General features: G+C 37.9%; 2 pseudogenes; one reads left to right on the forward strand and one right to left on the reverse strand.

Moving 5' to 3' along the window:
• The first annotated feature begins 11615 nt into the window (after positions 1-11615).
• LOC122095838 lies at positions 11616-11715 on the forward strand (annotated as a pseudogene).
• A 55423-nt stretch (positions 11716-67138) lies between these two features.
• Positions 67139-67238, reverse strand: LOC122095829 (annotated as a pseudogene).
• Positions 67239-72089: the final 4851 nt, after the last annotated feature.

Raw genomic sequence — 72089 nt, forward strand, 5'->3', positions numbered from 1 at the left:
GTAGGAAGGAAGGTAGGTAGATAGGTGGATAGATAGATCCTGGACGTCAGGAGGAAAGAAGGGAATACTTCCCAGTGTGAGGCCTTCTGCAGGGAGCCAGGCCACCACATTGCCTTCACACAACCACAGAGCAGGAAGACTGTCTCTGTCCCACTTCTCAGGCAGCGGAAGGCCCAAGAGCCAAGAGGGCAGAGCCAGGTTCTAACTCAGGTGCTTAGAGACAAAAGAGAAAGGGCCCTGCCTCCCCTTGGACTGGGAATTTGCATTAATGATGTGCAGAATGAAGGAAGGAGAATGGATTGGCAGATGTAGAAGAATGGTCTTTAAATCTGACAGATGGACAGTCAAAATCCCATTCCTTAAGGCAGAGAGCAGGGTTTTTCTTCCCTGTTCCTCCCCTCTCCCCCTCTAAACTGGCTCTCTATTGTTAACCTAAAGATAGCCTGAGGCTCCCTTCACCTGAGAGAGGAAGGTTAATTAGTCATTGTTTGAAGAGGCTGAGAAAGGCCTGACCCTGGTGTAACTCTAACAAATGTTTCAGGGTTCCCCCCTTTGCTGGCTGTGCCTGGAATGCATGAAGTGCTTTTGCAGCTGACTTCCCTGTTGATTATGTACATTCTGCCTCCTAATCCTGCAAGCCTAGGTCTCTTCACCTAGCATGTCTTTTGAAACTGTTTTTGGTCCTTCAAATACAATGTTACACAGGAGTTCTTCCTGCTAACAGGGCTAGGGCTTGGATCCTGAAAACTTCATTTGAACCCAGGATGGGTCAAAAATGTTTCTTTTCTGCTTCTATAGCTCAAGAATTCTAAGAACATTTAGAGTGCAAGTAACTTCTCATCACCAAGAGAAACACAGGAAGCTCTTGAACATCTGACCTTTCCAAAGTGGAAGTTAGATTGTCCTAGACTTTCCTGCCCTAGCTGGCTTCACCCTGTGATCCTCAGATCTCAGCCTCCTGAGCTAGATGATGGGTGTGAGCCACCACTGTTCTGCTGGGTTCAGAAGTGTAATGATATCGACAATACAAGTCAACTGCTCATCACAAAGGGCTTGGGGAGCATATTATGTCTTTCAACATTTGACCTTTCAGAACCCCATAGGACACAAGGTTATAATGCTAGAGTCTGAGAGGCTGGGCATATGGATCTGCTACACTTGAACCTTGAGCTCTGATTTCAGTTCTGCTATGTATCAGCGTTCATTTTCCAGAGAATGTTCTCCTAATTAGCAAATAGAAAAAGTACTTTGATTAACCCTTACTTTTTTCCAGTTGTGTGAATTGAATCAAGTCTAGGGACTTTTCCTGAGCAAGGCGAACACTGTACCACTTGATCCACAGCGCCACGTGGGTTTTTTGGTGGTTCATTGGAGATAACAGTCTAACAGGCTTTCCTTGTCTAGGCTGACTTTGAACGGTGGTCTTCAGATCTCAGCCTCCAGAGAAGCTAGAGTTCCAAGTGTGAGCCACTGGCATCTGGCCTATTGTTTTTGACAGTCTTGGGGCTTCTTTTCCTCAAGGCTAGTGCTCTACCACTTGAGCCCCTCCACAGCTTCTGGCTTTTTCTGAGTATGTGGCACTGAGGATTCAAACCCTGGCATTCATGCAAGCTGAGTGAGCTCTATACCACTAAGCCACATTTCTTGCCCCACCCTTACAATTTTATCCCTCAACTTGCCTATCCTCAAGAAAAGGCTTCTGACTATAAATCATCTAAAGAGATCACTATAGTAAGGTATCCAAAGGTAAAACACAGCTCATACTTGAGTGAGACTCTAAACATGTGAAGACTATGACAAATGCCTCCATTTAATTATGTATCATGTTTCAACACTTAATAAAATATTAATGAAAAATGAGTTAATGTCCTAAATTATTGTGTATAATTTTATAATGTATGTTCAAAATGTAATAAATATTATGTGTATAATAATAAAACAATAAATTAATGAATCAAATAAAAATAAAATACAAAATCAAAATCAATTGTAATCATAATATGTAATAAACATACATATGTAAGTATATATCATATATTACACATGTACAGAAATAGTTTTTCCATTGCAGGGCCTTCATTCAGGCCCTGGGAACTCTAGCCTGAATTTCTTTTCCTCAAGGACAGTGAGATTTGCCTTCACCTATGGTGCAAAAGAGTTACCTGGACAGTGAAATCAAATCCCAGCAATAGCAGAAATACTGGCACCAGTTCCAAGACTGAGACTTAATTTTTTAAATGGAAGCAGTTATGTTTATTCAGTTTCATACTGAACATTAAACAAAAATGCAGTGGCGAATTTTGTACAGCTATTCAGACATCCTTCCTTTACCCATAAAGTGCTTCTCTGAGAACTATATTGTTTCATTTTTTGTACATTTTTATTGTAAAAATGTTGTACAGAGGGGTTACAGTTACATGAGCAAGGTAATGAGTACATTTCCTATTGAGCATTGTTGCTTCCTCCTTTGTTTTCCCCCTACCAAACCTTCTCTACCATCTCCACAACTACTCCCACTGCCCAGGTCAGTGACTTATTTTTTTTTTTATTTTTGGCTTGGCACAGGGTTTGAATTCAAGTAGTGACAACACTGCACCTTCCCACACATTGCTACAGATTTACCAAGACCCTGAGTTCAAATCCTAGGCTAGGAAAAAAACTGGCAGAAATTCCAAATAAGTGAGCTTTATTTTTTTAAATTTAATTAATTAATTTTTATTTGTTTTTTTTTTTTTTTGGCCAACAATGGGGCTTGAACTCATGTCGTGGAAGTCTGCCTTAGCTTCCATCACCCTAGGCTGGGGTGCAGCATCTGGACCCATATTCGATTGGGGGATCCTAGGCCCAGAGGGACTGCAGGAAGAAAAAAAAAAAAAGCTGGAAAGCACAAAAAGTGGTGAGCTGCAGAGGGCTGGAGGGTTTTAGGATTTTTTTCTTTGCAAGGTGACTATCCTGGGTCTTAATTACCTGGTTGCAAAGTGGAGCTGACCTGCCATTGCTGAAAGCTGGCGGGCTATCAGGGAAACCATAGGCCAACCTGTCAACATAGGCTCTTGGTTCAAACCCGGTCCTGACACATAACAATGGTAGAAGAATGCAAGGGACTTGTTCCTATGCATATGAATGCCAATTGAAAGAGTAGTTCATGCACAAGTTGAGTCTAAAATTGGATGCAATAATCCTAGGTTGCTGATTGATCTCAATAGTTTATTAAGCATGAAAAGAATAATATTCCTTTAATGGTGGAATAATAAATACCTAAGTGTTGGTAGGAACGTAGTAGGTGTCATTCAGTCATAGATGGCTCTGGCACTGTTTACCAATGTTTATTTATTTGTATACCACCGTCTGCCTATCTATTTATCGCTGTTTTGGCCAAACCTGAGGCACAAACTAGCGCCTAGTAAACAACTGACAGCTTCATTGGCTAGAGGATGCCATGCTCACACTCACCCATTCATGAATTCGGCCAGCTAGGCCCTGCGTTCAGATCCTAGCAATACCAGGCATGATGGAGAACACATCTACAAATCTGGATGCTATGTGATAAGATGTAAACAATATAATCAATGGTATAGGTGTCATCAGAGTCAATAAAATATATGGTAAATAAATGAATAAAACAAGAAATAAAATAAATAACCACACCAAACATGATATGGACTGAACATCCATATGATGAATAAGAGCTTGAGGCTTTTGCATACATACATACAAACATACACATACACACAGAAGCACTTATATGTGCACACAAAAATACACAAATGAAACAACTCTTAGAATATGTAGAAAAGTTTGAAAATAGCAGTAGAAAATATGTCTTTAGTAAGAATTAAGAGATGAATTTTAGTATTAGAAAGTCCTCATGAACTTTCTTCAAAAAAGTTTGAGACTATTACATAGGTAGGGACGAGAGATAGTAAGAGAGTCAATTAATTATTATTAAAGGGATCGAATGAATCAGAGATCCCAGCAGGTGCATCTGAAAATGATCATATCCTGTGTCAAATGTTAGAAGATCTTCTAAAATAGTACATAAACACTCTGAGCAGTCTGTCTAGTGGATAATATCATTGGAGAAGTTCAGAAATGCTAGTCTATGTCTAGATTAAATAAACCAACAAACATGGCAGGGCAATGTGATACAAACCTGGAATTCTAGCACTCAGACTAAGGCAGGAGATTAGAGAGTGGAATTTAATAGTGATACATTTCCTGGACCAGGTAGTATAATTTTGTCTAATAAAACAAACCAAACAACAAGAAAGGAATACACAATTAGAAGTTTGGGCTAATTTTGTTATTATGTTTTGAGAAGTCAAGTTTCCTATTGAAATGCAACTCGTATATAATCTTCAGTTTTGTTTTAAATACTCTCTTCATTACAGAACATTCCTAGATTCAAAATGGCTCATGATTCCCACCCAAAATTTGAAAAAGTAAGTAAGCATCATTCTGTTGGATTCCAAAGAAATGAGGAAGGATTACAAAATCTTAAGCCTAGAGAAATTTCAAAGTTCATCTAAAGCAGGACTTTGTAGATCTTGCTAAATTAGAATTTAGAGTTAACATAAATATTTTAGATTTGCTTGTAATTTCATATTTTATAGGATACTACAAAATTCTTTTTGAGTAGAGGGTTTAATTGACAAATTCACAAATGATTCTGGCATTCTATTTGCCTAGAATATGCTTTCAAGAGAGTTATAATTAGATCTTAGTTAATAGAAAATTCCAACCATTCATGTATAAAATGATAATGTAAATAATCTAGACAGAGTTGCCAACAAATCGATATTAATTTATAAATATAGAAAAATTGCAATTTTTGAGGGTTTTGTATAACATTGTATGAAGAGAATAATTGTGTGACTTCTTCTTCTACCTATATGTAACAGAGGAAGCAATTTCCTTAATTACGTGCCTCTGTATACAATGAGAAAAATGCTACATTTGGGGTTATTGGTTTGTCCTAGGGCTTGAAATCTGGCCCTGGAAACTGTCTCTGAGCCTGTTTATGCTCAAGGCTCGTGCGCTACCACTTCAATCTCAGTGCCACTTGTGTCTGACTTTTTCTGAGTTTATTGGATATTTGAAACATAATCTTCTGACCTTAGCATCCTAAATATCTGTGATAGTTTAAAAAAGTATAAATATAAATAACATTTGCAAGTGTACTGATCTCAAGAATCTCACTGGGGGGAAAATGATGCAACCCAGTTAATTGTAGTATTCTTTCCAGAACAAGGAGAGAATCACATTATCAGAGGTGTAGTATTTTTTTTCACAATAGAGATAAGCTATTCATGATGTGAATTAAGGGAATATTAAGGTGCACTTTACAAGTTGGAAATTATTGGACTAGGATGACTTTATGGCATAAATCTTTGGATTGATGGTTCATAGAAATTATAGCTTACTCTGATAAAATTTGCTTACTTTTGAAGAATTAATTACAGATGCTTCATAATTTTATCCTCTACCAGAATGTGGCTATTTTTCTGTTGACTTCTCAATCTGTAACACTCCATTGGAAACTGCATCTATTGCAAAATTACTTAACATGCAAACAGGTACTGTTTTGAATCACTCAGGTATGGAATGTTCAGAATTTGAAAATGAGTAGTTATTAGTCATAGGAATTTTGAGGAACACATATATTCTGTCCTCTTAACAACTCATTTACTTTTAAAAGTTATGGGTTTCCATAGAATTAAACTATATTCGGTTTTAGTATGAGAAAGTACTAAATTTTTCCTTTTTTCAAAATATTGTCAAGTTTATTGTGAAAATAGTGTCTAGTTGGATAACATTCAAGTTGATGACTCTGATAAAAAAAGTAGTAATCAATTCAAATTAGATGCCAAATAGTATTGATTTTTAAAAAGTTACTACATAAAATATTTACTATAACAATACAGTGAAATTATTTTTTATGTAGCTTATTTTTTAATTTAATTTTATTGTCAAATTGGTGAACAATGGGTTACAGTAATTGTAAGGTAGTGAAAACATAACTTTTCAAACTTTTTACCCCCTCTTTCATTTTTCTTATAGTTTTCTTTCACCTCAATACTCCTCACAAGTTTTAATGTACATTTCCAACATATTGTCTTATGAGTATTGTTATTGCATTGGCTTGCCCTTTGTCCTTTGTCTTGCCATTTTGTTATTCCTCTTCCCTTCCCTAATTAAGGTAAGTGTATACACAATACACAGGGCACAAAATCAAATACAGCCGATGCCAAGCCATAGGAGGAAAACCCAAAGAAAATAGAAATCATATAGTACATTATAAACAACTGCAAAAAAATCTCTGTTTCCATACCTTGGAGTTCATTTTGCTCAGCATCAGCATATATGTTCATATATACACATAAAGCCACTGGAAAATAATAGTTGCATGGACACTATATCATATAAACAACATGTTACTGTTTTTGATGGAAAAGGTTGAATTAGGATTGGGGAAAACGTGATTCTGATAAAGGAATTTCAAAAGAGTTTAAAAATTATGACAGGTATATTTTAATTGTTTAAATTTTTAACAAATTAGCCTATTAAGAAAATTGCCTGGGAAAATAGGCTTTCATGCCAAGAAAGCTATGGAGACCTAGTTGAGAAGGAGCAATGTGGGTAAAGATAGCTCATTTTCACACTAAACAAACTTTAGAAACCTTACTGTAAATCCTGTAGGTTCCCTTGAGAATTGTCCTTACCCAGGAAATATACTCTCACTGTGTGAAATTCCAAGTTCTTAAGAAAACTAAGACATCAAATTTTGTGAATTGACCTTTAATTACCAAAATTATTCTTTGAAAAAGATAATTTGGGTCAAAATATTTAGGGAGAAAGGGCCCTTCAAAATGAAAGAAGGTATTGGGTTCACACTTTTCTGTTTGTAACACTTTCCACAATGTCTTTGCACGTGAAGCACTGAAACACAGAAAAAAATCTGATTGGTTACGCCAATGATTACACATTTCTAAGTAGCTCACAAAAAATAATATCCTTATTAACATGAGGTAGTGAAGACTTCTCTTATTACATAAGCCAAAAAGTTTGGGATTAGAAAAGAATTGAGAAAATTGAAAGGGTAAGAAAACAATGTTCTTAGAACCCCTATATAAGCATACTGACTTCAGCAGTGGAGGGAGGCCAAAAATTTTGATATAGATTGTCTTAATATTTTTGCTACCTAAAGTGATTTTACAGAGCCTATTTGGCTCACTACAATGTAGAACAGTTTGAATGAGGACAGGAAAATAAATTCTACGTCCAAATGAGGCAACTTAAAAGAGTTTTAAAAGAGAAACCATGAAGATGTAGCGGGGTGGGGTGGGGAGGAGATCTTATAGTCTTTCAGCTTCACTGGACTTGAAGTCAAGAAGCTGTGCTTAATTGGAAATCAGGGAAGAGCTAGGAGGAGGACATAGAATTCGGACATAGAAGCATTGTCCATTGTAATAGACACTGTTACCCAAGGTATGGATGATTTAACTCTATTCTGTTCCATACATCTTGCTGAGCAAATGCAAGACCAAGAAAAAATAATCTATTGAAATAATTTTGCAAAGAATAACTTCACTGATCCTGATATGGTATCTAAGGAGAGTCTTAAGAGAGAACATAAAAGTGGAGTATACTTCGGTTTCCTCTAAGCATCTTGTTAGTAAAATATATCTTTGAGGTTAGAAGTGATTGAACCAAAAAGTAGTGGAGTACTTATTTTTGTGGAACTTTAGACACAAGAAGACTTTCAAGGTAAAAGAAAAAAAGTATAGCTAAATATTTGTGATCACAGCTTCTTGGATCGGTTTTTTGGAGACAAAGTTTTACATTAGAGTTTGTCCTCATTAACATAAATGTTGGATTTTCGTGGCAACCAAATGCAAGGGTGAAGCTTAATGGACTCCCTTGGACAAGTAAACAGCATGGTAGAAAAAAAATGGCAAATAATATTTAGGAAATTAGTTTGGCTAATTACTTGCCAGAACAAAGAATGAAAGATATAATTCAAAATCACTTGACTTAAAAGTATGAAGAAAGAGTAGTGAAGAGAGATGAGAGAAAACATAGAGGACTCTTCTGTCTCCAGTGGAGTAATGGATTCTTGATCTTGTTTCTTCCATTCTATCTTCACAAGCCATCAAGTGTGGCTGAGGACTGGAGTATCCATTTCAGACAAAGAGAACTCACAGAAGAAAATATTTGCAGCAGATGTAGGTGATTCACAACCTTAGACAATCTATTTAAATCTGTTCAAAATTCTCTGCTACCCCAAACTGCCCTCTTTGAACAGCTTTGTTTGCTATTCCCCAGACTAGCCTTCATGAATTATTTAAAATTTTGAGAGGTCATATACTCCTCTCTAGAGATTGCTGTTTGGTTGTGATTTTTATGTGTTTTTGTTTTTTGTTGTGTTTTTTAATTAAATTTCAAAAGGTTGTGCAAGTGTATTACAATAAATATGTCCATCTAATTGTCCAATGCTCCTGGATCAGAGTGACTCCTTCTATCATTCTCAACCAACCCTTCTCCAAGATGTATTTCAGATTTATCACTTCCTTTATCACATGTGTACATTGAGTATTCTAACTGTACTTGCCCCTTGTTCCATTTTTCATTCATTCTGTCTTTACTATTATTCCTCTCTGGTTTCAACTTCCTGATAGTCATTCTGTTAAACTGTTAATATTCTGAAAGTTATATATACTATCCATGGAGTTTCAATCCTGCGTACACTTGAACTGATGTCAGCTTATATTTCCATAATTCATTCATCTGCAATAACAATTTGCAAGACTGGAGACGTGAAGCACCTAGCCATGATTTTATTCTCATCCATTTGGAAGATTAATCTTTAGTCAACAAGAAAGTTTAAAAATGGCTTAGAATATATTCCTAACTACCAAATTTTATAAATGGCTTTGAAAAATGTTTATGATTATTTTATTTTACATGGGATAATATTTTCTACTACCTATAAGTTTTGGAAAAAGAAGAAGACTACGATTTACTACTATACAGGAATATGGTAGAAATAGAAGACAGATTTTATGTTTGTCACATCTCTGATGAGTACCCATATTCATGACTTTAAGTCATATTTCTTCTTACTATGTTAGACTGATAGGTAAAACATAAAACAACATATGATAAAGCAACTATTTATGACTTTTTAAAATGTACCTTAGGGGCTGGGAAGGTGGCTCAGTGGTAGAGTGCTTTCCTTGCATGCATGAGGCCCTGGGTTCGATTCCTCAGCACCACATAAGCAGAAAAAGCCAGAAGTGGCGCTGTGGCTCAAGTGGTAGAGTGCTAGCCTTGAGCTGAAGAGCTGAGGGACAGCGCCCAGGCCCAGAGTTCAGGCCCCATGACTGGCAAAAAAAAAAAAAAAATGTACCTTAGTAAGTGATTAAACTTACTTTATTAGCTAGTGTTTGGGTTTGAATTATGGGAGGTTTTTCTATTTGACACATTTCTGTAAGGCACCTTCTGAACAACACAAATGGTGAGTGGTACTATTTCTACACTTTAATGAATGGTTGAACCTGTTTGGCATTAGTGCTGGGTAAATAAAACAACTCTATTGTAACTTGCACCCTAAACTTGAAAAATTTGTAATGTCAATATTGTCTACTTGTCAAATGTTATTTTGGTGAATGTGATTTTTAAAAGATTATTTGAAAAGGAATCTGTTTTCAGGAGATTAAGTGTAGGTTATCATTGGTTTGAGAATGATAACATTTTTATTCTACAGAAACAAGTTTTACTGAAGTACCAGTATTTTGAAGCATTAACGATCTTCTCAATTAATGTTTTTGTGAATTATATTTGACCTGTAAGTCAAGTTTTCCTAGCCTTGGTAGAGCAATTATGGATCTATCGTTCTAAGAACTATTTTTTTTGCCTACTTATGCTGGACTGAAATCTTTGAGTAATCATTAGAAGAGGGGTATTAAAAATAATTTTGTGACATTTGTGATCTTGGTCACTCATATGGGCTGGTCATTTGTAAACTGAAAGTTTGAATTACTGTACTTTCTCTCAGATTTTGTGATCTCATCTTTCATTTTAAGTTGCATTGCATTACACAATTGCTTACCACTAATTCTGGTGTCATAAGGAATTGAGATGGATTTTCAATTACTTTCTGTTGGCATGTTTCCTGAGCCTAGGTGAGAAATCTTCCCCTTGTTATCAGATGAAGAGGATAACTAAGACCTGGGATCCTAGGACCCATGGGTCCTGCAGAAGAATAATACCTTTTAGATATCGTATCAGCAAAATTTGGGTACAATCAGTAGAAATGCTTCAGAAATATAGAGAAAAACATTTTGCAACCAGTGAGTTAAAACAATAAACAGAGCAGCAGAGTAAAATCCCTATAGATTAGAGGAAAACAATTGTTTTTTTTTTACAATGTGAATTCAGAAGACCAAGAATATTTAGAACATATCACAAGTTTATACCAAAGACATTGCATTGATACTTTTTATATTCTAATTTACATTCTAAACCTTATTATTTATATTCCAATCTATTTATTGTAATAAATATCTATTTATTTGTCAAATTATCAATTAATTCTAGTAAGTTCCATTGTGTGAAATAAAATATCAGCACGTATAAATATAAAATATATAACTATAAAATATAATAAAAAAGGCACATGTTTTGCAATGTTCTGTTGTGGTTACGGTATCAAAGGCAACTGTCTTTTAAAATATTATTCCATTATTTCTACCTCAGTGTTTGGTAGAGTTGGACCTAAAGCTTTACCATTTGGAGATTTACAGCCTAGAGACAAGAGGAAACACTGTGATTAAAACATTACCAATTTAAGGCCTAATATCGAGGAGAAACATCTAGACTTCTCTTGTAACTATGAAAATATTTGATGAAAGAAAGGCAGTAGTGTAAATTCCTGCCTGGATGGATGGTAGACTGGCCAGGACATTTGGTAATCATGCATGTGAAATTTTTTTCGCCTTCTTGGCTTTAGCTACTATTGAAATGTTAGGGATAAAAAACAATTATATTTTGATAAAATACCTTCTAGCCTAAAAGATTCTGTCTTAACTGTTTATCTCTCTATGATCCCTTTTAACTAATATTAGTTTTGTTCCAATAAGAAAATCTATGCTGTCAGGGTAAGATATTCTGATTGATCTGTTGGTACAGGGAAGAAGAGTAAGGGTCAGGTAGACATTTGTACCAGTAAGACATCATTTAGGAATTTTTAAGCTGCAGAAGTTTAGAAGTAGCTCGTAAGCAAGGCTTACTTTGAATCCATTAACTCCACAAAGCTAACTCAGTTTATAAATAAGTACTTGAAAAACAATCACCTTTGGACCTAGCTATAAAGGCTTCAAAGTATGATCAAATTTAAAATGAAAAAGACTTAAAATAGTCATTGACAAAAAAATTGCAAATGTGAGCAATCGACCAAACAATATAAGCTTTTCCCAATATACACAGAATTTTAGAGAAGTAAGATCAATAACATTTTTAGGAACAATAAGGTTTCCTAGTTACAAACAGTCAACCAAGGATATATGCCTGTATAAAGATTGCATCAATAACTACTTAAATTTACAGGATACTACATGCTTCAGCAGGACTTTTACCCAAATTACTACAATATAGAGATTATCATGGCATTTGCACAAGGATGATATGAAAATTTGTGAATTATTCCATATTTTTCATTCTTGAGATGCAAGAAATGAAAAACAGTTATTAAAAATTGATTACAAAAATACAAGTCGTTATGTCGAAAAATGAACTTTACAACTTTGTGCGGGTGGAGGGGTAGCAGGGAGGATTGAGTGGGAGAGCAGGGGAAGGATGGGAATGGATGGGAAGGGTAAATACAGGAGGAGGCTACAATGCTTGATGAGAAATGTACTCATTATCTTGCCCATGTAATTGTAAACCCTCTGTACAGTATTTTCACAATAAAAAATTAAAAAAGGCAAATGTAACAATATATGTAATTCATTGAACTGAAAGTTAGTTTGACATCAGTGCGTTAAATCCTCACCTTAGAATGGCCTTTACATAGCATAATCTTTACAAAACATTTGAAATTGGATAACATTGTCATTTTATCCCAAAGAAATAAAATACTATAAGGACCTAGGAAAAAAAGGAATCTTAAACTTTTTCTATATGGAATGCTATCTGAAATAACACATTTATTAACGAACCTATATATTATAAAACAATGTATAATTCAAAGTATTATATCTAGGAGAGAATTAAATAGATTATGGACATTATACAAACAAAATACAGAGTATTTTAAAATATACTTTTTTCATACAAGCACCAGAACTATTTTTAGTTTCTGTACTACTCATTTCAACAGATAAGTTAAAGTGATTTCTGATTTAAAAATCACAAACCCTGCAGAAATCATTATAGATGTATACAAACAACTCTTGAATACATTTTGACATCAAAGTCAGGCAATTCATTGAAGAATACTATGGAATCCATGAATTTTTAAAGTAAGATATTGCTGTTGCTTTTTATTGTGAAAATATTTTGTACAGACACAAAGATGGATTGGCATTTTTGAAATTTAAGAATCTTAACCAAACCATTATGAGTTAGGAGAACAATTTTTACAGCCTTCCACAATTTAAAAGAGGTAGTGATACATATTTATCCTTTTGGCAATATTAAATGCAGTTTCTTCCAAGTTGTTCTTCAGACCTGGTTTGATATAATGCTTCAATAGAAGGCGATCCAGCATATCTTTGCTATTTCTATTCCAAGCAGTAAGATGCAAGGGAGTCAAGAGGACTTTAGTTTGGGCATTGGTATCTGCCTCAATGTGAACTAAGAAAGCAGCCACTCTGGTATTATTCAACATATAAGCACTGTGCAGGGGTGTCTAGCCATTCACAGTAATTGCATGAATATCTGCCTTGAGCCACCAACTCATGGACAATGTCTAAGTGCCCACTGGAGGCTTCCCGATGAAGAGAGGTATCTGCACTGTAGTAAGCCGATTATTTTCAGCAGCCCAAACAAAAATTTGTTTTAATACTTCTCCATTTTTTTTTGCGAATGATACCATTCCTCACTTTTTCAGCTTGTTCCTTGTCTTCATCAGAATTGCCTAACCAGAGACAGTGAGTACCAGTGGGAATGGGGAGCACATGTATTCCCTAATAGTTCACGTTGGTTGAACTGGTCAGAAAAATCCAGTGAATTTTCTACATCTGTTATTTCACCATGATTTTCTTTCTCTTTTTCCAATTTTACTATTGGAAATTATTCTAACTGGAGAGTAGGGAATTGATAGAGAGCAGAGGAAAGGTTTTCCTCCATATTCAAAGGTACAGACTGAAAATGGTACCAGTGGTGTCTTCATGTGCAGCTTATTATAGGAATGAGAAAATATGAAATAATGCCTCCTATGTAAATGATTTGGGAAATGGCAGAGCAGAAAGTGAAATGATGCAACCAAAAATATAAAAGCAAAATAAATTAGGATAATTATGGAGCAGTCACATTATCTATGAGAACCATGAAAGGGAGAGAGGAAGAGAGAGACAGATGTGCAATGACCATGCCTCTGATCAATTTATAGAGCAAACAATTTTATTTTTTAAAAGAGATGGAAATGGAATTTATGTATTTACTTGAATTTAGTAAATACATTTTTATTAGCCTACATAAAGAGACATAGCTTTGACCAAATTACAGACAAAAATCTAAATCCTTGATAATTCTAGTAACAGATCTGACTGAAATCAATTGAATCACACTTTTCCTGTAGAGTAAAGGAATAGGTCCAGGCTAGGAAAGCAGCTAGAGAAGACAGGCCGATTGTATCTGTGACAAAACTTTGTGGAAAATGGTATCAAGGATTAATTACTGGTGATCCACTTGCACTGGAAGTGTGAATCTGAACTATTGCTTGCTGATTCTGAACTATTGCTTTAATAATTATAAGTTCCAAGAAGAAAAGGTGAGATTTAATTGATAGCAAAGGATTAGTAATTCACTTTGACTTCTCATTAAGCACCTTCAATCATCAAAATCACATGAAGACAATAGACAGGCCTACTTTTTTTAGATGAAAACAAGTATCTTTAAAAACAAGGTAATTAAGTATTCCTACAAAGGACTTCTATTTTACTACCGCATTATATAGTTTTTTCTAATGTTGGGTAACAAATAATGGATCTATTAGAAAGCTCTTACAGCTCATATGTTCAATAGTGAGTTCTCTTATATTATACCATGGTATTTTTGTTTATGGTTTTAAGAAGAAATTTACTAGCTTAAATTTCTGACAAGACAATATCATCACTGTACAACTTGCTTCTATACTCTAAGTTTTAAATTACTATCTAATATGAGTATTAGATAGCTATAGAGGAAAAACTAGAAGCCACACTCGTGGCTCATGTGTTTATCCTAGCTAATCAGAAAGATGAAACTGAGGATTGTGGTTTGAAACCAAACCAAACAAAAAAAAGTCCATTAAATTCTGATTTGAAAGTAACCAGCAAAAGCTAGAAATGGAGCTGTGGGACAAGCAGTAAAATTCTAGGCTTGAGAAAACTACAACAAAAAATCAACGAATTCTGGGACAGAGCCAGGCCATGAGTTCAAGCCTAGTATTAGCACCAAACAAATTAATTAATTAATTAATTAAAATAAATTAAGTGGTCACATGTGGCAAGGCAAGTAAAATGTAACACCCATGGTGACTGGATTGTGTATTATTTTGTAATAAGGCAAATTAACGCTTGTCCTAATCACTAAAACTTTATTTGTACTTTTTTGTACTAAACCCTGAATTTAGCATGCAAGTATATGTGTGTACATGTGCACACATGTGTTTATGTGTATATGTGTGCGTGTGCTGTTGCAATGTTGCTTGCCAATGTGGACAAGGTGAGGCTCAAAAGAGCTAACTGTGTTGCAATGTTTTTATTTATCAGTGTTCTGTCATGTTATTTCTGTGGAACCACCCTTCTGTACATTTTATTTGTCAAATAATAACATCATCATAATCAAAGCATATACAAAATTAAGTTAGATAAAAGAGACCACTTTCAGCTCTTATTATATGTTAGGTAAGAAGAAACAGATATAATTAGGTAGTAAGTTATTGCTGTAAGATGACTGTCAGTACAAAATATGTATTTGACCTCTTAAATTGGTTATACTTTTAAGATATACTCATGGAGTGAGTTTCACTGACTTGACCAAACAGGTATTACACTCTGGTTATTCACAAGATGAATAAACTCTTTCCGGATTTCTGTTGAAAATAACTTTCTTTGTAACATCATATCTATTCTCACTAAGATAATCAACCCTGTATTTATTAGGTTTGAATATCCCATCATATTGACTGAAAACCAGTATTGTGGATATGCTTGCTAGATATACCTTTCAAAACAAACAAACAAAAAGCATGTGTCACCTCCAGATTGTGGATGCATTTGAAGTTGTTTTGTACATGCAATGGGATCTTCACTAATGGCTCTTTCGTGGAAGTAACTATCACAACTTTAACAAATAAGGCTTTTCGAATATCTTTTCCAATATAAATAACAACCCCGAGAGCGTCTTGTAATTTCTGAAAAGCCTTTGAATATTTTCAGTATTATTTCAGTTCATTGACTATAGAGCTATAGACATTTCTGAAATAAATATTAAGATATGAAGATGTAAGTGGGTATATAGGCTTTTTATGCAATAGAATATTATGAAATATTATGAAATAGAATAAAAGGATATAAGTGAATTTGGTAAGCTAATTATTAGTATAACTTTGTTTTCTAGTAACAGTTTTTTTTTCTTATTTTTGGGTCTGGTCGTGGAGCCTTGAACTCTGGGCCTGGGCACTGTCCCTCCGCTCTTCAGCTCAAGGCTAGTGCTCTACCGCTTGAGCCACAGCGCCACTTCCGGCTTTTTCCTTTTTGCTTATGTGGTGCTGAGGAATCGAACCCAGGGACTCATGCATGCAAGGCAAGCACCCTACCACTGAGCCACCTTCCCAGCCCCAGTAACAGTTTTTTGAATGTAGATGATGCAGTTAAATTATTTCCTTTGTGGCTCTGTACTTCAGTTAGTTTTATAATGTTGATAATTATAAGATTGAATTTGTAGAAAAATAAAGGTATTTGAAAATGATGGATTAATCTTGTGTTTTCTTTCCTACTCCCAAGAAAATGAGTTATTTTCAATTGTTAATATTTTATCATTGAATCTTCAATATCACAAGAAATTTTGAAAAACATGCAGTAGTATTGATGTCTTTTTAAACCAATTGTATTCACAACTTGGAGAGTCTTTAATTCATGCTTAGGTCTTGGTGTCCATGATTTTTAACCTCTCGTTCCTAACATTAATGATAGGTAAGACTGCATTTTTGGGTATATGAAAGGTAAATATTCATCTGGGGTCAAAGGTGATTTTTATATCAGTCTTGCTTTAATAACATTTTAAAGTAAAACATTTCTCTCAAAATGTTGGGTATAAAAAGCAATCAAAATACCTCTAATGGTAAACAACTTATGTGAGCTACAATGTGGAAATGATTGGTCTATAAGACCTGCAATCTGTTTCCATCAGGAATTGGGGAGATTATTCTTTCAGTATGACTGCAATGTAGTGTTGTTATGGGATAGAATATAATTTCTACAATTTTGAGCTAGAAATCAAGAATGTTATAGTTTAGCAGTTCCTTTCACCAGGGAGGTATAAATTGATTATGAACTTGCATATTGCAGTTACCTATTTCCTTTTTTTTTTTTTTTTTGGTTGGTCTTGGCACTTGAACTCTGGGCTTGAGTACTGTCCTTGCACTCTTCCGCTCAAGTCAAGCACTGTACCGCTTGAGCTACAGTGCCACTTCTGGTTTATTAGCAGTTTATTATAGATAAGAATCTCTCGGACTTTCCTGACTGGGCTGTCTTTGAACCGCGTTCCTCAGATCTCAGCCTTCTGAGTAGCTACGATTACAGGTCTAGCCACCGACATCCCGCTTAGTTTCCTATTTTCTAACAAAGATAAAGTGACATATTATTAAAGTGTGGACAATAATTCTGGGAAATTTTCCTAGAATTAGTGGACTAAGTACTGGTATTTTAGTCACAAAATAGAATGAAGTTATTTGATATGGTGGGAATGGGCCGCAGGCTAAGATTTACCATTTGTGAAATGTTGTACTAGTAATTCCAACTCTGAAGACTTCAATATCATCATCTGAGAATTAGAAATAGAAGTAGTTCTACTTTATGGGATTATTGTGAGGATTAAATTAGATACCATAGGTAACGTACTTGGAAAAACAATCAGCATTTGATCCTTTCTACCTGTTATTTTATCATGTGATGAATTCTAACATTTTTACTGTGATTTTTATATTGTTTCTCTTTAGGATATGCAATGTGATGTATTGACATTCATTTTGTTGGTCACTTTTCTGTCATTTTGAGGAAAATAACTGCAAAGAAAATTTCTGAGAAGGAAACTATTATTTTGACTCATGATTTAAGAGAACACAGTTTAAGGTTCAGATGTCTCCACTGTTTTTTTTTGGGGGGGGTCCGGTCGTGGGGCCTGAACACTGGGCCTGGGTGATGTCCCTCAGCTGTTCAGCTCAAGGATAGCTCTCTACCACTTGAAACACAGCGCCACTTCTTGCTTTTTATTTTTGCTTATGTGGTGCTGAGGAATCGAACCCAGGGCCTCAGGCCTGCAAGGCAAGTTCTCTACCACTGAGCCACCTTCCCAGCCCCGTCTCCATTGTTTTTAATTATATTTTTATTAAATAGTTGTATGAAGGAATTTCCATTCAACAAATCAGTTTATAAGTACAATGGATCTTTACGTAACTTTCCAATACCCTTCCAAACCTCACCCCACTTTCATTGCTTCTAGTTTCTGCATTGAATATTATACCTTCCCTCTCTTCATCCATAACTCTCTTTATTCCTTCCCTTTGACTTCCGCTCATATCTTCCAAATGATAGTTTCTTGGTATTCACTTTGTTGGAATAAAAGTTCAATTTTATAAGAAATTACACTTTTAAATACTCGTCTGCAAAGAGCATGCTTTGGTTAATACTGTTGTGTAAACTTGCATAAAGTCCTATGTTCAAAATATGCGACAGAACATGGGTCCTTCGTGTGTCTGGCTCTGACTTAGTTTACTTAACATATTTTTAGATCTATCTATTTCTTTGCAAATTACGTAACAGTCTTCATAATGGATGGGTGCAATCCAATTGTGTATATGTGCCCCACTTTCTCCAACCATCCCTCCACCATAAGACATCTGGTCTGTTTTCATAACTTGGCTAAGGTAAATAGTGCAGCAGTCAACATGGTTGTGGAAGTGATTTTCTGTATCTTTTGGAAGAATTCATCACTATCTTTCTGGGAGCAATCCTCTAGACAATTTTCCAGAATAAGCACATCCCTCCTTTCATCTCCATCACAACGTTTTGGAAGGCCTCAAAAACACACTACCCCCTACAGTCTCAATAAGCTAAAACCACACTGGGCCCATATTCTTTCAATACATTTTTTTTCATGATTATACACATAATTTACTGAGAACCTTCTACGTACTTTTCTAATGTGGGAATGAGGGACATGACAATAGAGTAAAAGTAAGAAAATTTCAATTTAATTAGCTATTATAATATTTAAAAACATTTTCAGCTCTAACTCATAGCCTCACTTACTATTATTTTAATCTTTATTTGAGTACTTCATCAATCCCCTAAATTATAACAGGTGCGTTAAATACAAAAGCAAAAATTGTGGTTTGATTTTGATACTCATGTGTGAGGACGCACAATATGGGCAAATAGATAGATTGGAATTAATACCCATTATCCATTATGTTAAATTAAGATGGTTTTCCCAAACTGATTCTCGCAATTCATATTCCATTAAACAACAAGAAACTTGTGACAATTCCCTTTGTTTTGCTCCTTAATAACTTTTGTTTCCATTTTATTTTACAACGAAGGTTGATATTTCATAAATCTACTGTAGATACAAAGATACGATAAAATATTTCTGTCTGTATGCATTGATATATACATACACACATCTATTACACAGGTTGTAATGATAATTTATAACTTCTGTAACTACATGATTTACTAAACTATTTAAAAAATAGACAGCTTATGTCTGGAATCCTGGTTACTCAGAAGGATGAGATCTGACCATCATGGTTTGAAGCCATTTTGGCAAGAAAGTCCATGAGCCTCTTATCTCCAAACAACAAACAGAAAATCAGAATTGGAACTGTGGCTCAAAGTAATAGAGTGGTAGCCTTGAGAGATAAAGCTCAGGGCATCACACAGGCTCTTAGTTCAAGAACTACAATCTAGCCAAAAATCTAATTTACACCTGTGTAAGTAGAATATTTCCATCACCCAAATGCATATCCATACTCATTTGCAAGATAACTCTGTTATGTCTGGAGTTCCACACAACATTATAGCTTAAGTAGAAGGGATCACAACATGGGTTCACTCTATCTCTCTCATGGTTTTTTTTCTCCACTGAAATACTCAAAATCTTACAATCATTCCAATTATTTAAAGTTATAGCTTTTTTCTTCATTATGCCTAATAGAGTTTGCATTGAGTGTCTTGTGTCTCCTAAATGGGTGTTCTTAACACTTTGTCATGCCCCAGCCCTAAATTACCCTGATTATTTTTCAGATAGATTCTGGCTTCCTCCTTGTGTATGATCTTGGGCTCATTCCACTTTATGTTATTCTTCCTGGAATTTAGAATAACAGGTGCATGGCATGGCTTTGTGTACAGATCTTTCTGTCCAGTCTGGGCTTTAACCACTGTCCTCACAACAGTAGACTCCCATGTAGTCAGGATTCTCAAAAGCTTATCATAGCTGATTTTTAAAAAAAATCATTGCATTTCCTGCAGGTTTTTAAGTACTGAATTAATTTGTGTTTTCTTCAGTTGTTTTGTTTCATTTGAATGTATGTGTTGAGTTGTTCCAAACTTTCCTTTTGTTTTTTTCACTCACTTTCTTACCTAAGTGCTGAGAAACCAATTCTTTCTCAAAATAGTCAAAGTGAACATTATTTATTCCAAAGCAATTTCAGTAATATTTAAATACCTTCATAGATATGAATGTTATATGAATGCTAAGTGCTGAGAATGGTCTTTTTATTTTCACAGCAGTCTTTGGCATACACAGACAGATCATGAAATATACGAAGATAATAAAACTACACATGCTTGCCAGGAGGAGAAAATCCTATTATTAATTGTTTGACAAAGGCTTCCCTTCTCGTGAAAGAAATACGCTGTTTGATGCAGAATTTCACAAAATCATATAGCTAGGAAGAACCTAAACAATCATCTAATACTACAGATTTGAGGGAGATGAATTGCCCTCCTGAATAATTTACTTTTGGGTCATATAAAAGCAGGCTTGCAAAAAGAGAATAGACTTTAGAGAAACATGATCAGTTGTATGTAAATAGCTGCTTAGCTGATTTTGTTAATTTGTGAACCAATACATGGCAATAGGGTACAACAAGGTAAAAAAAATTAAAGAAGGTAGCATTGAAATACTCATTGGTGTGTTTGTGTGTTCACGCACACGTGTGTATGCACACGCATATTTGCAGGAGCTCATGCATGTATTCATCATTCCTGAAGCTTGATAGTGCCTGGGCACTATCCCTAAGCTTCTGTGCCCAAGGATAGTGTTTTACCACTCGAGCCATTGCTGTTTTCTGATGTTTTGGAGATAATCACATGTATTTTCATGATTGGACTGGCTTTGAACAGTGGTCTTCAGATCTCAGCCTCCTGAGTAGCTAGCTAAGCTGTTTCAGCCTCTGAGTAGCTAGTTAAAGTTCTGACTGTCCTTTATGCTTCACTGCTCTTTTATTCTTTTCCTGAGGTAATCACAAGCCTAACTCATATATATGTCGAGTTTTTTAAAAATACTGCTACTGCTTGGCACCAGGGGCTCCCATCTTTACTCTTAACTACTTAGGAGGCTTGAGAACAGAACCCAAGCCAAACGTTTAGTGGACTTCCTTCTCAGTCTATAGCTGGGTGCACTGGATCATTTCCACGATCCTGCACTATCTAGAGGCAAAGATTGGAAGGACTGCAGAATCCAGGCCAGCCAAGGTAGTCAGCTAGACAAGTTGGTGTGCAACTCTGATGCCATTGATGATGGAAGGCTAAAAGGACAGATCAGGTGCATGTTCTTGTGGAAAGGGAACCCCTATCCTATAATTAACCACTGATATGACGCCAGCCTAGCAAGAACAATACTCCAAGTTGAAATCCCCACAGTTACCCACAACCAAAATAGGTAAATACATTAACATCCCACAACTTAGTACAATCTGTTCTTTGTTTTAATATCATCTTTATCTGATTATCATATGATGTGACAGAATAGTTTCTTCATTATCTTAAGATATATTTTAAAAGACCTAGAGAATTCTTTCTCACTTATTAAGTGCAAACGAATGGCAATTCATCTCATTTGTTACATATTTGACTACCACTATAAATTCATCTTATGATTTTTATTATTAGTAATATATTCTGCTTTATTACTTTACTTGTAACATTTATAAACTTTTTGCTTCTCTGCTGAAGTTTAAGTATTTAAATAGTATCATCAAAGTATATTCCTTGGGTTCCTAGGACAGTTTTTTACAAAGTTTTTAACCAATGGCTTCTAAGAATTCTTAATTAGTATATTATTTAACTTATTTTTAATTTCAATTTAATTTTATTGTAAAGGTAATGTACAAAGTGGTTACAGTAACATAAGTAAGGTAATGAGTACATTTTTTAATGGAAGGAACATTCTTATCCCCTCCATCGATTTTCTTGTACACTCAAAAAAAGAAATACTGATACTTTAGCTGGTGCTATTGATCAATGGGTACTTTTGCTTTCTTTGTTCATGCATTTTTTATTATAAAATTGATATACAGAGGGTTTACAGTTTCTTCAGTCAACTAAAGAATGCAATTCATTTCATTTTCTAAATTTCAAATTTTGAACTTAATTATTTTCTTTTGTTTCTTTAGAGTAATTCTTTTTTCAGAGTCGAAGGATTAGTTAATTCAATTTTGCATGAGTTTTACAATGTAAATTATTTAGACACATATATTTTGCTTTTAAAATATTTAACATGAATATTTAAAAATTATTTTCTTAATTTTTATATGGTTGGTGAATTTAAATAATTTTAATTTCTTATAGTTTTAAACATATTTGTCCTTACTGTGTTTCCAAGAAGTACATACTTTATTAAGAAGGCTTCATTACCTGGTCACTTTTTGGAAATATTTGTACTTGAATTAAAAAAATGTTTGAGCAGGGAATGGTGATTTGTGGCTTCCATTTTCTAGCTATGGTGGGAAATATAAGCAGGGTTTGTGATTCGGGAGAGGCTTTGAAATGATGAGACCTTTATTATAAAAGTATCCAGAGTGAAATGATTAGAAATATAGCCATCTCTAGCGAGACATAGAGCATCTGGTTATCATATTCTAAATCTTGAGTTAAAATACCAGTAACATCAATCTTTTGTCAAAATAAAAGTATACATGTTTCAAAATGTTTATTATTTAAAACTTGTTTGCAAAGGTTCTCGTGTCTTCTATTTCTTAATTTTCAATTTAGTTGACCTATAAGAATCCAAGTATATTGTGAGTATTTTATTTCTAGCAAACTTTTAAATAGTATGAGCAATAATATGATTTCATATTAACATATTTTTACTATTTGTGATAATTACCTCTGTTTAATATGATAATATCAATATTCCAAATGTGTGTATGTTGTGTGTGTGTGTGTGTGTGTGTGTGTGTGTTAATGTGGATTTTTTTGTGTGTGTGCTTTGGGTGTACTTTGTAATGTTTGGGCGATCACACCATTGCTTCACACATGCTATGCCAATGTTTTACCATTGGGCTATAGTGTTTTAAATTATGACTTTTAAATTTTCATTTCCTATTACTTCAAAATCATATATGATAAAATATGATCCATCTTCAATCCACGTTAGCAATTTTTATTGTTATTTTATTGTTATTTACAATATTTCTACTGCCTTTCCACTTCAAAACTCTTGTGTTTGTTATTGATAAAGGTTTATTTTGCTTCTTTTCTCTCTTCATTCTTTTTCCCTTTAGAATTTACCTACCCTTTCTTTTATTTCTTTGGAAATTAATTATCATCTTCCTATTACAATTTCTTTACATTGTAACAGGTTTATACAATGCTTTATTTTCTATTTTTCCCATGTTCTCTGATTCTCAGTCAAAACTATTAGGTGGATTAAAACGAAACTTGATTCAGGACACCTTATATTCCTCTTTCTCTTCTCTGAAGTCTTTCTGTTTTTTGAAACACAGTACCAATGACCTACAGCTCCTATGTGGTCCATCATTCTATCCCCTCTCACTCTCTTCTGCTGTGCATCGTTATCTAAATCTTAACTCATTCCTAAATTAATTTTAGAAAACAAATATAGTCTTAGAGCAAACTAGCCTTGGAATAGATTTCTTAATTTTTTTGAAAGTACAAAAGAATTGATAATCCTTTGCATTGGAAATCATTTTAAAATGTTTATCACTCATTATAATTCATATACCAAGCAAGAATAATTTTATATAATCATTACAAATATCATTTTATTACTACTATAGACTATAATTAAAGTCCAATCCCAATCTATTACCCAAATCTCATTATTCTTAATTCCTAATCCTCACCTAAATATCTTAAACAATCTAAATAGTCTTGTCTTTAACCTAGACATAAATATTCTATACTTTTACTTAACATTTTCCAGGGGCATGTATTCATGTTTCTAAGAAATGTTCACAGCAGTTAAAATTTGCTTTTGTGAAATTAATGTGATACATTTTGTTGTTGTTGTTGTTTGCAAGACTTTGGCATTGTCCCCAATGTTTTTATGCTTAAGGACAGCACTCCACAACTGGAAGCACAGAGCTAATTCCTGTTTTTAGTGATTAAATGGAGATAAGACTCTAACAAGTACTTTTCTGTCTGGGCTAGTTTCGAACACAATTCTAGGATCTCAGCACCCAGAATAGCTCGAATTATAAGCGTGTCACTGGCACTTGGTTTGATGTATTTTTTAAATTTTAATTATGTTTTAAGATGTATCTTTCACTATAATGTACATCATTCTACACAGAAATTTAAATATATGTACATATTTCTGATGACAAATAATCTCTAAAAATCTATATCGTTCTGCACATAACGTATATATAGATATATATGTATATGTATTTCTGAAGACAGACTCCCTCTAAAATTTTTATGCTACTATTTTGACCTTTTACGTTTCAAAGATATACAGTCTTTTTCTAAAAGTTCCTGAGAATAAAATAACTAATACTTGATTTGAAAGTAGAGATTATTACTTTAAAGGAAATTTTAGATATACACATGATATTGTAGTAACATTTAGAGTATATCACTTGAAAAAATTCTGTTCAAACTCTTAAATATTTGTGTGTAGTGACGGAGAGAGAAGTTAATTCATACTGGTTAGGAATTTGTAATGCTTCAAAAATCTATTCCATAATTTGTTAAAAGCACATAGTCAAGTTACCTGATATGGTTTAGTTTTTTTTAGTTTCTTTATTTGTTCAAAATTTTAATATGGATGCATGCACAGTGGTAACATTAAAATTATTAATCAAAAGACAAATAATAGCAACATCATAGACACATACCAGACTTTCAATAATTAGCACTTATGATGCTAATAATAATTTTGGTGAGGATGATGACCACAGTGTAGCCTGATGATGACTTATTTTTATTTCTGCATGAAAAAAAATTGTGATTTTAAAGCAACAAACTGAACTTGACTCTTTTCTTATTTGTAAGGTAAGATGGAAAATGTAAGGACTCTTCACTTTTCTTTTTTCTTGCTCTAGAATTCAACAAATTCATTCTTCAATATTTCTGGTAGATTATATCCATTTACAGATGAGAAATGTAATGCCAACAGTCAATGGAGTGAGTAATTAATGATACTAGAATTTGTGTCTGAGATATTCACTCTGTGTGCTTACATGGAGCAGTAATTTGGTGACGGAGAGGAACAATATGAAAAGTCTATGGGGAAAAAGCATACTATGTAAGCAGTTGTTTTAGGACAAAGTGACCAATGATGAGTATTTGAAACAGGCCAGTTTCAGTTGCATAAAAAGGAGTACATAGAAATTATATTAGTGACAGAAACAGAAAATCTTGATCATTCATCTTATCAAACAGACGGAAGTAGAAGGATAAGAAGAAATCTAAAGTGCTTCCACGTCTCTGGATGGCAACCATGTTAGTAATATTCTTGGTGATAATGACTACAGGTGGAAATGATGGATTTAGAGGAAAAAACTCTCTGATCTAAAATTTATGTTAAACAGATGCATGGATAAGTCTTTTTAGACATCATTAAAATATCCACGACCAAAAACTGATTTAGAGAGGTAAACAAGGGAACAAATTGTCAGGAAGATACTGAAGGAAATATGCTATTTGGATTTGAAAACTAAAAGGACATAGACAAGTTCAATAAGAACAGTGTTTTTGTGAAAGTCATATTAATAAAATTTTGAGATATGAATGTGAAGCCATAAAATTCTGGATCCATGAATTCAACAGATTCTGTTGATTTAAAATATTGAGAACAAATTCTTTTATCCTGACCTTAGAAGAATTAAACAGATATAACTGTCATGATCTTTACTTAGAGGAATTCTGTGAATATTTTTGAAGAGTTTGTTTAGCCAGGTGATTATAGATTGATCTACAGCACAGATAAGACTAATTTGTCTACAGTTTCAATGAGTGACCCATGTATCCATTCAGTTTGGGATTTTATTGAAATATCTTTAGATATGTTTGGATATTATATCAGCCTATTCATTATAAATGTAGGACAAGTAACACTGATGTTACTGATGTTACTGAACAGTCCTCGAATTGATTCTTCTTTAGAATAGAAAATGTCTGATTGACACATCATAACTGACATATATTCTATTTAAATCTAGTTCTTGTTAGGGATATCTCCATGCTGAAATAACCCTGTCAATCAACATGCCACAAATTCTTATATGTAGGAAGTACTCTTATAAACTTTAAATGTTTATTGAATGGGAGAGTTCAGACATTACCCTCACCACTAGGATTAAATGCCTAAAAAGATAAGACATTTTCCTTTAATGCCTTTCTTTCATTTTCTCATCCATATTTGCAATAGGGAAGGATTCTGATGTAACAATAATAAAATGGTGACTTGTATTAACACAGTATCTAAGATCTAGTGTTAATTCGGATACTTACTAATAAGGTCCAGGTTTTGTGGATATTTATATTTCTCCTGGGTAAACTAATGAGCTCCAAGAAAATGTCCCTAAGGAGCCTTTCAATTCTAATATCACTGTTTGTCTCAAAATGCTTTAAATTCTACGCCCTCTAATGTGAGCATAGGGTTATAATGTGCAACTATTCTCCTCAGAGAGTGAGTACTACCCTATTGCTTAACATGTACAAAGTACCTTCATACATAGACTGGGCATGTGCAAACAAAAAGTGGTAGTTGAACAATGTTCTTAGCAGTTTTTACAGATGAAATGGAAATAGAGCAACCATGAACTCAAAAGGAATGTGCAAAAAAAGACAAAGGCACAAAGTAGAATGTGACAAGGAAATGTTGAAGTATAATTTCAAATAATCTGCTCATGTGTGAGGGTGTGTTCAAAGCACAACTTCAGAAAATGTAGTTGGATATCTTGGGAGAAAAAACTACTTTAAACTATTCTGGGATAATTGTACAATTAGAAGCCCCTTAGTCTACCTCTAATCAGCCACAACATCATCAACTTAGGTACTATTTTCCAAGTGCAAAGTGAGAAAAAGAGGGCTCATCACAGTTAGTGTTCAGGTTGAAGTAATGGCAATCACATACCTTTTCTTATGTCTTCATTTATTTAGGAGCATTAAAGTAGGAAAAAGCCAAGTAAACATTTTGCATGTACCTAAATTAAGTGCGACATATTATATTGGTCTCTTTTTAACTTGGAAGTAATAGATTATGTCTTTTATACTCTAATTTGGGACAATGATCTGCTGTCAGTTATTTTCTTCTCTTCCCCTTCTTTTGCCCTTCCACTTACATAATTATTATTTAAAGAGACATACCTGAGCTTGCATTTCTAAATTCTTCAAAATTATCTCAACTACTTCATACTTCTGGCAACCTCTTATGTCTTTTTCAAGGGAATATTTTATCACTACCATTTTTATTCTATATGATATTGGATATCTTCCTGTCTAATTCAGTGCAAGATATAGATAGACTCATTCAGATATCTCAACACCTGCCACCATAAAATCATGACTTAGAAATCATGATTTTAGAATGTCTGGGGAAGTGGCATCTGTCATTTTTGAATGTCCCTAAGTGATACTTACATGCAATCATGTTTTAAACCAATATGCCACTCAGTTGATGAACGAATTGACAAAATGTGATACACACACATACACACACACACACACACACACACACACGCACGCACACACGCACACACACACATGGTGGAATTCTATGCTTCTAAGTCATAAGGAAATGGAAAGACTTGGAAATATCCTACTAAGTAAAATAAGCAAGACATAAAGAGATTCCATGGTTTCTCTCATTTGTAATAAGTAGGAAATGTCTAGGATAGTCCTAGCAGATGAGCCGAATGTCTCAATAGTTATGTATATATGACCATATAAGATAATGCTGAGCAAAATAAACTCCTAGATATGGAAACAGAGGTTTTTCTTCGTGGTTGTTGTTTTTGATGTACAATGTGATTTCTTTTTCTTTGTGTTTACCCCTATGGTTTATCCCCTACTATATTTGATTTTGGGATCCTGTGTATTGTATATATATATATCTTAATTTGGCAAGAGAAGAGGAACAACAAAATGGCGAGACAAAGGGCAAAAGACAAACCAGTGCAATAGCAATACTCACAAGACTTGTTGGAAATTTACATTACAACTTGTAAGGGGTATTGGGGTAAAGGAAAATATGAGAAAAATGAGGGAGGAGGTAAAAAGTTCAACATGCTATATATTTACTATCTTACAATTACTGCAACCACTTCTATATATCACCTTGACAATAAAATTAAATTAAAAAATAAGCTACATAAAATATAATTTCACTATATTGGTATAGTAAATATTATTCTATGTGGATTACCTTTTTAAAAAATGAACGCTATTTGTCTTATAATTTGTATTAATTACCCCTTTCTTTATCAGATGGTCATCAACTTGAATGTTATCAAACTATACAAATTTTTCAGAATATACTTGCCATTATTTTGGAAAAAACACATTATTTTAGTATTGTCATACTAAAACAGAAAACAGTTCAATTCTATGGAAACTCCTAACTTTTAACACTGACTAATTGTTAAGAGGACAGAATATATATTTTTCAACATTCCTGTAACTACTAAGTACTCATTTTCAAATTCTGAACATGCCGAACCAGAGACATTCAAAACAGTACCTGTTTGCATTTTATTCTGCAATTGATGCAGTTTCCAGTGTGGGGGGTACATATTTAAAAATCAACAGAAAAAATAGCCACATTCTGGTAGAAGATAAAACTATGAAGTATCTATAATAAATTCCTTAAGTGTAAACATATGTTCATCAGAGTAAGCTATTATTTCTATGACCATCAATCCTAAGTTTTTATGCTGTAAATTCATCCTAGCCCAACAGCTTCCAACTTGTAAGGTGGACCTTAAAATTCCCTAAATTCACATCAGGACTAGCTTATCATTATTGTGAAAAAATACTACACTTCTTCTAATGTGATGCTCTTCCTATTGGGGAAAGAACACTACACTAAACTTTGCTGCATCATTTTCCCCCCAGTGGTATTCTTGAGATCAAAACACTTGCAAATATTATTTATAGCTATATTTTTATCTATCACAGATATTCAGGAGATCTGAATACCTGAATATGAAGATCTGAAGCTTATGGTTCAAAGCCCACACAGGCAGGAAGGTTCCTTAGATTCTTATCTCCAATAAACTGCTCACGAAAAGCCAGACACAAGTGGCACTGTTGTTCAAGTGGAAGAGCAGTAGCCTTGAGCAAAAACAGGCTCAGGGATAGTACCCAGGCCCAGAATTTAAGCCCGAGGATAAAGCAAACAACAAAACCAAAATAAAAACAAACCCCAAACCTAGCATTTTTCTCATCGTATACAGAGGTATGTAATTAAGAAAATTTCTTCCTGTGTTATATATAGGTAGAAGAAAAAGGATGTCACACAATTACTCTATTCATACCATGGTGCACCAAAGTCTCAAAAAATTCCTCTTTTTCTAAATTTATAAATTAATGTCATAAATTTGTTGGCAACTTTGTATAGATTATTCTCATTATCATGTTACACAGGAACTGTTGCAATTATCTATTAACTAAGTTCTAATTATAGCTCACTTGAAAGAATATGTTAGGCAAATAGAATGCCAGAATCATTTGTGAATTTGTGAATTAAATCTTCTATCGTATAGAATATGAAATTCAATATGAAATAGAATATGAAATTACAAAAAAATTACAAACAAAAATATTTATTTTAAATCTAAATTCTAATTTAGACAGGTCTACAAAGTCCTACATTAGATGAACTTCGCTATTTCCCCAGGCTTAAGCTTTTGTAATCCTTCATCATTTCTTTGGAATTCAACAGAATGATGCTTACTTTTTCAATTTTTTTTTTAAATTTTATTTTATTTTATTTGAGAACATACTGTGCAGAGGGGTTACAATTACATGGGCAGGATAATGCATACATTTCTTACCAAGCATTGCAGCCTCCTCCTTTGTTTACCCTTCACCTCCCTTCCCAGCCTCCACCCTCCCCCCCACCCAATCATACCCCCCTCCCCCCTCCCACACCGACATTGTAAAGCTGGTTTTGACATGATATTTTGTACTTCTCATTGTTGCAACAGGTCCACCTGAATCCTTAAACGACTTGTTTGTCCCCGTCTCCTCCACATGTTATACTGACATCAAATATAGTGAAAGCGGGGGTTACACTGTTGGGGAGGGACATACAAAGCAACAAAGAAATAATCTTATAAATGCGTTAGACACACATGCATGAAAGAAACAAAAACATTAAAATACATATTTGAGGGTTCGTTTTCCTAACATCACATTCTCTGACTTTTTCTGCTTGACTCATACCTATACTAGATATTGCAAATAAGGGAAACCATGGGACCTATGTTTCTTTGGGCCTGGCTTACTTCACTTAATATAATTTTTTCCAAGCCTTTCCATTTCCTAACAAATGGGGCAATGTCATTCTTTCTGATGGAGGCATAGAATTCCATTGTGTATATATACCACATTTTCTTGATCCATTCATCTACTGAGGGGCATCTGGGTTGGTTCCATATCTTAGCTATGGTAAATAATGCTGCAATAAACATAGTTGTGCTGGTAGCTTTAGTGTGGTCTTTTTTGTAAACATTAGGGTAAATGCCCAAAAGTGGGATTGCTGGGTCATAGGGGAGTTCTTTGTGAAGTCTTTTGAGGAACCTCCATACTGCTTTCCAAAGTGGTTGAACAAGTTTACATTCCCACCAACAATGAATCTTGAGCTCTTTAGCATCTAGGAATGTTCTGTAATGATGACAGCATTTAAAACACAACTGAGGATTACATATGAGTTGCATTTCAATAGGAAACTTGACTTCTTAAAACATAAAGAGAAAATTAGCCAAAACTTGCAACTGTGTATTCCTTTCTTGTTTTTTTTTTTATTCCTTTCTGGTTTTGTTTTATTGAGACAAAATTATATTACCTAGTCTAGGGAAGGTACCACTATGTAATTCCACTCTCTAATCTCCTGTCTTAGTCTGAGTGCTAGAATTCCAGGCTTGTATCTCATTGTCCTACCACACTTTGTTGGTTTATTTAATCTTGATATAGACTAGCATTTCTGAACTTCTCTGATAATATTTTTCAAAAGACTGATGGCTCAGAATGTTTATGTACTATTTTCAAAGATCTTCTAACATTTGACACAGGATATGTACGTTTTCAGATGCACCTGCAGGAGTCTCTGATTCATTCCTCCATGGATCCAACCCCTTCAATAACGATTACTTGACTTACTTACTATCTCTGGTCCCTAACTATGTAATATTCTCAAGGGTTTTGGGGGGAAATTTCACTTGAGGACTTTCTAAAATTAAAAAATTATCACTTGATCCTAGTCTTAGGACATTTTTTAAATTATTTTCTAACATTTCTACACATTCTGAGAGTTGTTTCATATGTGTGTTTGCACATATAAGTGCCTCTGTGTGTATGTGCATGTTTGTAGGTATATATATGATAACCTCAAGCTCTTATTCAGCAATCTTGCTTATAACTAGTATTCCATCACATGAGCCATTCTTCCAGTGCAGCTTTTGGCTGGTAATTATAAATAGTGTCTCAAAGACTGTTCTCCCAGGCTGGATGCAAGCTGAACTTCCCAGACTCCTTGACATTCTTAGGTTCTATTTTTCCAGGAGTATCAACTTTTAAACTAGAATCATTTTCGTGAGTGCAAAAACTGTAGTCCAGATTTTTAACTCGAGTTCATATAAAGATAGAGAAACATACACATTACATATACTGAGTGTACACTGTTAGAAATGTGATGTTAAGAGGGATGCTGGTGGCTCATGCGTATAATGCTAGCTACTCACGAGGCTGAGATCTGAGGATTGCAGTTCAAATCCAGCATGCGTAGGAAAGTTTCTGAGGCCCTTATCTCCAATTAACCAGCAGAAAACTGGAAATAGCACTGTGTCTCAAGAGGTAGAGCGCTAGCTTTGGACTGAAGAGTGGAGGCCCAGACTTCAAGCCCCACAACCATCCAAAAAAAAGAAAGAAAGAAAAAGAAAGAAAAAATGGAAAAAGAAATGTGATCTTAGCCACCAGTTCATTGCTAGTATAATTCCTGTTTTCTCAACATGGTCTTTTTTTTCCAATTAAGTCCATGCTCTTATATCTGACTTACTTGGAACCAGAATTATTCTTCCATTCTACTTTTTACAAATTTGCATGATTAGCTACCATGATTTAGAGTTAGTAGATGAAAGAGAGTGGCCTTATCCTTCATGTTTCATTAATAGTAATGCTTTCTCTATATCACTCCCGTAGATCTAAATACTGGCTTTGGCTTTATTGTTTCAAAGTTGTGTTTTGCAGAGTCTTCTATAGTGTATTGGACCATTATATTTAAACATAGAATTTCTCTTTCTCCTATAATTCTCATTGTATCTCCCACTGTTAACTTACGTACACTACGGAACTAATGAACAACACACACACTTACTAAAAAATGTTTCTGAGAATCTTCTTCCCACTTAAAATTGGTCTTAATTTACAGAGCATAGGAAATGTCAACTTAATGTACTCCAGGATAATTTCTTTCATGTTTTTTATTTTGAAAATGATGTACAGAGGGGTTAGAGTTACATAAGTAAGTTAATAAGTGCATTATCTAATGAGCATTGTTACATCTTCTTTGTTTTTCCCCGTCATCTTTTTTCTCTCCACCATCCAAACTCCTCCCTCCCATCCCCAAGTTTTAAAGTTCGTTTTCAACATAGTGTCTTGTTCATCTCGTTGTTACAATGGGTCATACTGTTTCCTTGTTTCAGCATTTTATTTCCCTTCCCCTCCCCACATTAGAAAAATGTATATGTAAGGTGCAGGTTAACGACATCAAATACAGTGAAAACAGGGGTTACACCATGGAGGAAGAAAATAGAAGAGAAACAAAAAATCACATAGTACATTTAGTACATTAAAAACAATAACAAAAAAGAAAAAAACAAGTTTTGTTCCTATCTTGAGGTTCATTTTACTTAACATCATCTTATATGGCCATATGTACATGGATAATGTTTTATAAACCATGACAATTCCATATTTCCTCGTTACTAAGTTGTCTCTGAAACACGTGTTACCTCATGTCCAAAGATGTACTTGTGCTATTTCAATGAAGCCAGAAAACATTCATTTTACCGGGAGTAGCACCATAGATTGTTCCTGGAAGTAAGTGGAAGGAACTGTTATGGGAAGTGGATACTGATTCCAAGAGAGGAATTGAACATAGGGAAATGACCAAGTTCAAGTTAATTTGTGCTGTCCTTTTTACTGTACAAGAAAATAATCAAAGGCTTGAAGGAAACTCTGTCCCTGACTTGTTCCAGTGTGTTCTTTACTCATATAAAACTTTTCTGTAAACTTCTAATTGAGAGTATTACAAAAGGAAACAATCTGCCATTTGAAGGCCAGCATAGAAAAAGAAAATAACTTTGTTTTAAAGTATTCTACTTCAAAGAAACAAAGACATGAGGTTTTAAAATGTCTTATGCATGGATATTTAACTCCTGAGAAGATTCTCTTGTTGCAAAAGTCAGTTATCCATTCCTTTAATCTGGTCCTGAGTTCACCATAGCAATGAGGATTCCAAAAAGCAGGTTCCAGTGAATATGATAAGCAAAAGGAGCCTCTTCTCAAACCAGTGCTGTAAGGATGGTCCCAAAGAAATATGTGGGTTTTCTGTTTGCTTCTTCAATTGTTTAGTTTTTTTTTTCTTTTTTTTTAATTTAATTTTATTTGTGAACATACTGTACAGAGGGGTTACAATTACATGGGCAGGATAATGCGTACATTTCTTACCAAGCATTGCAGCCTCCTCCTTTGGTTTACCCTTCACATCCCTTCCCAGCCTCCCCCAATCCCAATCCTTCCCCTTCCCCCCCCCCCCCGCACCGACGTTGTAATGCTCGTTTTGGACATGTCAACTTGTACTTCTCATTGTTGCAACAGGTCCACCTGTATCCTTAAACAACTGGTTTTTCCCCATCTCCTCCACAAGTTATACTGACATCAAATATAGTGAAAGCAGGGGTTATACTGTGGGGGAGGGCCATACAAAGCAATAAAGAGATAATCTTATAAATGCGTTAGAAACACATGCATGAAAGAAAAAAACATTAAAATACATATCTAAGGGTTCATTTTCCTGACATCACATTATCTGACCTTTTCCGCTTGACTCATACATATACTAGATATTGCAAATAAGGGAAACCATGGGACCTATGTTTCTTTGGGCCTGGCTTACTTCACTTAATATAATTTTTTCCAAGTTTTTCCATTTCCTAACAAATGGGGCAATGTCATTCGTTCTGATGGAGGCATAGAATTCCATTGTGTATATATACCACATTTTCTTGATCCATTCATCTACTGAGGGGAATCTGGGTTGGTTCCATATCTTAGCTATGGTAAATAATAGAGACCCGGAAACACAACAAATCAAAGAAAGGTTGGACAAATGGGATTGCATAAAGTTGCAGAGCTTCTGCAGGGCAAATGACATAGCTAGCAAGATCAATAGAAAGCCCACGGATTGGGAGAAGATCTTTACTAGCCATACAACGGACAAGGGTCTCATATCTAAAATATACTTGGAACTCAAAAAATTAACCCCCCCAAAAACAAATCCTCAAAGAAACAACTGCCCAATAAATAAGTGGGCGAAAGACTTAAAGAGAAACTTCTCTGAAGAAGAAAGAAGGATGGCCAATAGACACATGAAGAAATGTTCAACATCCCTAGCCATAAAAGAAATGCAAATCAAAACAACATTGAGATATCACTTCACCCCAGTTAGAACGGCAAAAATCAAGAACTCTAACATTTGTTTAGTTTTTTCTGGATGTGGGGCTGGAACTCAGAGGCTGGACCCTGTCCCTGAACAGTTGTCTTTCTTGTCTACCTGCCCTCAAATCTAGTACACTATTGCTTGAGCTAAAACCCCACGTCTGGCTTTTTTGGTGTTTAATTAGAGATAACAATGTGACAGACTCCCCTGCCTGAGTTGACTTTGAACTGAGAAAACCAAGTGACATCAACTGTATGAACTTCTCTTTTGAAACAAGAAATATTAGAAGAAGTTTATTTATAAAGCTAATATTTGGTAATTTTTAAAATAAGAGAATATATCCATCAAAGAAGCCATAACTTAAATAACTCAACTAAAGTAGGTGCACTGAATCATTTCAGAATTATTTTTTATGCATAGGAAGATTAATATTGACTTCGTAGTTCCTTTTGGGGAAACTGAAAGTCATATTTGCACTTGTTTTGTTTGTCGTGGGGCTTGAACTCTGCGCCTGGGCACTGTCCCTCAGCTCTTCATCTCAAGTTGAGCACTCTACCACTGTAGCTACAGAACCACTTCCGGGTTTCTGGTGGTTAATTGAAGATAAAAGTCTCATGGACTTTCCTGACCAGTCTGGCTTTGAACCACAATCCTCTGGTCTCAACCTCCAGAGTAGCTAGGATTACTGGCGTGAGCCACCAGCACCTGGCTCATGTTTGAATTTACTGCATTTAATGACACTATGTATACAAAGAATGGAAATTTGAATCAAATGATGACATTGCAGCTTTTCAGAAAAATTGAGGTAGGAATAACTATGTCCTCATTTTTCCATGTTGTTATACTAATGACTCATGAACAATGGGACTCTTATATTAGCATCCTCTGCCATCTGTGTAGGTGTTATTTAATATTAGGAAATATTCATAGAGAAATAGAGAAAGACTGAGATTTTTAGAAAGCAAAGGATATCAGGAATGAAAGAACAACATAAAAGGAGATACAACTTATCACACAGAGATTAAGAACTAGCCTAAGTGATTTAGAATGCTAAAGGCAATGTGGAATGAACCTAGTTGATAACTAGTTCTTCAATAACCCAAAATAGTTCCCTAGAACAGTTTCTGGTATAATTTAGTTATTATTATCATTTATTTCTTCGAGCTGGGGTTATTCCTTCACTTCTGTTAAAACTATTAATTAGCCTCTGCCTTTTTGGTGCCATAACTGACCAAAAAAGATTTTCAAATCTCACTTAGACTACCCTTCTCATTGTGATTAGAAGTGACCACTCAAAAGCATGGAATCTTTGAATTTCCAGGATTAATCTTCACCTGATATCTAAGCACATTCCTGGCACTAATTGCTGTGATCTGTTAACAAAAGGGTTTTTTTTAAAACACAGTATCCTAATATAGGTTAAAAAAAAAAAAACATGAATTAAGGACTACTGTTAGGTAATAGTTGGAAGGAGCAATTATATATTCCAAGTATGGATTCTCTATTTGGCATTTACTAGCTAAGTGACATTTTTGCCAGTCCTGGGGCTTGAACTCGGGGCCAAGGAAATGTTCCTGAGCTTTTGGGTTTGTTTTTTTTTGCTCAAGGCTAGCACTCTACCACTTGAGGCACAGCACCACTTCCAGTGTTTCTTTTTCTGTTCATGTGGTACTGAGGAATTGAGCCTAGGGTTTCATGCATGCTAAGCAATCACTGTATCATGAAGCCAAATTCTCAGAACCCTAAATGACTTTCTTAAGATGGCATTACTTTTTCTTTCCATTACTTTGTATTATAATTTGGGCCAGGTGGTAGAAAAGGAAGTGGAAAACAATACTAAGTCCAGTAAGGTTTACATTCCTATCACATCACTAAGGAAGTAGAGTGTTGACCTGCAGGACTCATAAGGCTGTTGCATGTGACATTATTATTGAAAACACTATTAACAGCTCAGACATCCAAAATATTCTGCTTCCACTTTCAAGGTCAAGAGCCATATCTAAGCCTTTTTGTTGATTGGGTGTGTTTCCTAGGAAGGAAGAAGAAGGATGTGGAATATGATGGTTGAAAAATATGTATATTTGTTCCCTGTCCAAATTTTTTGCAATTTAAAAAAATGCTACTGATGAACTCCCACCTACATCTAATTGGCTATGCTGTCTGCACTGGCCCTAAGCCATGTTGGCTTAGGTTGAAGACACCTTATGTGTATATTCCCTGCATAGGATATCTTTCTCTCACCATTACCTATAGATAGGTATTCTAGTCAAGGCCCGTGTGTGTGTGTGTGTGTGTGTGTGTGTGTGTGTGTGTGTGTGTGTGTGTGTGTACACCAGAGCCCAGACTCTGGTTCCACAGGCCTGTATAATCCGGTATGTCTTTCTCCCACTTGGCAGGCACTCTTCTGCTCGAGACCTGCGGCTCCGAGTCCAGCTCCCTCCCGAGTCCCTGGTCTCTGCAAGGGGGTCTGAACTTGGATCTTCACATACTGACCCTGATTCTATGCAAAGCCTCGGAGCCACCTTCTACCTTGGAGCCTACAGAGACCAATGGAAAATGGAAGTCTGGGTGACTTCTTAGAAGGTATCTGACTCAACCTCCTTCCCCCCTCTTTCTCCCCCGATCTGTGTACTGGAAGTGTCCCTCTGGATGAGACCCCCATCCCTGGGCTGTATGGGGCCAGAGCTGCCGATTAACTGAGCAAGTGGAGCCACATCTCCTTAATTTCGACCACATGCAGCCCCTCTTCACCCCAGCATTCTCCTGTCAAATCCTCCACACCCTTTCCAATTTTACATATTTTTCATGGCCTAATGTCTTTATTTTTGCTTCTTAAATCTTCCTGCTCTTAGAAATCCCTCCCACCCACCCTCCCAGCAGAAATAGCTTTTAGAAGCCCTGCCCACCACATGTGCCAAAGTTCCCCCCCCCCACACACAAACAGATCAGATCTGCACCCGAATGCCCCCGGAAACCCAAGTTGCTGAATAGGTCCTGCACCACCCCAAAGGGGGCCATCTTCCCTCCTCATTCCTCCTACCTTGTTCTATCCCTGGCCACTCATGACCACCAAGGTCTCTCCAGGTTTCTTCACTTCCTGCTTGCGAGTCTTTCCATCTGTTGGGAATAGATTTTAGGAGAACCCCCCCCCCCCCACATACACAGAGTACCAGATGCCGCATCTGAACCGACCACCCACTCTCCCCCTCCCCCCTGACAGCCCTTCACTGATCCACCCACTGCTGAGCCAGAGGGTGCTCCCTGTACACCGTGCATCCTCCATTGCTCCTTCCTGGACTTGATTCTGCACTGTGCTTTCCCTCTCCACCTTCCTCGTGCAGGAAGGACCTCTCCATGTCTGGATAAGGTTTGTGGGACATGCCCCTGCCCCCTGTCCCACCTAGGGAGCCAAAGGCGCAATACCACCCCACCCCCACTCCAGGGAGACAACTCATTGGGAGAGATGGGCTCCCTGGTGGGGCAGGGGTAGGCCCAAGCACCTGGCTCATGTTTCCCCCTCTTCCTTCCTGGACTGTTTCTGCTGTGGGCTCTGCAGGTGCACACGGCCTCCCCCAACCCCTTTCCTCTGGAGATGCCTTTTCTCACCCCACCTGGAGAAGTCACCAGCTGATTCCCCACCCCCTCACCCCACTCCTATCCCCATCTCCTTCTTGGATCACTCTTGGCTGTCCAGCCCTATGCAACCAAGTCTGATCTGTGTGGGAAATCCAGAAGCTGGCCTGCATTCCTGTGGGAGGCTCTCTCCTCCACTGCTCCCGGATGTGTCTTGAGTTCCCTCCCCCATGCTCACCCATTTCCCTGGGAAATGACCTCTCAATGCCACAGCCACACACAGAGCCAAGGCTCTCTGTTGGCTCCTGGGCCATGTCAGCCACAGTGGGTCTGAATTAGAGAGGCCTCAGGAGCCAGAGGGGACCCACAGGTTGAGGGCAGCCTTTCCTATCTCCTACATTCCCTCATCCCAGGATATTAGTCTGGGAGGAGGTGCTGGTGCCCCGTGGCCCCACTGGATGGTCAGATGTGTTGTAGCAAAGCCCAAGGGAGGCCTAGCCCCCCTCCCTTCCGCAGGCAGATGGCAGCAGCCCCGAATTCTCCCTTCCTACTTTCTCCCTTCCCTGAAGGCCAACTTCAAGATTTCCCAGATGGAGGCCTACCCCTTCTCCCCTACTGGTCTCTGAGGGCTCCGCCTACTAAGTCCACCCACACTGCTGGGTTGGCCTGCTCCCCATTTGCTGCCCCTCCCTGGCAGCCCGGGTTGGTTCTCATTGAGGAAGCCCAGAAATCCTGCCTTCCTCTTCCCCGCTTGGCCAGCCCTTTCCCACTGACTGCTCCTGCCTCTCCTGCCCCGCCAGTCCCTCTCCTGCTTCTACTAACCATAGGGGCCTAGGGGCCCAGCAGGTACAACACTGAGAACCCATCCCCATCTGCTCCATCCTTGCTCCTCCATTTCCCCCATCAGCCCTACCTCCTCCATTCCTGGCCTGCCCCTGTCCTAAGTTTCATGCCCCTTCCACTTATCCCACCCCTCCTGGGCAGCCCGGCCCTCTCAGAATGGCAAAGGCTCCATTGGCCATTAAGAGTCAGTTCCCAGTCTTGGAGCTTGCTCCAACCTCATCCCTTCCAGGCCAGGGCCATTCTCTGCTTTCCAGGAAATAACTTCTGGAGCTGTCCTGCTCCCATGGGCTGATGCGGGGTGGAGGAAGAGTTGCTGGGGCCTCAGCCTGAGAGTCTTGCCTGGGGTACCAGGGCTGCAAAAGACCTACTGGGAACAAAGCACTGGTTTGTGGATCTTGCCTGGGATCTGAGCAGCAGCAGGAAAAATGGAGCGGGACCAGGCTCAGGAAACAGATGCCAGCAATCCTGAAAGGGCAGGGCCTTGTCTCAAGTCTGTCCCTGTGATGCAGGTGGGAGCAGAAGGAAGTGGGTGGGCCCAGTCAGGCCCCTGCATCTGTTCTGTCCTGAATCCAGGGGATGGAGGGAAACCTAAAGGGCGAGTCCTGCTCAAGGTGCAGATATTGATGGGCAAACTGATGGGATGGGGCCCTAGTTCGGGTGCCGCCCAAGGCGCTCCTGCTAGAGATCCCCATGGCAGAAACCGCCCCAAGCACCCCACTGGCAGGCGAGCTATGGGGCAGAGCCCTGGGGCTGGTCTGTGGATGCCAACTATATTTTAGATATGAGACCCTTGTCCGCTGTATGGCTAGTGAAGATTTTCTCCCAATCTGTGGGCTTTCTATTGATCTTGCTAGCTATGTCCTATGCCATGCAGAAGCTCTGCAACTTCATGCAATCCCATTTGTCCAACCTTTCTTTGATTTGTTGTGTTTCTGGGTCTCTATTAAGAAAATTTCGGCCTGAGCCAAGGAGGCCTAGGTTTTCTCCTATTCCATCCTGTAATGTTTTCAGAGTGTCTGCTTTGAGTTCAAGGTCTTTGATCCATTTGGAGTTGATTCTGGTGCAGGGTGATATATAAGGATCTAGTTTTAGTTTTCTACAAGTAGTTAACCTATTTTTCCAGCACCATTTACTGAAGAGGCTGTCTTTCTTCCATTCTATTATTTTCGCTCCCTTATCGAAGATTAGTTGGCTATAGGTCTATAGGTTTATTTCTGGGTTTTCAATTCTATTCCATTGGTCCTGAAGTTTGTTCTTATGCCAGTACCAAGCTGTTTTGATTACTATGGCTTTATAGTAGAGTTTGAAATTTGGTATTGATATTCCACCAGCAGTGTTCTTTACACACACACACACACACACACACACACACACACACACACACACACGCACACACACACACAAAGAGGAAGGTAGTAATGATGAGCTGAGCTAGAACTGGGGGCAATCCTGAGTCATAGACGTAGTAAACTCTCAAGGCGGATCAAGTACTTTCTCCCTAAATCCTTCTTGGGCTGAGGGTTCTGGGCCATGGCAGTTAGTACCATGGAACCTGCCCCTTCATCCGTGCATGGGGCCACAGGACCTAGGGAAGGACACTATGGATGCTCCTTTGTAGTTGGCCCACGATTGCAGACCTTCATATACCCCCACGCACTGGTGAGGAAAGCAGAGCCCTGAGCCCTGGAACTCCAGAGACAGTGACTGCTACAAGCAGCAGCCAGCCGGCTTTAGATTCTTGAGCCTACAATTCTATCATGAGCCCAACTCAACATCTGCTCAAGGTGTGCCTGATGATTAACACTGTTGTGATACTTGTATGAGTGGGTGTTACCTGCTGTGCCATTTTGCAGTCCTTGCCCCTCCTGGCCCAGAACTATGATCTGAGGCGTCGATTGCCTGGTCAGTTGCACACTGCACCCATGACAGATGCCATTCTGATGACCCGACCAATGACCTCTGTACCCCAGGGCTGGATTCTTCTCTGATACTGTGGCCTGCTCTATAGGGAAAGGCCTCAAAAGAGGCTGCGCTCAAGACTTGTAGAACACCAAGACATTGGGAGATCCTCAGGGGCCCACTGAAACGTACTCTGCCTAGAGTCACAGAGTGAGGTCCAAGAAGGCCAGGTGTTGGTCATGGGGCTTGAAATCTGGGCCTGGATGCTGTCCCCCAGCTCTTCAGCTTGCCACTTGAGTCAAAGGGCCAATTCCAGTATTCAGGAGGTTCCTTTTAGATCAGAGTCTCCCAGAATTCCTGCCTGGGGTTGGTTTTGAACCGTAATCCTCATATCTCAGCTTCCTGAGGAGCTAGGAAGAGAGGTGTGAGTCACTGGCACCTGGCTGATCTGACCTTTCAGTAGCTCCTGAAAGCTTTTCTTTATTTTTTTAGGTGCCAATGCTGGGGCTTGAACTCAGGGTCTGGCCTCTGGTCTCTTAACTTTTTCCCTCAAGGCTGGCACTCTGCCACTTGAGCCACAGCTCCATTTCTGGCTTTTGTAGTTAATCTGCAAGAACAGTCTCACTAACTTTTCTCACCTGAGCTGGCTTGACTCATGATCTCTGATCTCAGTCTTCTGAGTAGCTAGACTTTACAGGGATTGAGCCACTTCTGGCATTGTGCTAGAAGCTTTTCTTAAGCAAGCATTCTTCCCTGTGTTTGCCTTGAATCCTCCATGCAAAGGAGGCCTGAGGGTCAGGAGGTGTGAAAAATAGGCTTCCAGCCACAGGAAATGGCTGGAGTCCATGGTGAAAAGCCAAGCTAATCTTCCCCCTGGGCCCTATTCTGGGAACCCACCATTTGCCCTACCTGTGTCTCAACAAACCTTGACCCAGCCTTGAATGTTCTGCCAGAATGTCTGAAGCCACAGAACTATCATTCCACCTACACCACTTGCTCCATACGACACATAAGGACCTTTGCCCATGATGGACCTTCTGCCTGAGGCTCTCTGTCCGGTTTCATGCCTTAGAACTCCTGTGGAATCTTGGCACTGGTTATATCACCTCCTGGAGCAAAACTTTCCTTCCCTTCTCCTTTTTTTTTATTATTGAGTTGATATAGACGGAACTTTGTGCAGAATGACTGGCAAATGCTCTATCTTGGTGTGTTGTGTGTGCATGTGCGTGTGTGCACACACACGAGCATGCGTGTGTGTGTGTGTGTGTGTGTGTGTGTGTGTGTGTGTGTGTGTGTGTGTGTGTGTGTGTGCCAGTCCTGATGTTTGAATTTATGGTCTGGACGTTGTCCTAACCCTGAGCTTTTGTGCTCAAGGCTAGCACTCTACTACTAGAACCACTGCTCTACTTCTCGCTTTTTGGGTGTTTAATTGAAGAAAAATGTCTCATATAGACTTTTTGTTAGTAATTGTGATCCTCAGATCTCAGCCTCCTGAGTAACTAAGATTACAGGGGTGAGCCAGCAGCATCTGCCTTCTACTCTACCTCTTACCTATAACCTTGGCCCTCCTCTGTGTCCCAGAAGAATATGTCTCACCAGACTCACTTTTTTTTTCTTTTTGCCAGTCTTGGGGCTTGAATTCAGGGTCTGGGTATGTTCCTGAGCTTCTTTTGCTCAAGGCTAGCACTCTCTCACTTAAGCCACAGTGCCACTTTTGGCTTTTTCTGTTTCTGTGGTACTGAAGAATGAAACTCAGGGCTTCGTTTGTGCTATGTAAGCACTCTACCACTAAGCCACATTCGCAGCCCACTTCTAATGGGAATTATGAGAGTGGGATTTATTGAATTACCAATTTTGGCGTAGAAATAGCTGATTATTTCATGTCTATGCCAAGATTTGGGACTAGCTTTGACTTGGCAATGAGGAATGATAGATGAGTGATAGCGACTAGGCCCCAGAGGTCTAGGCTCACATCCTACACAGGGATAGAGACTATGCAGAGAGAACCTTGGACAACTCCTCCAACCTAGGGACTGTGGACTCTCTGGAAGCAGTGGCTGGCTGCAAAGTGTCCCAATGGGATGCCTCAGACAGAACATTATGCACCGTTGCACACACTAGCCCAGGCAAAGCTTTCAGGTCTCCAGTTATTAAATGGCAGAGGGTGCTTTGTTCAAGCTGCTGGCTCACACTTAGTACTCTATGAGGGCTTGTCCCAGTTTGACCAGGTTGGGGTGGCTGGGGATGGGCAACCTGCTCAATGCCCAACATCCATACAGAGATCCATGTAGTTATTGCCTCCTTTTTGGGGGAGGGCGGGTATTCTATTGTACTATGATCCTAGGCCCTGCTCTTGAGCTCCTTTTGCTCAAGGGTAGCGCTCTGCCATTGAGTCACAGCCCCATTCATGTTTATTTTTCTGGTGATCTCTTAGAAAGAAGAGTGTCCTAGACTTTCCCATCCCATCTGAATTTAAATAGACATTTTCTACATCACAGCCTCCTGAGGAGCTAGGGTTATAAGCAGGAACCAATGGCACCTTACTTTATTTTCTTCTTGTTGTTATTTTTTTCAATTGTAACAGTCTGAAAATTTCACCGTGTCATTCCAATGGTTTGCATTTGAAGTAAACTACCAAGGTCTGGAGTTCAAATGCTAGGACTACCACCCACAAATGGAGCGAGATCCTGAAAAACTAATTTCTGTTCATATGAATGCTAACGGAATGTAATAAAAGTGATAAATGTGCCTTTGATTCATGATTCTATTTTAGAATGCCACTCAAAAAATATTGGATTTATGTCTTCCATTCTAGCACCATGGTATGATTAAGGGTATTGAATGATTTTTAATTAATACTTTTATAAGTATTCAACAGTAATATTTCATTAAATGGAAGCATAATTTAATAACTAATAATTGGTAATAATATATGTAATTTAATTACCTCACAGTCCCTCTCTTTGTGTATATATATATATATATATATATATATATATATGTATATCAATCTACACATGTCTCTATCTATATCTATCTATCTATTTATCTGTCTATGTATCTAAATATCAAGCACTCCTGTGGCTTGATCACAGGTCCTCAGAACTTCATGGCAGCTCAGTTTGCCAGAGGCTGGTCTGCTAAGACTGTGACCCCATTTATGGATTGGGCATTCTAGGCTGTGAGCTGAAATCCCAGCATGGCCAAAAATTATTCATGGAATAAGAAGCCAATATTAGCACATTGTTTTCCTTTTCTGTGAAAGTCCATGGTCTCAGTATGATGTATAATCTATATCTACATATATCCTGTGTGATATGATGTAATAAAAGAAATGTTATATGTGTAATAATACTAAATAAATAAGGGTAATAAATGTCATATTTCTGCAAAATTTTGGTCAATCAACTTCAACAATTCATCCAAAAAATCATATACCACGATCAAACAAGATTCATTTCAGAGATACACAGCTGGTTCAATATATGCAAATCAATTAATATAATTCATCACATCAACAGGAGCAATGATAAGAACCACATGGTTATCTCAATAGATGCACAAAAAGCAATTGTCAAGATCTAACACCCTTTTATGATGAAGGTGTTGGAAAAATTAGGAATCCATGGAACATTCCTCAATACAATAAAGGCAATATATGACAAACCTACAGCCAGCATTATTGTTAATGGAGAAAAACTAATGCCATTTCCTCTTAACTCAGGAACGAGACAAAGAGGTCCACTCTCTCCACTTCTTTTGAATCTAGTATTAGAATACCTAGCTACAGGAATAAGACAAGATGTAAACATAAATAAGATCCAAATAGGGAAAGAAGAAGTAAAACTCTCCCTCTTTGCACATGACATGATCTTGTATTTAAAGAATCCCACAGACTCCACTCCCAAATTACTCAAGCTGATTCAAAACTTTGGCAAAGTAACAAGATATAAAATTAACCCTCAAAAATCATTGACTTTTCTGTATGTCAACAATGAGAAAAGTGTGGCTGAAATTAGGAAATCAACTCCATTCGTAATAGCCCCACAAAAAAGTAAAATATCTAGGAATTAACCAAAAAAGTGAAGGAGCTCTATGATGAAAACTTTAAAAAGTTGAAAAAGGAAATCAAAACAGAATTTAGAAAGTGGCAAAAAACTCCCATGCTCCTGGATTGGAAAGATCAACATCATGAAAATGGCAATAATTCCCAAGGCTGTCTATCAATGAGATACCTATCAATATTCCAACCTCAGTCTTCAAGGAAATAGAAGACACACTCCAAAAATTTATATGGAACAACAAACGATCCCAAATAGCAAAAATGATCCTCAACAGAAAGAACAGTGCTGGAGGAATATAAATACCAAATTTCAAACTCTACTACAAAACCACAGTAATCAAAACAGCTTGATACTGGCACAAGAACAGACCTCAGGACCAATGCAATAGAATTGAAAATGCAGAAATGAACTTACAGACCAATAGCCATCTAATCTTTGATGAGGGAGCTAAAAAAATAGAATGGAAAAAAGCTTCTGCAGTAAATGGTGGTGGCAAAACTGGTTAACTACTTTTAGAAAAATAAGCTAGATCCTTATATATCACCGTGCACCAGAATCAACTCCAAAAAGATCAAAAACCTCAGAGTCAAAGCAGACACTCTGAAAACATTATAGGGTGTAATAGGAGAAACCCTAGGTCTCCTTGGCACAGGCCGAAATTTTCTTAATAAAGAGCCGGAAAAGCAACAAATCAAAGAAAGGTTGGACAAATGGGATGGCATGAAATTGCAGAGCTTCTGCATGGCAAAGGACATAGCTAGTAAGATCAATCAAAACCCACGGATTGGGAGAAAATCTTCACTAGTCATACAATGGACAAGCATCTCATATCTAAAGTATACCTAGAACTCAAAAAATTAAATCCTCCAAAAACAAATCTTCAAAGAAACAACTGCCCAATAAATAAGTGGGCTAAAGATTTTAAGAGAAACTTCTCTGAAGAGGAAAGAAGGATGGCCAATAGACACCTGAAGAAATGTTCAACCTCCTAGCCATTAAAGAAATGCAAATCAAAACAACATTAGATACCACCTCACCGCAGTTAGAAAGGCTATAATCAAGAACTATAATAACAACAGGTGCTGGAGCGGATGTGGACAGAAAGGAACCTTACTGCATTGTTGGTGGGAGTGTATACTTCTTCAACGACTTTGGAAAGGAGTATGCAGGTTCCTCGAAAGATTCCACATAGAGCTCCCCTATGACCCAGCAATTTCACTTTTGGGCATTTAACAAAATGTTCACAAACAAGACCACACTAAAGCTACCAGCACAACTATGTTTATTGCAGCATTATTTACCATACCTAAGATATGGTACCAGCTCAGATGCCCCTCAGTAGATGAATGGATCAAGAAAATGTGGTATATATACACAATGGAATTCTATGCTTCCATCAGAAAGAATGACATTGCCCCATTTGTTAGGAAATGGAAAGACTTGGAAAAATTATATTAAGTGAAGTAATCCATGCCCAAAGAAACATAGGTCCCATGGTTTCCCTCATTTGCAATATCTAGTATATGTCTGAGTCAAGCAGAAAAGGTCAAATAAATTGATTTCCGGGAAATGAACCCTAAGATATGTATTCAAATGTGTTTTTTCTTTCATGTGATTGTTTCTAACACATTTATAAGATTATTTCTTTGTTGCTTTCTATGTACCTCCCCACCTTATAACCCCTGCTTTCATTGTATTTGATGTCGGTATAATTTGTGGAGGGGAAGGGAAAAAACAAATCGTTTAAATAGGGATACAGGTGGACCCATTGCAACAATGAAATGTACAAGTCGTTATGTCAAAATATGATCTTTACAACTGTGGGGGGGGTGCTTGGAACGATGATTGTGTGTGGGGGTGAGGGGCGGGGAGGGAATGGGAAAAGATAGGAAGGGGAAACAAAAAGGAAGAGGCTACGATGCTTGATAAGAAATTTACTCATTATCTTGCCCATGTAATTGTAACCCCTCTGTATAGTATTTTCACAATGTAAAATAAAAGAAAAAAAAGTACCAATTAAATTAATAGTTAGTGTATGATTATATAAAACTACATTGACTAATTTTCAATTAATACTTTATTATTTATTCAATCATGTTACTTAAAAAAGGAAGGAATAATTTAAATGCCAATAATTTGTAATAATATTTTATATGCAATTTCCTAGTATACATATATCTCTCTCTTGCTATATATATATATATATATATATATATATATATGCATCTATTTATCTATCTATCAATCTACATATTTATGTGTTCATACACTTGTCAGTCATCGGGCTCATTTGTAGATTGCTTGCCTACTACGTACAAAGCCCTGAGTTCGATTCCTCACTCCCTTGTGCACAGAAAAATCTAGAAGTTGTGCTGTCGCTTAAGCAGTGGAGCACTCGCTTTCAGCATAAAAGCTTCGGGACTGTGTCTAGACCCTTTCTCAAGACCCAGGACTGGCACCAAAAAAAAAAAAAAAATAGAATGTTCTGACTGCAACAATATAAGGATAGTACTGCAAATATACCTCATCACAGAACAAGCATGGAGTCTGGTGCTTTCAGCTGCCATCTTACCTGACTTAGCCAGAGGTAAACCACTGCAACCCAGCTCCACGGAACCAGAAGAAGTTGCTGGTTCACTCACCACTGTCATCCAAGATACTCAGGGGCTGATCTGTGAAACTCTCAGCTGTGGTTCACAGTAGTAGAGCTCTAGCCTTGAGCAAAAGACCTTAGAACAGTACCCCCAAATTTTCAGTGCATTCCCCATGGCTCTTTGCAACAGAGAATTATGATCTAGGTGTCTGTAGCTGAGGTCTGTCACCCTGCCTACTCAAGAAACTGAGATGTGAGGATCTGGGTTCTAAACTATCCCAGACACAAAAGTTCCCATGAGACTATTATCTCCTATTCACCACTTAGAAACTTGAAATGGAAGCTGGGCACCAGTGACTAACACCTGTCATCCTAACTACTCAGGAGCCTGAGAGCTGAGGATCATGGTCCAAAGCCAGCCTGGGCAGGAAATTCCTTGAGATGGACAATTCTCTCTAGTGACCCACCAAAAACCTGAAGGGGTGCTGTAGCTCCAGTGGTAGAGCGCATGGTTTTAGCTGAAAAGCTCTAGGATAGACAGCACCCAGGCCTAGACTTCAACTCTTCCAACTTACAAGAAAAGAAAAGAAACAAACAAACCAAAAGAGGAGTGGTTACAGTGCTTTGCATGTATTAATCCCTGGAATTGAATCCTCAGTACCACATCACTAGAAAAAAGCCTGAAGTGGCCCTGTGGCTCAAGTGGTAGAGTGCTACCCTTGTACAGGAGAAACTCAGGAACCATGCTCAGGTCCTGAGGTCAAGTTCCAGGACAAGTGTATGCACACACACACACACACACACACAGACAGATACCAGAAGTGAAGCTATGACACCAAATGGTGGTAAAGCACTGAGCTTCTGTTCTGAGCTCATGGTCAGCACACAGGTCCTGTGTTCAACCCCAAAAGCTAGCCATCCAGGGCTCAACTAGGATATGTCAAAGGTTTCAAAATCTGATGCACTTCACCAGCCCTAGATGATAGGAAACTTTGGGATTTTGCACAAGTGCTTAGATTTAGCAAGCCTCTGGAATCCTAAGGAGGCACCATTGCTAATTAGGAATCTTTTCATTAGGTTCAGCTCCCTTATTGTCTGCCAGAAGGACCCATGAATTAATTGGAGCAGGTTATTTCAATACTGGAACATAATCTAACAAAGACAGGATAAGTGCAGGGAACTTGGCCTGCCACAGGAGGTGGCACAAATGAAAGAAAGCTTCCTGGGGAGAGAGATAGCTTAGAGTACAAAGAAGCCTTTTTCTCTTGGCCTTCAAATTTTGCCTACACTCATCCTCACTAATTGGCTCAGATGGAGTTGTTTCTTACACAGCTGTACAGGAGGGGGGCCTTTTTGTCTGTCTGTCCAGACCATGAGGCAGACTTCCTCCAGCAGCCTGGAGTGCACAGAAACCCTCAGGCTACACTGGGAACAGTGAGGGGAGCCCCGGAACATGCACTGTTTTGAAAGCACTCTCTGTGCTATGAAATCATTCTATTCAAAGCAAATTTCCTAGCTGAGTGCCTTTCAACATAGCTACTCTGGATCTTTACCAATAGAAATACATGCATACATACATGGGGAGACATGGATTTACTACTTTTTCTTTTTTGGCAGGTCCGGGCTTGTACTATGAGCCTAGTCACTCTCCCAGAGCTCCTTTTGTTCAAGGGTGGTGCTCTGCCCTTGAGTTTCAGTCCCACTCATGGGTGTTTATATTCCTGTGATCCCTTAGAAATAAGAGTGTCCTGAACTTTCCTGTCCCGAATGAATTCAAGCTGCCATTCTCTACCTCTCAGCCTCCTGAAGAGCTAGGATTACAAGCATGAGCCTCTGAGACCTGGCTTTCTTTTATTCTTCTTGTTCTTTGTTTTATCATGACAATCTGAAATCTTCACAGTGTCATACTAATGGTTTGCATTTCGAAGTGAACTACCCAGGCCTGGAGTTCAAATGCCAGGACTGATACCTACAAATGGAGGGAGATCTTCAGAAAATCATTCCTATTCATGGGAATGCTTAATGGACTGTCATAAAAGTAACAATTAAATTCACAGTTGTTCATGATTCTCCTAAAGAATGCCACACAAAAAGTATTGGATTATGTCTTTCATTCTAGCACCATGGTATGATTCTCCTAATTAAGGAATACTGACTACTTTTACATTAATGCTTTAATAAGTATTAAACCATGATACTTCATTAAATGGAGGCTTAATTTAATAACTAATAATTCACAATATATATTATTCAATATCCTCATATTGTCTCTCTCTCATATATATATATAGAGAGAGAGAGAGCAAACTACACATCTATCTATCTATCTATCTATCTATCTATCTATCTATCTATCTATCTATCTATCTATCTATCTATCTATCTATCTATCTATCTATCTATCTAAATCTAGGCCACTACTATGGCTTGATCACACGTCCTCAGAACTGGCTGGAAGCTCAATTTGCCAAAGGCTTTGTCTACAACTGACACTTTCATGAATTCGGCATTGTGGGTTGTGAGTTCATATCCCAGCATGGCCAAAAGTTTATAGGTGGAGTAATAAGCGAATTTTGACATATTTTTTTTTCCTTCTCTGTAAAAGTCCTGGGTCTCAGTATGATGTAAAATCCATGTGCAAATATATCCATGTGATAAGATATAATAAATGAAATAAATGAAATAAATATTATTTATGTAATAATAATAAAATAAAGAATAAATAGATAAGGATAATAAATGTCATATGGGGTAAACCCATGTATGTAAAAAGATTTCATACATGAATATTATTTTTTCCAGTCTGTGGCTTGAATTTGGTCCTGGAAATTGGTCTGAATTTCTTGTTTTCAATGACGGTGAGCTTCCTGTCCCCCAAAGTGCCACAGAGATACCCAGACCCTGAGTTCAAATCCCAGGCCTGCAAAAAAATGGTGCAAATTCCAAACCAGTGCCTTATTTTTTTTGGCCAGGCCCGGGGCTTGAACTCAGCTAGTAGCAACTCTGCCTCAGTTTTGATCATCCTAGGCTGGGGTGCAACCTCTGGACCCACAGCCCATCTTGAGATCCCAGGACCCAAGTTTAAATCTCGGGACTGGCAAAAAAAAAAAAGTGAAGGGCTGGGAAGGTGGCTCAATAGTAGAGTGCTTGCCTTGCATGCAGAAGGCCTTGGGTTGGATTCCTCACCACCATATAAGCAGAAAAAAGCCGGAAGTGGTGTTATGGCTCAAGTGGTAGAACGATAGCCTTGAGCTGAAGATTTGAGGTACAGCACCCAGACCCAGACTTCTGGCCCCACAACAGACCAAAAACAAAAAAAAGGACGGGGGAAAAAAGGAGAAGTATAAAACTGGGAAGTTCCGGAAGGCGGTTTTACATTGTTTTTTTCCTTTGCATTGTGACCATCCTGGGTCTAAATGACAGGACCCGAAAAGTGTACATGACCTTGCACTGTTGAAGTTTGGTGGGCTATCAGGGAAGCCACAGCCTAAACCAGCAACCTAGGTCCGGGGTTCGGATCCCGGGACTGGTACCTACAAATGGCAGGAGATCCTAAGAAACACATTCCAATAGACATCCATATGAATGGAATGTTGTAAAAGTAACAATTACATTAGTATTTAGTGTATGATTATATTAAAATTATACACAATAATCATAGTACATTGACTAATTTTCAATAAATATTTCATTATGTATTTAACCATGATACTTAAATAAAGGAAGAAATAATTTATCGATAATTGATAGTAATATAGTATATATAATTTAATAATATGCAGACATCTCCCTCTTGTTTTATGTATATATATGTATATATAAAACAATCTACATATCTAAGTCTACACTTGTTACTCCTGGGGTTCAGTGGTAGAGTGCTCGCCTAGTATGTATGAAGCTCTGGGTTCGTTTCCACACTATCACATGCACAGAAAAGCCAGAAGTGATGCTGTCACTCCAGCACCTAAAAATCAAGTTAGAACGTTCTGACTGTAACTATAGAAGGCTAGGACTTCAAATACCTCATAACAGAGCAAGCCCAGGGTCTGAAGCTCATGGCTGCCATCTAACCTGACAGCCAAAGGTCAATCGCTGCAAACCAACTCTATTTAGCCAGACGTTGCTGGCTCACCCCTAGCTGCTTGGGGGATGAGATCTGACACTGGTGAGTTGAAAACTCAGCCCTGGCAGGAAGTCTGTGAGACTCTGAGCTGTGGCTCAAAGTGGTAGAACTCTCGCCTTGAGGAAAAGGTCTTAGGACAGTACCCCCAACTTATGAGTGACATCCCCAAAGCTGACGACCCTCCCCCCCATTAACCACCCATCTATATTGTTAGATGTGAACTTGTGTGGTTTGTGACGTGTTTCTGAAAGAATGGTGATACTGATGAAAGCACCCGAATTCTAATGACAGCTTGTGGGATACAGCTATGTGATGAGCCCTTCCTGGGATGCTGGGTTCTGAGTCCTTCATGGGTTGCTGTATGCCGAGTCCTTCACAGGGTGCTATGCTATGAGCCCTTCACAGGGTGTATTCTTTCATCTGGTCCTTGTTAGAGCTCCACAAGTAAGATGATTGTGCTGATGAGAAAGTTGAAGCTCAGATATGTCCCCAAGGCAGGGCCAAATTTATGTATGTACTGAACTCTACTGACTTGTCTCCTGCAGACAATTGTTTTGGTTTAGTTTTCTCCATCATGAACATTCAACTTAGAGCCTAGGCACTGACTTTCCTCTTGGGCTCATGGCTGGTGCTCTACCTGTGAGCTAAGGACCCCTTTGCAGCAAAGTGTGTCTTTAGCTGAAGTCTGTCATCCTGCCTTCTCAGGAAGCTGAGGTTCTGGGTTCCAAACAACCCCAGACACAAAAGGTCCCACGAGAATATTATCTCCTATTCACCACTTAGAAACTTGAAGTGGAAGCTGGGCATTGGTGACTCATGCCTGTCATCCTAGCTACTCAGGATCCTGAGAGCTGAGAATCACAGTCCAAAGCCAGCCTGGGCAGGAGATTCCTTGAGATGCTTATCTCCAGTGAACCACCAGAAAGCCTGAAGGGGCACTGTATCTCAAGTGGTAGAGTGTTAGACTTGAGCACCCAGTCCCAGACTTCAACTCCTCCAACTACAAGGAGAGAAAGAAAGAAACCTGAAGTGGAGTGCTGGGAATGTGTCTTAGGGGTAGAGTGCTTTGCATGTATGAAACCCTGGGTTTGAATCCTCAGTACTACATCCCTAGAAAAAAAAAAAACCTGAAGTGGTTCTGCGGCTCAAGTGGTAATGCACTATCCTTATACAGGAGAAACTCAGGTACAGAGCTGAGGTACTGAGTTCAAGCTCCAGGACTGGTGTTTGCACACACACGCACACACACACACACACACACACACACACACACACACACACACACACACACAAGATACCGTAAGTGAAGCTGTGACACTAAATGGTAAAGAAAAGAGCTTCTGCTCTGAGCTATGGTCAGCACTCTGGCCCTGTGTTCAACCCCAAAATATAAACACCCAGAGCCCAACTAAGAGAGGGCAAAGGTTTCAAAACCTGATTAGTTTCACCAGCACTAGATGACAGGAAGCATTGTGATTTTGCATAAGTGCTTAGATTTAGCAAGCATCCGGAAAACTAGGGAGGCACCTATGCCAATTAGGAATCTTTTCATTAGGTTCAGCTCACTTGTTTTCTGCCAGAAGGACCCTTGAATTAATTGTAGCAGTTTGTTTCAACACTGGAACATAGTCTAACAAAGACAGGATGAGTGCAGGGAACTTGGACTGCCCCGAGAGGCAGCACAAATGAAGGATTCCTGTCAAAACAAAGCACTAGGGAGAGAGATAGCTTGGGGTACAAATAGGCCTTTTCCTCCTGGCCTTCAGAGTCTGCCCTCATCCTCATTCATTGCTCATCCTCAGTAATTGCTCCGGATGAATTGTTTGTTACACAGCTGTTCAAGAGTGAGGCCTTTTGTCTGCCTGTTTCAACAATGAGTCAGACTTCCTCCAGCAGCCTGGGGTGCACAGAAGCCCTCAGGCTACACTGGGAATAGTGAGGGGAGCCCCAGAACATGTCTTGAAAGCACTCTCTGTGCTGTGAAATCATTCCATTCAAACCTTTCTTCACAGCAACTCTAGATGGTCACTGATAGAAATACATGCATACATACACAGACACATAGAGTTACTGGCTTTATTTTTGTGGCAGGTCCTGAGGCTTGAACTGTGACCCCAGGCACTGTCTCTGAGTTCTTTTTTCTCAAGGAAGCACCGTATTGTGTCTTAACCCATGATTACCCTAGGCTGGTTTGCAGCATTTACAGATGATCCAGTCATCCTAGGACCCCAATTAAACTCCCAGCACTGGCAAAAATACATCAAACCAACAAGTATGGATGAGGAAAAAACCAGCAAGTATTACACAACCGTTTTACCTTTGTTTCCTTTGCACTGTGACAACCATGGGTCTCAATGACTCAGCTTGAAAATTGTATGTGACCTTGCATGGCCAAAGGCTCAGAGATTGTTGGTAAAACCTAAGCCCCACCCAGATACCTATGCCGTGAGTTCTATCCTCGGACTGCCACCTACACACAGCTGAAGATCCTAGGAAACTCATTCCTATCTATAGGAACATTAATAGAATATTTGACATGTACAAATTGAATTACTATTTATCTAGTCTTTCTAGTATAATATTGTACGCATAAATATATATCATAGATTAATTCAATTAATAACTTCTACCGTGATTAATTAATGGAGGCATAATTTTAGACCAAATAATTGGTAGTAATAGAATATATAATTGGTAGTAATAGGATATATAAAAATAAGATGCAGACATCACTTTATATAGAGTTATACACTAGATTCTACATAAATGTCTGTCTTTCTCTGTATACATTTATTTATAGATGCATATTCATATGTAAATACACACACACTGCAATCTACATATCTATCTTTTTATATATTGGCCACTCCTAGGGCTTCATCTCAGGTCCTGAAATTTGCCTGAAAACTTCATTTGCATCAGACCGGTGTGCTAATATTGACCCATTCATGAAGTTGACCTGCTAGGTTCTGAGTTCAAATCACAGAACTGCCAAAAACTTAATCCTAGTGGAAGAAGCCAATTGTCCCACTTGTTTTCCTTATGGGTGTCAAAATTCCTGGGTCTCAGGAATGATGTATAATACATAGGCAAATTTATGTCCTATGTAATAGGATGTAAAAAATGTTATATGTGTAATCATACTCACTAAAATACATAAGAAATACATAAAATAAAATGAATAGCTACACTAACTGCAATATAAGTAAACATGTGTATGCAAATATAAATCATGTATTTAAAATGTATATGAATATTATTTTTTTGAGAGCTAAGACTTGAATTCAGGCCCTGGGAACAGGCCTGACTTTCTTGTCTTCCAGCATGGTGAGCTTCCCCTTCCCCGACAATGCTGCAGATTTTCCCAGAGTCTGAATTCAAATCCCAGGCCTGGCAGAAAAAATGGCATGAATTCCAAGCCAAGGAGCCTCATAATTTTATAAATATTTTTAATGAATTTATTTATTTATTTTTATTTTGTCAAGCACAGAGCTTGAACTCAGGTTGGGGCAACTCTGCCTCAGCTTTGATCGCTCTAGGCTGGGGTGCAACCACTGGACCCACAGCTGAACCTGGGTTCCTGGGCCCCAAAGATTTACAGGAAAAAGATAAATAAAATGACACAGATAAAAATCTGGCAACTTGCAAATGGCTGTTTTACATTTGTTTTTTTTTGCAAGGTGACCATCTTAGGTCTGAATGACATTGATGAAAAGTTCTGTAACCTGACATTGCTGAAGGATGGTGGGCTACCAGGCAAGCCATAGGTCAACACGGCAACATAGGCCCTGTGGTCGAGGCCCGGTCCTGACCCCTACCAACGGTGGGAGATCCTAAGAGTCTCATTCCTATTCATAGGAATACTGATGGAAGATTATGAATGTCAAGATTAAATTAGTTGTTCCTGAGTGATACTACTATAAAAGTAGTGATTTTAGGAGGCTGATTGATTTTAATGAATATTTTGAAACATTAAAAGAATACTATTAATTACATGGATGCAATAGTTTTGTGACAGTGGTTGATTAAATTAATAATTCATTAAGAATGAACACAATAATACTAATTACATGGGGGCATAATAAATACCCAAGAATTGTTAAAAATGTAGTCTATATAACTGAAGAATATATAAACATCTCTGGTACTCTATAAAGATCTATATTTATTTGTGTACTACCATCCGCATGTCAAGCTGTCTTATTTTGTCAACCCCTGGGGCTGGATCTCAGGTGCTGGTAACTGCTTGTCAGCTCCATATGGCCCAGGTTGCTAGCACTCACAAAAATTGAATCGTGGAGTAAGAAGCACTGGTGACACATGTTTTCCTTTTCTGTGAGCATCTGGGTGTCAGATATGAAGTTTCATACATAGGCAAATCTATATCCCATGTAATAAATGTAACAAATATTCCATGTGTAATACCAGTCAATAAAATAAATGGTAAATAAATGAGTAAAACAACAAATAAAATGCATAACTTCACTAAGCACAATATGGGGTTAACATATGGGGCTCAGTCTCATCGGCTGGGAACTGCCTAGCAGCTGAATTGGCTAGAGGCTGCTGTGCTGACAGTCACTCATTCATGAGCTGAGCCTTCTAGGCCCTGAGTTTAGATCCCAGACCTGCCAAAAATGCAATCTTGGAGTAAGAAGTCAAGAGTGAAACATATTTTCCTTTTCTATGAAATTGCTCCGTGTCAGGTAGGATGTATAATTCGTATGCAAATCTATATACTATATAATAGGATGTCATAAAGGTAAAAATGTCATAGGTGGAAAAATGGTCACTACAATAAATGAAAAACAGATTGAATTAATAGCGAATCATTCTGGGATAATATTAGACAAAATAATTATAGGACGTGGATTAAGTTTAATTAATATATTATTAAGCATTAACAGAATGAAAAGTAAATGGAGACATAGTTAAATACCTAATAATTGGTAGTAACACATGATGCATAAATTAATTATAAATAGAGGTCTCATTCTATAAAATATGTAATTATATGTATGGATGTATGTACATATATGATAAACAATAACAGTAAATTGAGTAATAATTAATGTTTTATTAATTGTTCAACTGGGATATATAATTAAATGGAGACATCATTTAATACCTAACATTGGTAGTACTATTAACTATAATTTAATAATATGCATAAATCTCTCTCTATTTTTTTTGGGTCCAGTCGTGGGCCTGAAGTCTGGGCCTGGGCTCTGTTCCTCAGCTCTTCAGCTCAAGGCTAGCACTCTACCACTTGAGCCACAGCACCACTTCTGGCTTTTTTTTTCTGCTTATGTGGTGCTGAGGAATTGAACTCAGGTCCTCATGCTTGCAAGGGAAGCGCTCTATCACTGAGCCACCTTCCCAGCCCACATCTTTCTTTTTGTATATATAATATTTATATACAGCAATCTCTATTTATACCTCATGCACTCTTGGGACTCCGTGGTTGAGTGCTCGCCTAGTAAGCAGGAAGCCCTGGCTTCCATTCCTCAGTACCATATAATAAGAAAAACCAGAAGTTCTGCTTTCTTTCAATCAATTGTGTACTAGCCTGGAGCACAAACGCTTGGGGAGAGTGGCTAAGCCCTTACTAAAGGCCCAGGACTGCCACCAAAAAAGGTAGACTGTTCTAACTGCAACTATAGAAGGTCAAGACTTCAAATACTTCATCACAGAGCAAGCTAGGAGTCTGACAGCTGCCACCTAACCTAACTTATCCAGATGTAAATCACTGCAACCCAGCTCCAACGAACCAGATGCTGCTGGCTTACCTCAGTCATTCTAGCAGCTCACAGGCTTTAAAACCCAGCCCTAGCAGGAAGTCTGTGAGACTCTTCCAAGTGGTAGAGCTGTAGCCTTGAGCAAATGTTATTAGAACAGTATCCCTACATTTCAGTTCAAGCCCCATGGGTAACCTCCCCTGAAAAAAAAAACTCCACTAAACCATTAGATGTGAACTTGTGTGGTTTGTGAAATGTTCCTCAAAGAATGGTGATACTGAAGAAAACACGTTGATTCTAATGACAGCTTGTGGAATACAGCTATGTGCTGAGTCCTTCACAGGTTGCAGTGTGCTGAGTCCTGAATTGGGTTCTGGGTGCTGTGTCTTTCACATGATGCTGTGTATTGAGTCCTTCAAACAGTGTCATGTGCTATGTCCTTCACAGGGTGCATTCTTTCATCTGGTCCTTGTAAGAGCTCCACAACTGAGATACTTACACAGATAAGAATATTGAGGCTCAGATATACCTCCATGGAAGGAACAAAATTAAATATAACTGAAGACTAGTGAGTTGTCTCCTGCAGACCATTGTTTTGTTTGTTTGTTTTTTCAGTCATGAACCTTGATCTCAGGACCTAGATTTTGACCCTTACCTCTTGGGCTCAAGGCTAGCACTCCACCAGGTGGAGCCAAGGATCCCCTTGCAGCAGACTACCATGGCCTAGGGGTCGATAGATGAGGTTTGTCATCCTGCCTTCTCAGCAAGCTGAGATCTGAGGATCTGAGTTCTAAATTATCCCAGACACAAAAAGTCCCATGAGACTATTATCTCCAATTCACCACTAAGAAACATTAAGTGGAAGCTTGATGCTTGCAGCTCATGACTATCATCCTAGGTTCTCAGGAGGATGAGAACTAAGGATCATTGTTCAAAGCTAGCCTGGGCAGGAATGTCTTTGAGACACTTAGCTCCAATGGACCACCAGAAAACCTGAAGTGGTGCTGCGGCTCAAGTGATAGAGCACAAGACTTGAGCTGAAAAGCTCAGGGACAGCTCCCAGTCCCAGACTTCAACTCCTACAACCAACAACATCAAAAATAAAACCCCAAACCAGAAACAATCTAACAAACCTGAAGTACAGGGCTGGGAATGTGCCTTAGGGGTAGAGTGCTTTGCATATATGAAACCCTGGGCTTGATTACTCAGGACAACATCACTAGAAAAAGCATGAAGTGGTTCTGTGGCTCAAGTGAGAGAAGGCTATCCTTGTACAAGAGAAATTAGGTACAGTGCTGAGTTCAAGCTCCACGACTGTATGCACGCACACACATGGACATACACACACAGACACACAGACGCACACAGACACACACACACACATAGACCAGAAGTGAAGCTGTGACACAAAATGGTAAAGCACTGGACTTCTCCACTGAACTTATGGTCAGCACCAAGGCCCTGTTTTCAACCCCCAAACCTAGCCATCCAAGGCCCAATTAAGAGAGGTCAAAGGTTTCAGAACCTGATGATCTTCACCAGCCCTAGATGACAGGAAGCTTTGTGATATCTAACATGTACTTGGATTTCTCAAGCTTCCAGAAAACCAAGGAGAGGTATCATAGGCCCATTATCGCTGGCAATGAAACATTTCATTAAGTTCAGTGCCCTAGTTGTCTGTAAGAAGGACTTCTGAATTATATTGAGCACTGTATCTGAGCACTGGAATATAGTCTCACAAAGGCAAGATAAGTGCAGGGAACTTGGCCTGCCATGGGAGGTGGCACAAATGAAGGCTTCTTGTCAAAACAGAGCACTGGGAAGAGAGATAGCTTGGAGTACAAAGAGGCCTTTTTCTCCTGGCCTTCAGAGCACACACACACGCATCCTCACTAATTGGCCCAGATGTGGAGTTGTTGTTACAAAGCTGTACAGGACTGAGGCCTTTTGTCTGCCTGTCCAGACAATGAGAGAGACTTCAGTCCAGCCCACATCTGGGCTTTTCTGTGATCTCTTTTTTTTTTATTTTAATTTTTATTTTTTGTGACCATACTGTACAGAGGGGTTACAATTACATGGGCAATATAATGAGTACATTTCTTATCAAGCATTGCAGCCTCCTCCTTTGTTTACCCTTCACATCCCTTCCCAGCCTCCCTCCTCCCAATTCTCTCCCCCCCCCCATGCACCAAACTTGTAAAGTTCATTTTCGACATGACAACTTGTACTTCTCATTGTTGCAACGGGTCCACCTGTATCCTTAAACAACTTAGAAATAACAGTGTCATGGACTTTCCAATACTGGCTGGATTCAAACTAATATTCTCTACATCTCAGCCTCCTCAGAGCTGAGATTACAGTCAGCAGCCACTGTCACTTCCCTTTCTTTCCTTCTTCATTTTTTACTCTGGACAAGCTGACTTCTTAACAGGGTCATTCCATTGGTTTGAATTTATAAGTAAACTACCCAATGTTCTTTATAGCTGCTTTCTCTGAGAATGATTTTCTCTCCTCATCTTCTCCTCTTGTCACAGGTTTGCAGCCAAAAGTGAGAAATGAGTGTTCCAGGATTTGGGAGCCAATGTCCACTGGACATGCCAGTCACTTAGCATTGAGCTGCAGTAAATTTACTGTCTCAGGATGAGTGGATCGAAAGCTGGAATGATCCTCATGCAGTCTGCAGTGCTCCTTTTGCCTGTAAAATGAACTAATAATTATGAGTGTTTCCAACCTTAAGTATCTAGAACACACTAGAAGCATATTCTAGTTTCTGTTTTTCTCTAGTACCTCTCGAGATTTAGACTAAAGGTTTGTGTGGAGCGGTTCCTTGGTGAATCCCTGAGGAAAGTTGCTTGAATCCTCCTCAGGAGATAGCTGTCCAAAGTCAGCCTGAGCAGGAGGTCTGTGAGCCTCTTTTCTCCAATAAACCACCAGAAAACCAGAAGTGAAGCAGTGGCCCAGAGGGTAGAGCTCCAGCTTTGAGAGAGAAAGCCAAGCAGGAGATACTGGCCAGAGCAGGCAGTAAGGCCTGGGAGGCAATTATGTCCAATTTTTATCGACCAGATGGCTGGAAGTGGAGCTGTGGTGGTGGTAGAGCTTCAGCCTTGAGTAACACAACTCAGAATTGCATAGGGTCCTGAGTTTAAGCCCTGGGATGACCACAAAAAAAAATTCAAAGAGAGAAGGCCAAGTTATGTATCAGTGCCTTACCTACTTATGTGTGTATTACCTCCTTGATTACACACATATGCAATGCTTCTGCTTTTATTTACTGATTTATTTTTCAGAGATGCCTGTTTCACATACTGCATCATAATCTTCATTTCAGGCCCATCACTTTTCTCTTCCAGGGTTCCAGGCCTGTGTCCTTATATGATACACACTTAGGCTCTCAGCAGGGTTTATTTACATTTTATTATTATGAGGCCAACACAGGAACAATCACAAATCGAGCAGGGAAAGACAAGATCAGGTTTCTTAGAAGTAACCGGTATTCAGAAAAATTAACTTGGGGACAAAAAAATGGCAGCCTACTTATGTAAAAATTACCATTAAGAAAAAGATGAGGGGGTTGGGAATGTGGATTAGAGAGAGAGTGATTGCCTAGCATGCAAGAAGCCCTGGGTTCAATTCCTCAGTAGCACATACACAGAAAAAGCCAGAATTGGTGCCGTGGCTCAAGTAGTAGACTGCTAGAGACAGTGCCCAGGCCTTGAGTTCAACCAAGAACTGGCAAAGAGATAGATAGGTAGGTAGGTAGTTGGGTGGGTAGATAGATGGATAGATAGATAGATAGATAGATAGATAGATAGATAGATAGATAGATAGATAGATAGATAGATAGATAGATAGATAGATAGATAGATAGATACAAAAATGATAGATGAATCTGGTCGTGGATGTCAGGAGGGAAGAAGGGAACAATTAGCAGTCATGAGGCCTTCTGCAGTGTGCCAGGATACCAGCATCGCATTCATATAACCACAGAGCAGGAAGACTGTCTCTCTCCCACTTTTCAGGCAGCTGAGGGTCCCAGAGCCAAGAGGGAAGACCCAGGTTCTAACTTAAGTGCTTGGAGAGCGAAGAGAAATGGCCTTGCCTCTCCTTGGACTGGGGATTAGCATTAATGATGTGCAGAATGAAGGAAGGAGAATGGACTCACCGAGGTAGAAGAAGGGCCTTCAAATCTGGCAGATGAAGAGTGAAAAACCCACTCCTTAAAACCAGAGATCAGGGTTTTCAACTCTGTTCCTCCCCTTCCCCCCCCCCCCACACTCACACACTAAACTGGCTCTCTATTGGTAACCTAAAGATAGCTTGAGGCTCCCTTCACCTGAGGGAGGAAGGTTAATCAGTCATTGTGTGAAGAGGCTGAGAAAAGCCTGACCCTGGTGTAACTCTAACAAATGTTTGAAGTTCTCCCCGCCCCACCCACCCCCTTTGCTGGTTGTGTCCGGAATGAATGGTTTTGCAGCTCACTTTCCTGTTGAGTGTGTACATTCTGCTTCCTAATCCTGCAGGCCTTGGTCTCTCACCTAGCCTGGCTTTTGCAACTATTTTCTGTCCTTCAAATGCAGTGTTACAATGGAGTTCTTCCTGCTAACAGGGCTAGGGCTTGGATCCTGAGAACATTTGAACCCAGGATGGGTCAATAATGTTTCTTTCCTGCTTCTATAGCTTGAGAACTCTAAGAACAATTAGAGTGCAAGTAACTTCTCATCACCAAGGGAAACCCAGGAAGCTCTTGAATATCTGACCTTTCAGAAGTGGAAGTCAGAGTGTCATAGACTTTCCTACTCTGGCTGGCTTCACCCTGTGATCTTGAGACCTAAGCTAGGGAGATGGGCGTTAGCTACTAATTCTCTGCTAGGTTCAGAACTGTAATGACATTGTAAGTACAAGTCACAAAGGGCTTGGGAAGCATATTAACCCTTTCAACATTGGACCTTTCAGAACCTTGTAGGACACAAAGTTATAATGCTAGAATCTCAGAGGCTGGGCATATGGATCTACTAAACTTGAACCTTGAGCTCTGACTCCAATTCTCGTATACATTAGCATTCATTTTCCAGAGAATATTCTCTTAATTAGCAAATAGGAAAAGTACTTTAATTAACCCTCACTTTTTTCCAGTTGTGTGTCTTGAACTCAAGCCTGGGCACTGTCCCTGAGCTCTTCAGTTCAAAGCAAACAGTACCACTTAAGCCACAGTGTCTTTTGGTGATTCATTGAAGATGAGTCTAACAGGCTTTCCTTGCTTAGCCTTTCTTTGAATTGTGGTCTTCAGCGCTCAGTCTCCTGAGAAGCTAGTTTTCCAGGTGTGAGCCACCAGCATCTGACCTATTATTTTTGAAAGTCCTGGGGCTTGATCTTAGGGCCTGGGCACTCTCTCTGAGCTTCTTTTTCTCAAGACTAGAGCTCTACCACTTGAGCCACTCCACAGCTTCTGGGTTTTTCTGAGTATGTAGCACCGAGGATTCAAACCATGGCATTCATGCATGCTGAGCGAGCTCCTTACCACTAAGTCACATTTCTTGCCCCACCCTTACAATTTTATCCCTCAACTTGCCTATCCTCAAGAAAAGGCCTCTGATCATAAATCATCTAAAGAAATCCCTATAGGAAGGTGTCCAAAGATAAAGAAGACAAAGCTCATCTGTGGGAGAGACTCTACAACATGTGAAGACTGTGACAAATGCTTCCATTTAATTATGTATCATGTTCCAACACTTAATAAAGTATAAATGAAAATGAGTCAATGTCCTAAATTATTGTGAATCATTTTATAATAGATGTAAAACATGTACTAAATATTATGTGTATAATAATACTAAATACAATAAACAATAAATAAAGGAATAAAATAAAAAATAAAATACAAAATCAATAATAAAAATAATAATATGTAATAAACATGCATATGTAAGTATATATCATATATTACACATGTATAGAAATATTTTTTTCCATTGCAGGTCGTTCATTTGGGCCCTCAGAACTCTAGCCTGAATTTGTTTTCCTCAAAGACAGTAAGATTCACCTTCACCCATGGTGCAAAAGAGTTACCTGGAAGGTGAGATCAAATCACAGCAATTACAGAAATACTGGCCCCAGTTCCAAGACAGTGGCTTAATTTTTTAAATGAAAGCAGTTTTGTTCATTCAGTTCTATACAGAACATTTAAAAAAAGCAGTGTAGAATTTTGTACAGCTTTTGACATCCTTACCTTATCCCCAAAGTGCTTCTCTGAGCACTACATTGTTTCTTTTTTGTACATTTTTATTGCAAAAATGTTGTACAGAGGGATCACAGTTACATGAGCAAGGTAATGAGTTCATTTCCTATTGAGCATTGTTGCCTCCTCTTTTGTTTTCTCCCTACCATCCCTTCCCTCCCATCTCTACAACTACTCCCCCTGCTGAGCTCAGTCACTTTTTTTTTATTTTTGGCTTGGCACAGGGTTTGAACTCAAGTAGTGGCAACTCTGCACCTTCCCTCACATTGCTACAGATTTACCAAGACCCTGAGTTCAAATCCCAGGCTAAGGAAGGAAACTGGCAGAAATTCCAAACCAGAGAGCTTTATTTCTTTTTAATTTAGTTAAATAATTAATTAATTTTTTTTTATTCTTTCTTTTGCCAACCACACGTCTTGAACTCAGTTCGTGGCAACTCTGACTCAGCTTCCATCACCCTAGGCTCTGGTGCAGTCTCTGGACCCATAGCCGATCCTGGGATCCTAGGCCCTGAGGGTTTGCAGGAAGAATAAAAAGTAGGATACCACAAAAAGTGGCAAGCTTCAGAGGGCTGGGGTACTATGTCTTTTTCTTTGCACAGTGGGTCTGAATGACAAGGCTGCAAAGTGGACATGACCTGCCATTGCTCATACATGCAAGGCAAGCACTCCACCACTGAGCCACTTTCTATTTTCTCATTCCTAGAAGAAGCTGCACATAAAAACAACACTGATCTTCATTTTCAGTCTGTACCTTTGAATACGGAGGAACATCTTTCCTCTGCTCTCCATCAATTACCTACTTTCCAGTTAGAATGACTTGGAATAATAAAAATGGAAAAAGAGAAAATAAATCATCATGAAAATAAACAGATGCAGAAAATTCACTGTATTTTTCTCACAAGTTCAACCATTATAAACTATTGGGGAAATACAGGGACACCTTATTCTCACTGGCACTGAAAGTCTCTAGTTAGGCAATTCTGATGAAGATAAGGAACAAAATGAAAAAGTGAGGAATCGTATCAATTGCAAGAAAAAAAAAATGGAGTAGGATCCAAGCAAATTTCTTCTTTGGGCTGCTGAAAATAATCGGCTTACTAGAGTGTGGTGACTACTTTCCATAAAGGCCACTCATGTGAATACTAGGGATGACAATGAATATACCCCTCTTCATCGGGAAGCCTACAGTGGACACTTAGATATTGTCCATGAGTTGGTGCCTCAAGCAGCAGATATTCATGCAATAATTGTTAATGGCTAGACACCCCTGCGCAGTGGTTACTCGTGAAATAATACCAGTGTGGCGTCTTTCTTACTTCATCATGATGCAGATACCAATGCCCAAACTAAATGCCTCTTGACTCCCTTGCATCTTGCTGCTGGGAATATAGATAGCAAAGATACACTGGATCGCCTTCTGTTGAACCATTATATCAAACCAGGTCTGAAGAACAACTTGGAAGAAACTGCCCTTGATATTACCAAAAGGATAAGTATGTATCACTACCTCTTTGAAGTTGTGGAAGGCTGTACAAATTGTTCTATTCAGTTGTAATGGTTTGGTTGTTTCTTTTCTCTTTTTTTTTCTTTTTTTTTTTTTGTTGAGTTTTATTATTTTATTGTGAAAACACCATACAGAGGGGTTAAAATTACATGGGCAAGGTAATGAATACATTTCTTATCAAGCATTGTTGCCTCCTCCTTTATTTCCCCTTCCCATACCTTCTCATCTCCCCCCACTCCCCTCCCCCCTCATTACTCCTCCTCCCCGGCCAAAGTCGTAAAGTTCGTTTTTCTACATGACGTCTTGTACATCTCATTGTTGCAATGGGTCAACCTGTATCCCTATTTAAACAATTTGTTTTTTCCCTTCCCCTCCACAAATCATACCAACATCAAATACAATGAAAGCAGGGATTATACGGTGGGAGAGGGACATACAAAGCAACAAAGAAATCATCTTATAAATATGTTAGAAACAATCACAAGAAAGAAAAAAATACATTTGAATCCTTATCTTGGGGTTCATTTCACCTAACATCAACTTATCTGACCATTTCTGCTTGTCTCAGACATATACTAGTTACAAATAAGGGAAACTATGGGATCTATGTTTCTTGGGGCCTAGCTTACTTCAATATAATTTTTTCCAAGTCTTTCCATTTCCTAACAAATGGGGCACTGACATTCTTTCTGAGGGAGGAATAAAATTCCATTCCATAGAATTCTATTTTCTTAATCCATTCATCTACTTAGGGGCATCAAACAAGACCATACAAAAGCTACCAAAACAACTATGTTTATTGCAGCATTATTTAGCATAGCTAAGATATCAGTTACGTTTCTTAAACATCAAAATGCCAGTCCACTCTTTGTGTCCATACAAAATATTTTCAGAATTCAAATAACAGCAATATCTTACTGTAAAAATTCCGTGGAATTTTTCCAAGTGAATTGCCTGACTTTGATGTCAAATGTATTTGAGTTGTTTGTGTACATCTACAATGATTTCTGCAGTTTGTGATTTTTTAATCAGAAATAATTTGATCTTATCTGTTGAAATGAGTAGTACAGAAACTAGAGATATTTCTGCTTCTTGTCTGAAAAAAGTATATTTTAAAATATTCTATATTCTGTGTTTGCATAATATCCATAATCTATTTCATTCTTTCCTAGATATACTTTACATTCAACATTGTTTTATAATATATATATTCATTAATAAATGTGTCCTTTCAGATTGTATTTCATATAGAAAATTTAAGATTATTTTTTTTCTAGGTTCTTTTTTTTTTTTTTTTTTGGTCCAGTCGTGGGCCTGAACTCTGGGCCTGGACGCTGTCCCTCAGCTCTTCAGATCAAGGCTAGCGCTCTACAACTTGAGCCACAGCACCACTTCCGTTTTTTTTTCTTTTTGCTTATGTGGTGCTGAGGAATCGAACCTAGGGCCTCAAGCATGCAAGGCAAGCGGTCTACCACTGAGCCACCTTCCCAGCCCCTTTTTCTAGGTTCTTATAGTAGTATATTTTTTTTGGATAAAATGACAATGTTAACTAATTTCAAAAGTTTTGTAAAGGTTATTCCATGTAAAGGCCTTTCTAAGGTGAAGATTTAATACACTGATGTCAAACTAATGTTTAATTCTAACACTTGCATATATTGTTACACTTGTAATTTTGTAATCAACTTTTAAATAACTGTTTTTCATTTCTGCAACTGAAGAATGAAAAATATGGAATACTTCACGAATTTTTATATTATCCTTGTGCAAGTGTCATGTTAATCTCTGTATTGTTGTAATTTGGGTATACGTGCTGCTGAAGCATGTAGTATCCTCTAAATTTAAGTAGTTAATGATGCAATCTTTATATAGGCTTATATCCTTGGGTGCCTATTTGTAGCAAGGAAACGTTATTGTTCCTAACAATACTATTGATCTTATTTCCCTAAAATAATGTGTATAGTGGGAAAAAAATTATATTGTTCGGTCGATTGCTCACATTTGCATTTTTTGTCAATGACAATTTTAAGTCTTTTTCATTTTAGATTTGATCATACTTTGAAGCACTTATAGCTAGGTCCTAAGGTGATGACTTTTTCAAGTACTTATTTACGTGAATGAGTTAGCTTTGTGGAGCTAATAGATTCAAAGTAAGCCTTGCTTAAGAGCTACTTCTAAACTTCTGCAGCTGAAATTTTCCCAAATGAGGTCTTACTGGCACAAATGTCTACCCTTTATCCTTCTTCCACGTAGGAACATACCAACCAGAATATCCTACCCTGACAGCATAGTTTGTCTTACTAGAACAAAACTAATCTTAGTTACAAGGGATCATAGAGAGATGAACAGTTCAGACAGAACTGTTCAGACTAGAAGGTATTTTATCAAAATTTAAGTGTTTATTATACCTACCATTTCAAAAGTAGCTAACGCCAAGGTGAAAAAATTCTTCATATGCGTGATTTCCTGATGTCTGGCCTGTGTACCTTCCAACCAGGCAGGAACTTACACTACTTCCTTTCTATCACCAAATATTTCCATAGCTCCAGGAGAAGTCCATGTTTCTCCTCATTATTAGGCCTTAAATTGGTAATGTTTTAATCACAGTGTTTCCTCTTGCCTCCAGGCTTTAAATCTACAAATGGTAAAGCTTTAGGTCTAACTCTACCTAACACTGAGGTACAGATAATGCAATAATACTTTAAAACAGAGTTGTCTTTGATACCCTAACCACAACAGAACAATGCAAAACATGTGCCCTTTTTATTATATTACATATAGTTATATATTTTATATTTATATGTGCTGATTTCATATTTCACACAGTGAAACTTAGTAGAATTAATTGATAATTTGACAAATAAATTGATAATTATTTATTCCAATAAAGAGAATTGGAATATAAATAATTAGGTTTAGAATACATACTAGAATGTAAAAAGTATCAATGTAATGTCTTCACTATAAACCTGTGATACCTTCTAAGTGTTCTTGTTCTTCTGAATTCACATGGAAAAAAATGTTGTTTTCCTCTAATCTATAAGGGATTTTACTCTGCTGCTCTGTTTATTGTTTTAACTCACTGGTTCCAAAATGTTTTTCTCCATATTTCTGAAGCATTCCTATTGATTATACCCAAATTTTTCTGATATGATGTATAAAAGATATTATTCTTCTGCAAGATGTATGGGTCCTAGGATCTTATGTCCCAGTTACCTGCATCATCAGATAACAGGGTCAAGACTTCTCAACTAGGCCCAGGCAACATGCCAACAGAAAGTAATTGAAGAGTCATGTCAATTTCTCATTTCCTATAATATTTCAGGGCCCCAATTCCTTGAGAAACAGGAATTAGCAGTAAGCAATAGTGAAATTCAAGTCAACTTAAAATGAAGGATGAGATCACAAAATCTAAGAGAAAGTACTGCAATTCAAACTTTCAATTTACAGATGACCAGCCCATATGAGATAACAAAATCACAAAGTGTCACAAGATTATTTTTAATACCCCTCCCCTAATGATTAATGAAAGATTTCAGTCCAGCATAAGTGGGCCAGCAAAATAGCTCCTGGAAGGATAGATCCACAATTGGTCTATTAAGGCCAGGAAAACTTGACTTAGAAGTCAAATGTAATTCAGAAAAAAACATGAATTGAGAAGATCCTTAGTGCTTAATAACACCGTGAGATGTACAAGTTGTCATGTCGAAAACAAACTTTACAACTTTGGTGCTGGGGGCGGGGGGGGGGGGGGGGAAAGGGGGGGAGGATCGGGTCGGGGGGCAGGGGGAGGATGCCAAGGGATGGGAAGGGGAAACAAAGGAGGAGGCAACAATGCTTGGTAAGAAATGTACTCATTACCTTGCCCATGTAATTTTAACCCCTCTGAACAGTATTTTCACAATTAAAAAAAACACTGGTACTTCAGTAAAACTTGATTCTGTGGTATAAAAATGTTGTCATTCTCAAAATATTTAATCTCCTGAAAGTGTATTCTTTCTCTTTTTTTTTTTTTACATTTCTTTTTTTTTTTGGGGGGGGGGGATCTGGTTGTGGGGCCTGAACTCTGGGCCTGGGCGCTGTCCCTCAGCTCTTCAGCTCAAGGCTAGAGCTCTACCATTTGAGCCACAGCACCACTTCCGGCTTTTTTTCATTTTGCTTATGTGGTGCTGAGGAATCGAACCCAGGGCCTCAGGCATGCAAGGCAAGCGCTCTAACACTGAGCCATCTTCCCAGCCCCCACTGTATTCTTTTTCAAATAATCTTTGAAAAATCAAATTCGCAAACCAGGCGCTAGTGGCTCACGCATGTAATCCTAAATACTCACGAGGCTGAGATCTGAGGATCACGGTTCAAAGCCAGCCCGGGCAGGAAAGTCCGTTAGACTCTTATCTCCAATAAACCACTCGAATATCAGAAGTGGCACTGTGGCTCAAGTGGTAGAGTGTTCGCCTTGAGCTCAAGAGTGCAGGGACAGTGCCCAAGCCCAGAGTTCAAGCCCCACGACCTTCTAAAAAAAATTCACATTCACCAAAATAACATTTGACAAATAGATGATACTTAGTGGCAATAGAGTTACAATAGAGTTGATTTGTTTACCCAGCACTAATGCCAATCAGGTTCAACCATTCATTAAACTGTAGAAATAGTGCCACCCACCATTTGTGTTGGTCATTAGATGCCTTCCAAAATTTGTTAAATATATCAGCCTCCCATATTTCAAACCCAAACGTTAGCTAATAAAGTAAATTTCATCATTTAATAAGGTACATTTTAAAAAGTCACAAATAGTTGCCTTATAATATGTTATTTTATGTTTTCCTTATCTAACATAGTAAGTCTTGAATATGGGTACTCATCAGAGATATGACAAACATAAAATCTGTCTTCTATTTCTATCATATTCCTCTATTATAGTACATTTTAATTTTCTTTTTTCAAAACTTAAATGTAGTAGAAAATATTATCCCATGTAAAATTAAATGATCACACACCATTGTACAAATCCATTTATAAAAATTGGTAGTTTAGAATACATTCTAAACCATTTTTAAACTTTCTTGTTGACTAAAGATTAATCTTCCAAATGGATGAGAATTAAATCATGTCTAGGTGCTTCACACCTCCAGTCTTGCAAATTATTATTGCAGATGAATGAATTATGGAAATATAAGCTGACATAAGTTCAAGTATATGCAGGATTGAAACTCCATGGAATGTATATAAACCTTTCAAACTTTTAACAGACAGTTTAACAGAATGACTATCAGGAAGTTGAAACCAGAATGGAATAATAGTAAATACATAGGATGAATGAAAAATAGAACAAGGGGCAAGTTCAGCTAGAATATCAATGTACACATGTGATAAAGAAAGTGGTTAATCTGAAATAAATCTTGGAGAAGGAGTTGGTTGACAATGATGGAAGGAGTGAATCTGATCCAGGAGCATTGGACAATTAGATGGACATATTTAATTGTAACACACTTGCACAACCTTTTGAAATTCAGTGAAAAAACACACAAAAATTACAACCAAACAGCAATCTCTAGAAATTATGAATATGACCTCTCAAAATTTTAAGCAGTTAATGAAGGGCAGTCTTGGGAAAAGCAAACAAAACTATTAAAAGAGGGCATTTGAGGTAGGGGAGAAATTTGAACAGATTTATATAGATTGTTTCAGGTTATAAATCAACTATATCTGCTTCAAATGTTATCTTCCTTCTGTGAGTTCTCTCTGACTGAACTGGATACTCCAGTCCTGAGACACACTTGATATCTTGTGAAGATAGAATGGAAGAGAAAAATATCAAGAACCCATTACTCTGTTGGAGAGAAAACAATCCTCTAAGTTTTCTTTCATCTCTCTTCACTACTCTTTCTTCATACTTTTAAGTCAATTGATTTTGAGTAATATATTTCCTTCTTTGTTCTGGAAAAGTAATTGGTGAAAGTAATTCACTAAATATTATTTGCCATTTTTTATCATGCTGTTTACTTGTTCAAGGGAGACCATTAAACTTCACACCTGCATTTGGTTGCCATAAAAACCCAACATTGATGTTAATCAGGACAAACTCTAATGTAAAACTTTGTCTCCAAAAAAACCAGTCCAAGAAACTGTGATCACAAATATTTGGATATCCATTTTTCTTTTTTCTTTTACCTTGAAAGTCTTCTTTCCCCATCTCCTCCACAAGTTATACTGACATCAAATATAGTGAAAGCAAGGGTTATACTATGGGGGAGGGACATACAAAGCAACAAAGAGATAATCTTATAAATGTGTTAGAAACACATGCATGAAAGAAAAAAACATTAAAATACACATCTAAGGGTTCATTTTCCTGACATCACATTATCTGACCTTTTCCGCTTGACTCATACATATACTAGATATTACAAATAAGGGAAACCATGGGACCTACGTTTCTTTGGGCCTGGCTTACTTCACTTAATATAATTGTTTAAGGATACAGGTGGACCTGTTGCAACAATGAGAAGTACAAGTTGTCATGTCCAAAACGAACTTTACAATGTTGGTGGGGGGGGGGGGCTGGGGGGAGGGAGGAAGGAGAAGGATTGGGATTAGGGGGGGAGGGGGGAGGCTGGGAAGGGATGTGAAGGATAAACAAAGGAGGAGGCTGCAATGCTTGGTAAGAAATGTACACATT

This window comes from Dipodomys spectabilis, unplaced genomic scaffold (assembly GCF_019054845.1).
Source record: "Dipodomys spectabilis isolate Male_0828 unplaced genomic scaffold, ASM1905484v1 ptg000362l, whole genome shotgun sequence".
NCBI lineage: Eukaryota > Metazoa > Chordata > Mammalia > Rodentia > Heteromyidae > Dipodomys > Dipodomys spectabilis.